The sequence below is a fragment of the Salvelinus namaycush genome, chromosome 20 (genome assembly GCF_016432855.1).
Source record: "Salvelinus namaycush isolate Seneca chromosome 20, SaNama_1.0, whole genome shotgun sequence".
NCBI lineage: Eukaryota > Metazoa > Chordata > Actinopteri > Salmoniformes > Salmonidae > Salvelinus > Salvelinus namaycush.
Window position 1 is genome coordinate 32,468,050 of NC_052326.1, and position 63,087 is coordinate 32,531,136.

Genomic DNA, 63,087 nt, shown 5'->3' on the forward strand with positions numbered 1-63,087 from the left:
CACCCTGTTGTTCTATGCAAACATCAAAGCAGTGACTCACTCCTGCAGGTTCATGCTCTACAACATCCGTAGAGTACGACCCTTCCTCACACAGGAAAATCCAGGCACTTGTCATCTCCCGTTTGGACTACTGCAACTCGTTGTTGGCTGGGCTTCCCGCTTGCGCCATCAAACCCCTGCAACTTATCTGCTCCTTCGCACACTCCAGTGGCTTCCAGACGAAGCTCGCATCCACTACAAGACCATGGTGTGTGCCTACAGAGCAGCAAGAGGAACTGCCCCTCCCCATCTTCAGGCCATGCTCAAATCCTACACCCCAACCTGAGCACTCACTCCGTTTTGCCACCTCTGACCCTCCCATCCCTACGGGAGGGAAGCTCCCGCTCAGCCCAGTCCAAGCTCTTCTCTGTCCTGGCACCCCAATGGTGGAACCAGCTTCCCTCTGAAGCATAGTCCCTGCCCATCTTCTGAAAGCACCTGAAACCCTACCTCTTCAAAGAGTATCTTAAATAATCCCCCGCCTCACCTCGACTACTTTGAGGAAAAGTGTACTTGCTATGCCTGTGTATATGTGGTTGTCCCAGCTATCTTAAGATGTATGCACTAACTGTAAGTTGCTTTGGATAAGAGCATCTGCTAAATGACGAAAATGTAAATGTAGGCGTACTATGCTCTGTCCTTACCCCTACTCTCAGTGTGTAGGCGTACTATGCTCTGTCCTTACCCCTACTCTCAGTGTGTAGGCGTACTATGCTCTGTCCTTACCCCTACTCTCAGTGTGTAGGCGTACTATGCTCTGTCCTTACCCCTACTCTCAGTGTGTAGGCGTACTATGCTCTGTCCTTACCCCTACTCTCAGTGTGTAGGCGTACTATGCTCTGTCCTTACCCCTACTCTCAGTGTGTAGGCGTACTATGCTCTGTCCTTACCCCTACTCTCAGTGTGTAGGCGTACTATGCTCTGTCCTTACCCCTACTCTCAGTGTGTAGGCGTACTATGCTCTGTCCTTACCCCTACTCTCAGTGTGTAGGCGTACTATGCTCTGTCCTTACCCCTACTCTCAGTGTGTAGGCGTACTATGCTCTGTCCTTACCCCTACTCTCAGTGTGTAGGCGTACTATGCTCTGTCCTTACCCCTACTCTCAGTGTGTAGGCGTACTATGCTCTGTCCTTACCCCTACTCTCAGTGTGTAGGCGTACTATGCTCTGTCCTTACCCCTACTCTCAGTGTGTAGGCGTACTATGCTCTGTCCTTACCCCTACTCTCAGTGTGTAGGCGTACTATGCTCTGTCCTTACCCCTACTCTCAGTGTGTAGGCGTACTATGCTCTGTCCTTACCCCTACTCTCAGTGTGTAGGCGTACTATGCTCTGTCCTTACCCCTACTCTCAGTGTGTAGGCGTACTATGCTCTGTCCTTACCCCTACTCTCAGTGTGTAGGCGTACTCGGCCAACAGAGTGGGACTGATGATCCTCCACTTGTGCTTGGTCTTCTTGAAGTGCGGGTCAGGAAACAGGAAGAACATCTTACTGAGCTGAACAGAGAAATCAACAAAACAAAATGGTCACAATGCAAATAAGACCAGACAGACAGACCAAGCATCTCAAGTTCAACTGACCTCAGTGAAGAAACACAGATAAATTAAGTCCTCCAGCTTTTACTTTCTCTGGTACTACTTTTCCAGTTTGTGAAAACGAGGACTATGGTGCTAAATATTCTGTTGTATCAAAGTGGCTATTATTCAAACCAGTCTATCAAGTCATTATAGAGTCAGCTCTCTGTAGTTCTCATAATATTTTTGTGTCAGTTGTCAGGCAGCCCGGATTGTAAAGGTGGAAATTCCCTCTAAGTGATTTTTATTAAGATAAAGTCCCCCTCCCTTTGACAAGATGTACACAACTATTAGTCTGGTTGCAATATTAAAAACTGTTCCAGTTCACTCTTTTTTATTAATTCAAATAAATAATGTAATGTAAAGACAGAAAAACGGGGGGATAATCACAGAGGACTGCCGTCGCCCCAGGGGGGTTGAGACTGGGCCCCGCTCTTCACAAAATGGAAAAAACGACACTTTAATTAGTGCTCTGGCACAGTATAAAAAAACTGAGGGGAAACAAAGAGAGAAGCCATATTGGGGAGTATAGCGCCGTTTCTACCCACACGACATCATGCATGTGGGTGTGCAAATATCGCTCAGGGGCTCCTGTTTATGTGTGTACATATGACAGAGAGAGTGTGTGTCAGTCGGTCTGTGTTTTTCCAAAGCACTTAATCCTCTACACAGAATGGGCAGGTCTCAATGATGTCATTACAGCCAAGATGGTAAAAATAGTACTGTGGGGTATTTCTTCCATAGATAAAATCGACAGTTTTCGCGTTCCTTTCAGATGTCAGCCCCCGGCATCAACACATTTACTGTCTCCTACCTGATGTACTACTGTCTGCTATGCCTCACATCATGTCAATGTGTCTATTCAAACCCAGCCTAGGAGCTATACTCCAACACAAGAAGTTGAAGGAAAATGTGACATTTTATTTCTTATTTGCTTTTACATGTAATTTCTTCACTTTAATCGGTGTTGCGATTTTTAAATGTGCTTTACAAAGTTTGATTTAGGTTACTCAGTCCTGGTACTGGAGGTTCCACTATGTAGGCTAAGCTAGTGCTTGTTTTATCAAAGTCATTCTGATTAATTGGGTTGAATTGAAAGGATAAACCCTCCACTATTAGGCTGTAAAATACTGATTAGTTTATAGTCCTATGCTCAGTTGATGTGACGCCTGGCATGTGGTCACTGGCACGGCGTCACCTTTGTTGAGAAATTCATTAGAGGCTAAAATCTCTGGGTTGTGACATAAGGTTTGGAAATCATTAGCCATTGTTACTCTCCGGTATAGACATGAGAACTAAGTTTCTGTACTTGTCATGTTGATAACTAGTGCTGCTGATCAAACACTTCCTATTGTTGCCACTAGAGGGCTGTAAACTACCTAAAACAGACATTTCTAGTTTAGAAATATTTATATTGTGGTTGATAGGAAGGACACTTTATTTAAAAATTACTACGCTGGATAGCTTCACAAACCCTCAATGCCCAATGGTCAGAAAGCTGTACAAAAGTGTAGCAAACACCATTTGAATTTGAGCATCTTTACCAGGCATCAAAACATTTTGAAAACTTCCTGAAGGGATTAAGTGCAGTACTATTTAGAGGTGAGGTGTTTGACAGACGTGTCTACAAATAAATATACACACAACAGATACAGGGGCAAGGCAGAAGTGTTATGTGGCTGACAACCCCCGATGGTCTCTGGCTACGTCATTCATCATCATCATTTATTTAAAGTGTATTTTACAAACAAATTTGTCACAGTACACTTCACATAAAAAAAGGGAAAAATATGACAGAAAAAAAGGGAAAAAGATGACAGAAAAGGGGAGGGAACGGTTAAGTACCTGTCCCTTGGAGAAGAAGTTGGGCAGGTACTTCATGGCGTTGCTCCGTAAGCAGGCGATGTTCTGGTAGCTGCCCGTCTCTGCTGCACGCAGGGAGCGGATACGGTCCTGGACATAATCAGACACTTTGACACGGATCTCCAGGCCCAGAATCAGTTGCTTTGGAAAGAGCGGGGATAACTCCACTGAGACACAGACGAGGTAGGTTATTAATCTGACCTGGGAACAGGTGGCCAAAAAAAGAGTTGCAAGAACCACTAAAACAGTCTATTATGATAATGATGGCTGTGGAAAAGGAGAGTATACTGAATGTTGAAAAGTCATACTCCAATTCGCACAGTATGCAGTATTGCCAAGTCTGAGACCAAAAGGCTCCTGAACAACTTCTACCTCCAACCCACAAGACTGCTTGACAGTTAATAAAATGGCTACCCTTACCATTTGCAATGACTCTCTTGCACCGGCTCTATGCACTCACACATACTACATTGACATTCCAACACACACATTTCCACGCTGCTGCTACTGTTTATTATCTATCCCGATTGCCTAGTTACTTTTACCCCAATTTACATGTACATATTACCTCAATTACCTAGTACCCCTTCACATTGACTCGTACCAGTACTCCTTGTATATAGTCTCGTTATTTTATTGTGCTACCGTTTCCTTTTTTGCAAATTTTTCATATTTTTTAACTCCGCATTGTTGGGGAAAGGTCTCGTAAGTAAGCATTTCACAGTAATGTCTACACCTGCTGTATTTGGCGCATGTGACAAATACGATTAGATTGCTTTCCCTGCATTAATCGCTATAGGTTATTTTCTCTGTATATTCAATTCAGAGGCATAATAATTTGAACTTTTTTATATCTGCAGCAAAGAAAGATATAAAAAAGCTCCAAATGGCTCAAAACAGGGCTGGCAGATGAGCTCTATCTGTATGAATATTATCCAAATGCATCAGAATCTCTCATGGCGTCACATTGAAAACAAATTACTATCCAGTCTTATGATTTTCTTTAGGAATGTTATATTCTTAAAATAAAAAACTATTTTTCGGGCCAGTTAGTACATACTAGCAACATGCATAACCACTAAACCAGACAGCTAAATTCAGGGCATCTAAGACAACCCAAGGACAAATCACCTTAAATCTACGGTTTTATATAGGGCCATAGCTAAATGGAACTCTTTACCAATCCATATTTCTCAGGCAAAAAGTAAATCCACCTCCAGGAAAAAATAAAAACATCTAATTCGATAGACCATATGACCGGACAGGAAATAGAAAGCATCAACTGAATGTTAAATGTGTTTCCTGTCAGGTATTTTAATTGTCTGTATTGTCTACTTGTTAAATGTTTGTAATTTTATTTTTATTTTTTTTACCTTTATTTAACCAGGTAGGCAAGTTGAGAACAAGTTCTCATTTACAACTGACCTGGCCAAGATAAAGCATAGCAGTGTGACAAAAACAGAGTTACACATGGGATAAACAAACATAGTCAATAACACAACAGAAAAATCTGTATACAGTGTGTGCAAATGAAGTAAGGAGGTAAGGCAATAAATAGGCGAAAGTTTGTAAAGTCTTAATTTGTAATTGTTCCTAATGTCTTATTAATTGGTGTTGGACCCCAGGAAGATTAGCTAATGTTACGGCGTTAGCTAATGGGGATTCTAATAAAAATTCACAGAGAAAATACCATACAATATGATATTTTCGGTTAATCCAGGAATATAGACAGAGAATATACTGTACACTCAGTGGCCAATTTATTAGGTACAACCATCTAGTACCATGTCAGACTACCCTTTTCCTCCAGAACAGACTGAATTCTTTAGGGGGAATGTTACGTTGCTCAATTGGTATCAAGGGACCTAACGTGTGCCAGGCCAAAACATTCCCCACACTATTACACCACAGTCACCAGCCTGTACCGTTGACACCAGGCAGGATGGGGCCATGGACTCATGCTGCTTACTCCAAATCCTGACTCTGCCATCAGCATGACACAACAGGAACCGGGATTCGTCAGACTGGGCAATGTTTTTTCACTCAATTCAAATCAAACGTAATTTGTCACATGCGCCGAATACAACAAGTGTAGACTTTACCGTGAAATACTTACTTACAAGCCCTTAATTGTCCAGTGTTGGTGATCGCGTGCCCACTGAAGTTGCTTCTTCTTGTTTTTAAGTGATAGGAGTGGATTCCGGTGTGGTCGTCTGCTGCAATAGCCCATCCGTGACAAAGACCAACAAGTTGTGATTTCCGAGATGCCATTCTGCACACCACTGTTGTACTGCACCGTTATTTGCCTGTTTGTGGCCCGCCTGTTAGTGTGCACGGTTCTTGCCATTCTCCTTCGACCCACAGGACTTCCACTGACTGATTTTATTTGTTTGTCACACCATTCTTGGTAAACCCTAGACACTGTCGTGTGTGAAAGGCCCATGTGGCCAGCCATTTCTGAGATACTGGAACCAGCGCGCCTGGCATCAACGATCATACCACCCTCAAAGTCGCTTAGGTCAGTCGTTTTGCCATTCTAATGTTCAAGCGAACAGTAACTGAATGTCTCAATGCCGGTCCTTGGCTTTATATAACAAGCCAAGGCAACGTGACTCACTGTCTGTAGGAGCAAGCTATTTTCGTGAACTGGTTACTGAGTGTACAATGAAAGAACCTTCCAAGCCAAATCTCTTGACCATGTTCTAAGTCAACAGCACCCTCAGATGGAACAACCAAAAACGACACATAAAAAGGACCATCTCACTCACATAAATTCAGTGTAGGGCAGACAGTCCTCCATCAACAATTGATGGTTTAGTATTTTTGTTAGTAAGCATGAGAATGATAAAGACTGGAGTTAGGGTAACAAGGGTGAGGAAATATCATGGATTAGAAGATCAACCCATACCTAGAAGTCCCCCATATCCACAGCCGATGTCTGCAAACTCCACTTGTGCAGCCTTTTGGGTCGACTGGTGATCGCTGAAGAACTCCGGGTACAGCTGGGACCAGTCCATGTCCTCTGGACAGACAGGGCTGAGGAGAGGTCATGGTGAAATAGGTAAAAATGTGTATGAAATCAACAGACCTAAGCAAATGTTTACCAGCACGAGGTGAAACTGATGTAAATGACATCAGCAACATTGACTTCTAATCCAATGCAGTATTTTCTTTACGTTTACAAAAAGTAGCCTTTAATACCAGCTTCCTGACATAAAAGCAAGCTAGCTTGTGGATTAGGAAACGCCTTTAATCCATTTACATGTTCGTAATGTGTCTTGTGCAATGATTTATGTATACCATTGGTCTTGTGTAGCCAGAATGTTGTATAAACTGTCATTTGAACTTAATCTGCTGGTTGTCCACTTGGTTGATCTTTATGCCGTTGGAAATTTTGGAAAAAATATCCACATGAAAGTTTTATTAAACAAACTTTTCGCTTAGTAGTGTGAGCTTGTGTTAAGTGATAAACAAACCGAAAGCCACGCGTTTTGGAAAGTCGTTTTAATGATACTTACTTTCCTATGGATATTTTGAAAAGGTTGAAATTAGTTTATTCAACATTCTGACTTGTAAAATGACTGTTCCGTCGTCTGGCATCTAAACAAGCGACACAAACTCCGCATGGAGGCGTAAAAGCAATCTAGTTTAGAGAACGTTTTGCGTTTGACAATTTATTGCTCAATAAAGCTGTGGTGTTAAATGAATTCAAACATACAGTAGTGCATCGACTAGAAGCTTGGCCAATTTTGCGGGCAACATGCGTTAGCTAACTAGCTAACAGTTAGCTTGCTAAACCTTTTACCAAACGGACTGACGAGTGACTCACTATTCAAACGTGTGGTCTGCCATTGGATTCGAGTGGGCTCGCTGCCTGTAATATCGCTTCTGGGGCATCGACACGCTCATTTTGTTTTAATTGAACTATTCAGTGATTAGATTGAAATGTACCAACGACGTATGTACTTCGCTCCAACGGTGTTCGTTTTCGGTCGCTTCCTTTTTACGTCACCAGATGACGATAACAAGTTCTGGATTCTAATTGGTTGTGGTGCTACAAACCATCCAACGCGTTGATACAATGTACTATAGCCTATATATAGCTAATAAATATGGATCCACTGCTGAATTGTATCAATTCAAATGTTTACATTATGTTTCTCACTTCAATGAAAGAGAAATCAAATCAAATCAAGTTTATTTTATATAGCCCTTCGTACATCAGCTAATATCTCGAAGTGCTGTACAGAAACCCAGCCTAAAACCCCAAACAGCAAGCAATGCAGGTGTAGAAGCACGGTGGCTAGGAAAAACTCCCTAGAAAGGCCAAAACCTAGGAAGAAACCTAGAGAGGAACCAGGCTATGAGGGGTGGCCAGTCCTCTTCTGGCTGTGCCGGGTGGAGATTATAACAGAACTATGCCAAGATGTTCAAAATGTTCATAAGTGACAAGCATGGTCAAATAATAATCATGAATCATTTTCAGTTGGCTTTTCATAGCCGATCATTAAGAGTTGAAAACAGCAGGTCTGGGACAGGTGGCGGTTCCATAACCGCAGGCAGAACAGTTGAAACTGGAATAGCAGCAAGGCCAGGTGGACTGGGGACAGCAAGGAGTCATCATGCCCGGTAGTCCTGACGTATGGTCCTAGGGCTCAGGTCCTCCGAGAGAGAGAAAGAAAGAGAGAAGGAGAGAATTAGAGAGAGCCAAGATTTTAAAAATGTTCATAAATGACAAGCATGGTCAAATAATAATCAGGAATAAATGTCAGTTGGCTTTTCATAGCCGATCATTAAGAGTTGAAAACAGCAGGTCTGGGACAGGTAGGGGTTCCGTAACCGCAGGCAGAACAGTTGAAACTGGAATAGCAGCAAGGCCAGGCGGACTGGGGACAGCAAGGAGTCATCATGCCCGGTAGTCCTGACGTATGGTCCTAGGGCTCAGGTCCTCCGAGAGGGAGAAAGAAAGAGAGAAGGAGAGAATTAGAGAGAGCCAAGATTTTCAAAATGTTCATAAATGACAAGCATGGTCAAATAATAATCAGGAATAAAAGTCAGTTGGCTTTTCATAGCCGATCATTAAGAGTTGAAAGCAGCAGGTCTGGGACAGGTAGGGGTTCCATAACCGCAGGCAGAGCAGTTGAAACTGGAACAGCAGCAAGGCCAGGTGGACTGGGGACAGCAAGGAGTCATCATGCCCGGTTTGCCGTGACGTATGGTCCTAGGGCTTAGGTTCTCAGAGAGAGAGAAAGAAAGAGAGAAGGAGAGAATTAGAGAGCGCATACTTAAATTCACGCAGGACACTGGATAAGACAGGAGAAGTACTCCAGGTATAACCAACTGACCCTAGCCCCCCGACACATAAACTACTGCAGCATAAATACTGGAGGCTGAGACAGGAGGGGTCAGGAGACACTGTGGCCCCATCCGATGATACCCCCGGACAGGGCCAAACAGGAAGGATATAACCCCACCCACTTTGCCAAAGCACAGCCCCCGCACCACTAGAGGGATATCTTCAACCACCAACTTACAATCCTGAGACAAGGCCGAGTATAGCCCACAAAGATCTCCACCACAGCACAAACCAAGGGGGGGCGCCAACCCAGACAGGAAGATCACGTCAGTAACTCAACCCACTCAAGTGACGCACCCCTCCTAGGGACGGCATGAAAGAGCACCAGTAAGCCAGTGACTCAGCCCCTGTAATAGGGTTAGAGGCAGAGAATCCCAGTGGAGAGAGGGGAACCGGCCAGGCAGAGACAGCAAGGGCGGTTCGTTGCTCCAGAGCCTTTCCGTTCACCTTCACACTCCTGGGCCAGACTACACTCAATCATATGACCTACTGAAGAGATAAGTCTTCAGTAAAGACTTAAAGGTTGAGACCGAGTCTGCGTCTCTCACATGGGTAGGCAGACCGTTCCATAAAAATGGAGATCTATAGGAGAAAGCCCTGCCTCCCGCTGTTTGCTTAGAAATTCTAGGGACAATTAGGAGGCCTGCGTCTTGTGACCGTAGCGTACGTATAGGTATGTACGGCAGGACCAACTCGGAAAGATAGGTAGGAGCAAGCCCATGTAACGCTTTATAGGTTAACAGTAAAACCTTGAAATCAGCCCTTGCCTTAACAGGAAGCCAGTGTAGGGAAGCTAGCACTGGAGTAATATGATCAAATTTCTTGGTTCTAGTCAGGATTCTAGCAGCCGTATTTAGCACTAACTGAAGTTTATTTAGTGCTTTATCCGGGTAGCCGGAAAGTAGAGCATTACAGTAGTCTAACCTAGAAGTAACAAATGCATGGATTAATTTTTCTGCATCATTTTTGGACAGAAAATTTCTGATTTTTGCAATGTTACGTAGATGGAAAAAAGCTGTCCTTGAAACAGTCTTGATATGTTCGTCAAAAGAGAGATCAGGGTCAAGAGTAACGCCGAGGTCCTTCACAGTTTTATTTGAGACGACTTTACAACCATCAAGATTAATTGTCAGATTTAACAGAAGATCTCTTTGTTTCTTGGGACCTAGAACAAGCATCTCTGTTTTGTCCGAGTTTAAAAGTACAACGTTTTCAGCCATCCACTTCCTTATGTCTGAAACACAGGCTTCTAGCGAGGGCAATTTTGGGGCTTCACCATGTTTCATTGAAATGTACAGCTGTGTGTCATCCGCATAGCAGTGAAAGTTAACATTATGTTTTCGAATAACATCCCCAAGAGGTAAAATATATAGTGAAAACAATAGTGGTCCTAAAACGGAACCTTGAGGAACACCGAAATGTACAGTTGATTTGTCAGAGGACAAACCATTCACAGAGACAAACTGATATCTTTCCGACAGGTAAGATCTAAACCAGGCCAGAACTTGTCCGTGTAGACCAATTTGGGTTTCCAGTCTCTCCAAAAGAATGTGGTGATCGATGGTGTCAAAGGCAGCACTAAGGTCTAGTAGCACGAGGACAGATGCAGAGCCTCGGTCTGACGCCATTAAAAGGTCATTTACCACCTTCACAAGTGCAGTCTCAGTGCTATGATGGGGTCTAAAACCAGACTGAAGCATTTCGTATACATTGTTTGTCTTCAGGAAGGCAGTGAGTTGCTGTGCAACAGCTTTTTCTAAAATTTTTGAGAGAACTGTTGCATACCAGTTTATTTGCACCGGGACACATCTATTTGGACATTATTCTATTTCACCTGTTCAATATTAAGGATTGCTTAAAACTTCTTATGGCTGAAGGGGCAGTATTGAGTAGCTTGGATGAAAGGTGCCCATATCAAATGGCCTGCTCCTCAGTCATAGTTGCTAATATTTGCATATTATTATTAGTATTGGATAGAAAACACTCTAAAGTTTCTAAAACTGTTTGAATTATGTCTGTGAGATTAACAGTACTCATATTGGCAGGCAAAATCCTGAGTTGAAATCAAAACAGGAAGTCAGAAATCTGAGCTTGTATGTATTCACCAGAGTCCCTAAAGAAATCCCCTTGAGCTATTAATGATGTTGCACTGCCTAGGGGTTACACTAGATGTCAACCATCAATAGAAATTATAATGAGACTTCTATGATGTTGTGGGAGAGAATGATAGCAGAATCAGTCAGGTGTCCATCAAGCAGCCATTTTCTGATCATGCTTTTTCCTCGTGGAAGTCACTTACGTTCCATTGCTCACGAAGACAAGAAGGAATACTCCGGTTGGAACTTTATTGAAGCTATATGTTAAAAACATCCTAATGATTGATTGTGTACTTAGTTTGAAATGTTTCTTCGACCGGTAATATCACTTTTTGAAGTTTTTGTCCGATATAACGCTGACCAGAATTAGCGTTTGGATATGTAAACAGACGCGCTAACAAAAGAAGGTATTTGGACATAAATAACTGATTTTTTTTCCGAACAAAACAAACATTTATTGTGGACCTGGGATTCCTGGTGTGCTTTCTGATGTAGATCATCAAAGGTAAGGGAATATTTATCATATATTTTCTTGTTTATGTTGACGCCATCTTTGCGGCTGTGGTGTTTTACTTTTGAGCGCCGTCTCAGATTATAACGTGGGTTTCTTCAAAGTTTTTTTGAAATCTGACACAGCGGTTGCATTAAGGAGAGGTATATCTATAATTACATGTGTATAACTTGTATTATCATCTATATTTATGATGAGTATTTCTGTTGAAACGATGTGGCTATGCTAAGTCTTGATGTTTTTGCAACTAGTGAATCTAGTCGCCTCAATGTAAACTCAGATTTTTTGATATAAATATGAATTTAATCAAACAAAACATGCATGTATTGTGTAACATGAAGTCCTATGAGTGTCATCTGATGAAAATAATAGAAGGTTAGTGATTAATTTTATCTCTATACTGGTTTTTGTGAAGCTATCTTTAGCTGGAAAAAATGGCTGTGATTATTGTGGTTTTGTGGTGACCTAACATAATCGTTTGTAGTGCTTTCGCTGAAAATCCTTTTTGAAATCGGACACTTTGGTGGGATTAACAACAAGATTACCTTTAAAATGATATAAGACACATGAATGTCTGAGGAATTTTAATTATGAGATTTCAGTTTTTTGAATTTGGCGCCCTGCACTTCGACTGGCTGTTGTCATATTGATCCCGTTAACGGGACTGCAGCCATAAGAAGTTTTAAGGATATGCTGTTTCTGTTTTCGATCTGTCTTAAAGCTACAATATCTAACTTTTTGGGTGACCCAACCAAATTCATATTTGTTTTGTGTGCTTTTTCTATGCTTTCCGTTCTTAAGTTTCGTTTTGGCATCTTTTACTTTTGTACATGTACTGACTATCTCCGGAACTCACTTAAAAAATACCTTTCATGATACAGTAGTAGCAATACATCGTTTCAACATCTTCAGAAGAGAAATGTCAAGCTGCCCACTCAATAATTAAAAAAAACTGTAACCAGTGCCTGTAACCTGGTTCAGGTTATCAGTCAATCTACTAGGGTATTTACAAACAGCACAGGAATGAAATCATCCACAAGTATTGATCACATCTTTACTAATGCTACAGATATCTACTCTAAAGCAGTATCCAAATCCACCGGATGTAGTGATAATATATCAGCCATATCTAGAAAAAACAAAGTTCCGAAGGATGGGCTTAATATAGTGTATAAGAAGTCATACAACAAGTTTTGTAGTGCTTCCTGTGTTGAAGATATAAAGCATATTTGCTGGTCTGTGGTGTGTAATGAAGACCAACCAGACGCTGCACTTGACACATTTAGGAAATTGCTTATTCCAGTTACTACACTGAACAAAAATATAAACGCAACATGTAACGTGTTGGTCCCATGTTTCATGAGGTGAAATAAAATAACACAGAAATTGTCCATACGCACAAAAAGCTAATTTCTCTCTAATTTTGTGCACAAACTTGTTTATATTGCTGTTAGTGAGCATTTCTCCTTTGCCAACATAATCCATCCACCTGACAGCTGTGGCATATCAAGAAGCTGATTAAACAGCATGCTCATTACACAGGTGCACCTTGTGCTGGGGACAATAAAAAGCCACTTTAAAATGTGCAGTTTTGTCACACAACCCAAGGCCACAGATGTCTCAAGTTTTGAGGGAGGTGCAATTGGCATGCTGAATACAGGAATGTCCACCAGAGCTGTTGCCAGATAATTCAATGTTAATTTCTGTTCAATAAGCCGCCTCCAACGTCATTTTAGAGAATTTGGCAGTATGTCCAACCGGCCTCACAACCGCAGACCACGTGTATTGCGTTGTGTGGGTGAGCGGTTTGCTGATGTCAACATTGTGAATAGAGTGCCCCATTGGGGCGGTGGGGTTATGGTATGGGAAGGTATAAGCTACAGACAATAAACAAAACGGCATTTTATCGATGGCAATTTGAATGCACAGAGATACCGTGACGAGATCCTGAGGCCCATTGTCGTGCCATTCATGCGCCGCCATCACCTTATGTTTCAGCATGATAATGCACTGCCCCATGTCTCAAGGATCTGTACACAATTCCTGGAAGCTGAATATGTCGCAGTTCTTCCATGGCCTGCATACTCACCAGACATGTTACCCATTGAGCACGTTTGGGATGCTCTGGATCAACGTGTACGACAATGTTCCAATGCCCGGCAATATCCAGCAAGTTCTCACAGCCATTGAAGAGGAGTGGGACAACATTCAAAGGCCACAATCAACAGCCTGATCAACTCTATGCAAAGGAGACGTGTCAAGCTGCATGAGGCAAATGATGGTCACACCAGATACTGACTGGTTTTCTGATTCACATCCCTACCTTTTTTAAAGATATCTGTGACCAACAAATGCATATGTGTATTCCTAGTCATGTGAAATCCATAGATTAGGGCCTAAAGAATGTATTTAAATTGACTGATTTCCTTCTATGAACTGTAACGCAGTAAAATCTTTGAAATTGTTGCAAGTTGCATTTATATTTTTGTTCAGTATAATAAGCATGCACCCATTAAGAAAATGACTGTAAAAACTGTTAAATCCCTGTGGATTGATGAAGAATTTAACAATTGCATGGTTGATAGTGATGAGGGAAAATAAATGGCAAATAAGTCTGGCTGCACAACCGATTGGGAAACGTACTGTAAATTGAGAAATCATGTGACTAAACTTAACAAAAAGAAGAAGAAACTTTACTATGAAACAAAGATAAATGATGTAAAGAACTATAGTAAACAGCAAAATGAAATTTTCGGCAGAAAGGCGAACTCAGCTCCATTCATTAAATCAGATGGCTCATTCATCACAAAACCCACTGATATTGCCAACTATTTAATGATTTTTTCTTTGGCAAGATTAGCAAATGTAGGCATGACATACCAACAACATACTGAACCTACACTTCCATGCATAACTGACCAAATAATGAAAGACAAGCATTGTAATTTTGAATTCCGTAAAGTGAGTGTGTAAGAGGTGAAAACATTGTTGTTGTCTATCAACAATGACAAGCCACCTGGGTCTGACAACTTGGATAGAAAATTACTGATGATGATAGCGGATGACATTGCCACTCCTATTTGCCATTTCTTTAATCTAAACCTACTAGAAAGTGTGTGCCCTCAGGCCCGATGGGGAGAAAAAGTCATTCCGCTACCCAAGAATAGCAAAGCACCCGCTCAAACAGCTGACCAATCAGCCTGCTACCAACCCTTAGAAAACTTTTGGGAAAAATAGTGTTTGACCAGATACAATGCTACTTCACAGTAAACAAATTAACAAATTAACAACAGACTTTCAGCAAGTGCGTTCAACATGTAGGGGGCACTTACACAAATTACAGTTACAGTTCATATAAGGAAATCAGTCAAATGAAATAAATAAATTAGGCCATAATCCACAATCTTTTTATTATCGATTTCTCTCAGCTAATCATCAGACAATCTTTGAATTTGTTGCATGTTGCGTTTATATTTTTGTTCAGTGTAAATCTTGTAATGAATAATGTGGAAATTGAGTAACCCTGGATTGTGAACTGTCATGATTAAAACATATTGATACGACAGTAGCTAAGATGGGGAGAGGTCTGTCCATAATAAAGAGCTGCTCTGCTTTCTTAACATCGCTATCAACAAGGCAGGTCCTACAGGTCATAGTTTTGTCACACCTTGTCCAGTCTTGTGGTCAGGTGCCACAAAGAGGGAAAAATTACAGTTGGACCTCAAATGCAGTGGCAACCCGCCATTCAGGGCATTTTTTTGCACAGGCTTGCCTGTTTTGCATGTTATTTTGGCATTAATACGTGTCACATATCAGTTTGCAAACAATGTAAAAATATATATATCACTGAGTTAATAAAGCCGCATACAAACATGGTCTCTTTTTTGTTTTCTTGAGTAAGGCAGCTCCAAAATGCAGGTGTTTCAGCCTAGCTCAGTGCTTTCTGTGGTGGTGGGGCAAACCAGCAGAGAATACAGAGCGTGATTGGCTCAGTGTTCTGTCACTCATGGGGACACTAGGTCACCGCCAAGTCAAAGGGGAGAGCTAGAAATATCTAGTCCCTTGGCTGCTGCCATAGAGTTACATTAGAAGTGTCCATCCAAGAAGGCTCAAGGTCATTGGCCACAGATAAAATGACATCAAATCACGTAATATGTACAGTAGCTTTGATTGAACTGATCATGTCAATATCATACTTTCAAAATCTTAGCTAGCAGTCATCATCATGAATCAAGTCGACAATCCAGTGGCAAATCCTTTTTAATCCTTGTCATATGAAGAGAAATTATGAAGAGAAATTATAGATAAAATGTTTCGGTGCTCATCGGCAATTGGACATAAACATTACACAACAATTTGGAAATCACAAATTCAACAATGAGTGGTTTGGAAGGAATCAGTGACAGTGGCTAACGTTAACTGCAAGCATTACAAAGCAATCACTAGCCTGTTTTCCAGTGAAGTGGGTGTGTGGTCCCAAATCTGGGATTAAGGGGCTCTTTTCCAACTTTAAAATGATAAACATTCAACTTTGGCCATGCTGTCAATGAAGCATGTTTTGTGCCGTGCTCAAAACAACTGTTAACTTGGAACTGCGAAAACTTGCCTTCAGTGAGTTCAAGACAACTGGGAAGTCGGGAATAAAGGAGCTCTGCCTGGGAAAATACATTTTGAACGGTCATCCAACTCGGAATTGTAAATCCGGCCTCTTTCTAGATCTACGACCTGAAGATCAATGACGTCATCATGATTCAACCTTGTTTTTTTCTGAGTTCCCAGTTGTTTTGAAAGCAGCATAAATCCAGAGAATGACAGACTTTGATGACAAAATTTGCCCACAAAGGACCGCCGCACCACCTTCCTGTTCATGTGAGCACAGCACAACAATGTGAGTCCAAAAATGTATTGTATGCTGCTGCATAAATGATGTAATATGCCAGGGAGATATGTATACTGTAGCTAAGAAAGAAATACTAAGTGTATGTTGTGTAGTAAGATGTTAGTAGCCCATGAGCCTCACCCTAATAATTTGGTCTCTTTACCCCTCTTAATTTCGCCTACTGTTCTGACTTGGTGGTGCACATGTAGCCTATAACCTATTTTATAGAAATGTAATCATCGAATATTGTAAGAGCTTTCATTGTCTGCTTATATGCTCCCTTTATTTATCCTATGGTTCTGACTTGGTGTACAAGGAAAGCACTGTAAGAACGGCCCATGTTCTGAATTCTGTCGCTGTACATGTCAAAAGTGCTAAACAAATAGTTATATTGACTACGTCCGTCCTAGCTCGCTCATTAATGTCTTAATCGAAATCGAGAGCTAACATTAATAATTAGCATGTCAATCTCTCCTGGCTCAAAGTAGAGGAGAGATTGACTTCATCACTACTTGTGTTCGTGATAAGTATGGATAACGATGGATAACGATGCTTCGTGGGCGACCGTTGTTGATGTGTGCAGAAGGTCCCTGGTTCGCGCCCGTGTCGGGGCGAGGGGACGGTTTAAAGTTATACTGTTACATTGATGCTGTTGACCCGGATCACTGGTTGCTGCGGAAAAGGAGGAGGTCGAAAGGGGGGTGAGTGTAACGGATGTGAAATGGCTAGCTAGTTAGCGGGTACGCTCTAATAGCGTTTCAATCGGTTATGTCACTTGCTCTGAGACTTGAAGTAGGGTTTCCCCTTGCTCTGCAAGGGCCGCGGCTTTTGTGGAGCGATGGGTAACGACGCTTCGTGGGTGTCAGTTGTTGATGTGTGCAAAGGGTCCCTGGTTCGCGCCCGGGTCAGGGCGAGGGGACGGTCTAAAGTTATACTGTTACACATGCATACCCCACAAGACATGCCACCAGAGGTCTCTTCACAATCCCCAAGTCCAGAACAGACTATAGGAGGCACACAGAACTACATAGAGCAATGACTACATGAAACTCTGTTCCACATCAAGTAACTCATGCAAACATTACAATCAGATAAAACAGATAAAAATATACCTTATGAAACAGCGGAGACTGTGAAGAGACACACACACACAGGCACAGACACACACATGATAACATACACACTATACACACACGTATACATGGATTTTGTTTTCTAGATGAGTAGTGGCCTGAGGGAACACACTTAATTTGTTGCAAAATGTTTTTAATTGTTTATAACTGCCTTAATGTTGCTAGACCCCAGGAATAGTATATTCTGCCTTGATATCAGCTAATGGAGATCCATAATAAATACAAATATTTACATTTTATTCATTTAGCAGACACTCGTATCCAGAGCGAAATACAGGAGCAATTAGAGTTAAGTGTCTTGCTCAAAGGCACATCGACAGATTTATCACCTAGTTGGCTCAGAGAATCGACCCAGTGACTTGTCACTTACTGGACCAACGCACTTAACAGCTAGGCTACCTGCCGCCCCAGCTTCAAACAGCTGAAAATACAATATTATTGAAAAGATAATCCACAGCGGTTTAGATGGTACAATGATTCTCTACACATTGCTTGTTTGTCACTTAAACTGAAATTAGGCGAACCATAAACATTTTAGCAACCAGGTCCGCGATTTCTGCATTTTTCACCTTTAATTATATTAACGGAATCAAAATAGGTATTGCTGCCTATAGAGAATTTATTCAGACCATCAATGTTTTATATTGGTCATTTTGTCGCCATCTGTTGGCCTACTCCACATTTACTGAATTGATTTATGGCCATCATTTGAAACCATTTCAAAATAATTGTTTTTCACAAACACAGAGGGTATAAGTGGTCCACTCTAACGCGTAGGCCTGGCATAGCATTGTCCAGCATTCTGTAAACTACAGTCAGACTCCAGACAATGTGGTAATAGAGGGTTAACAAAGCATCAACATTTCTGTTGTGAAAGGCCATAATATCATGCACACCATTCTGCACTTGAATACTTACCATACCCATTTGCAGATGGGGCTCTGATTCCATGTCAATTCCAGTTGATGGAGGTAAGCACATAGCCCCAGGAAGTAAGGGTGCTGAAGGTGCTGCAGAACCCCCTGAAAAATCGGAAATAAAAAATAAAAAGAATGATGAGTGCACTAGGCCTTTAAAAGTCCTGTATTAGTGGTCTGATATAGCCGTTTGTAGTGCTTTTCTCAGGCCTATATTTCAAACCATGAAAAAAAAAACTAATCTGTTCCAGTTGATCAACTCTAATTATTGATATTTACCTAGCTTGTATTGTTAACCTCAACAAATACTCAAATATTCCCAGGTACCAATCACACAACTTCACACAGTAAATTAAGAAAACAGAACATACAATAATTATATCAAACATTGTGTACAATAAAGCTGTGACATCACATAGGGGTTCACCATGACATGTACATGTCTCTTTATTGCAGAAGATGAATTGTAATGTTGGAATATCATTTATTTTGTTATGTCAATCATATCTCTTAACTGTTTTATTACATTTTTTTGCTCATTCTTTAGGTGGTTTCCGGTATGCTTTGCACCACAGGGACAGTTCAGGTGTTACAGGTGGACAGAGAATGTCTGTCACAGACACCTTGAAGAGAGAGAGAGGGGGTTGAGGGGGAGGAGATGTAAGTCATCATTGGTGGTATGGGTTTGGTGGGGGCAGATGTAAGAAATTGTCCCTTTCCATTTTTCCTCCTTAACCTGCTCTCGATTATAAAATCTAAATCAATAACAATACTTGCAGTTTTTCCTTAGAAAACAGACGAACAGGAATAATGACAATGCTTTATGTAATTCAGCTGGTGAAAGAAAGTCCCCCAACGTTTTTTAAAAATCGAAGCTGTGTCTTTTTTATTTCTTAATTTTTTATTAATGATTTTGTCCTACTGTCTGTGACTAACTTTAACTGTGCTGCTCTCCCTCCCCTCGTGTCCCTAGGGTGGGTTTATCAGGAGCAGGATGTCTGCATCCACGCCCTTGTGTTTGTCGTCGCCCCCCCCCCCCCGTGGGGTCCGGTCTCATACGGTGGTGACCCTCATGACCACCTCACGGTTGGATGTGGCTCTGATGCGAGGGTTGCTGGGCCTCAGCTGGCTGAGGATGTGCAGGATGGTGTAGCCACAGTGGTGGTTGAGAATAGTCCTAACACGCTGGCCTGTCCGGCCCACCCTGTCAGCCGTGGGGAGGGTTTCGTGGGGAGGGTTTCGACCCCCATACTTGCCGCTGGAGCTGACGGGGTCGCCCAGGTCCTTGGCTTTCTCATAGTTCAGTACTTTCCACTGCTGGTTCACTGCCTGCCAGCGCTTAAAGATCCGGTATACTGACGATCCCTCGTGGATTATAAGGCCTGGAGAGAGAATCCAGACAGACGTGAAAATTAGGGAGGAGTAAGAGAGAGAGTGAGAGAAAGAGGGAGAAGAAAGAGAGACGGTGAATAGAAGAGAGATGGAGGGAGGCAAGCAGACAGAGAGAGGTGAAAGATTGCAGAATGTGAATGGCCAGACAAAGAGAGAAACAGATGAAAGGACACAGAGAAAGACAGAGACGGGAGAGAAAGTAAGAAAAAAACACTTTCAAGCAGAAATTATCATAGGCTACCTTTGCACAAGTGTGCTGTAAATATTTAAACAGTCTGGATGTTCAAGGCACTTCAGAAGTGGCTGTACATTTTCAGCTGAGACATATCACACAGGCTACGACCTGAGAAACAAAGACCAAAACAAACAAATTGCTCTCACTCACTTACACTATCTAACACACACACACACACCTCAAGTCTTACTGGAACACTGGAAGTTTCAACCACCATTCCTACATTCAAACTCTGGGAGCATGGAAGTATTCTCCTTTCTTTTCATACGCAACTCTACACATCATACCTGCAATTGCAATCACAAAACCATATGTTTATCTTTTATAGTATGTCGGTGAGGTCTACGTCATAGAACCGTCTAGCTCACCTATGCAAACGATATCCATGAAGCCGTACATGCCATAGCAGATCTGGAAGAGCAGGTCCTGGCGCTGCCACTTGGCCGAGGGGCTGAAGGACGACCACACCAGCCAGGAGATGCTGGCGATGAGGAACAGAGAACCCAGTATAATGGCTGCTATCTGCACCTTCTCTATCACCGTCAGAGAGATGGCTTGCCACTGGAGAGAGTGAGGGGGAGGTTGAGGGAGAGAGAGAGGGGATGGGGTGGAGGGGGAGAGAGAGAGAGCGATAAAGGGACAAGGAGAGAGACAAAGAGAGGGGGGTTGGAGGGAGAGAGGGGAGGCGGCGGATCAATGTGTGTCTTTTTGGTGGAGATAATTATCTGTGCACTGATGTCATGCAGCAACAGGCAAGAAGACTTGTTTTGTTATATTTGTAAGTATTTTGGGAGGATTCGAGTGGCACGTTATGCTTAGCATCCACACAAAACATTAGATTTGATATGGAACTCCTGAGGTACGGGGCAGTACTTGTAGACACACAAAACATTAGATTTGATATTGTCACAAGCCGGCTCATAGCCTGTGACAAAAATGAGGGGACACGAACAGGTATATGCCAATTTAAAAGTGTTCTTTATTATAAACAAACTATTAACTTAAACTAAGAAAAAGGAATGAGGTGTGGAAGTATCATGATGTAAGGTGTATGTAAAGTGCATGGATGCGTGAATATGTGTGTGTGAACATGACTGAGTGAAAACTATGCAAAACTACAAAGGAACAAACAAAACATGATCATACCTGGAGGAGCAGAGAGAGAGATGATTAGTGAAGCAGTTTTATACCCTGAGCCCAGGTGGCTCCAATCACTAACGACCCTCCTCTGCCTGCAGGAGGAACCGCCCCTGCACTGCAGAGGAGGAGCCGTGACAGATATGGAACTCCTGAGGTACGGGGCAGTACTTGTAGACACACAAAACATTAGATTTGATATGGAACTCCTGAGGTACGGGGCAGTACTTGTAGACACACAAAACATTAGATTTGATATGGAACTCCTGAGGTACGGGGCAGTACTTGTAGACACACAAAACATTAGATTTGATATGGAACTCCTGAGGTACGGGGCAGTACTTGTAGACACACAAAAACACGCAAGCACACACGCATACACACACAGACACACACTGTACCTGCAGTGGGTTCTTGGTGCTGATGGCCAGGACCTGGTACTTGAAGTAGCAGAGCTCACAGCTCCAGGAGCCTCTCTCGCTGATCCAGCGGATGAGGCAGGGCTGGTGGGTACAGCGCACAGATCCGTCACAACGACACGGGCTCAACAACTCCCCCTGCAGGAGACAGAGAAGGAAACAGAGTCTTCTGTTAAATCTCTCTATATATCTCCTGAAGGCATGGGCAACAACTCCAATATTTTGATCCTAAACTTTTGATCCATACCAGCACTAGAATACCTGATTCAGCTAAGCATGGTGTGGATGATTACTAGATTTGTTGAATCCAGTCTGTTAGTAAAGGGTTGCTAGAAGCCTGCAAACCCTGGGACCAGGCACTACCCAGCTAACAATTCTAGCACAGGAGGCTGCTGAAGGGAGGACGCCTCATAATAATGGCTGGAATGGAGTGAATGGAATGGTATCAAACACATGGAAACCATGTGTTTTATGAGCTCGATACCATTCCATTAATTCCATTCCAGCCATTACTATGACCCCGTCCTCCGCAAGGTGCCACCAACTTCCTGTGAATTCTAGGGAGAGAGAACATTTTTGTAATGTTACCCATAATGTTCCCCTAATGTTTGAGTGTCCAGTTTAGCAATTGTTAAGGGAACATTCTATCTATGTTAGCAAAAACCTTCTGAGAACCTTTCTATATAACTTATCTAGAATGTGGTTACAATGTTCTCAGAATAAACAACATTAATGTCGTAGACATTTTATGGGATGTTGCAAGAACACTCCTGTGTCCAGTTTTCTAAGTGTTAGGAGAATATTCCATCAACGTCACAAACATACACTACTAAAGTATGTGGACACCTGCTTGTCGAACATCTCATTCCAAAATCATGGGCATTAATATGGAGTTGGTCCCCCCTTTGCTGCTATAAACAGCCTCCTCTCTTTTGGGAAGGCTTTCCACTAGATGTTGGAACATTGCTGCGGGGACTTGCTTCCATTCAGCCAAAAGAGCATTAGTGAGGTCGGACACTGATGTTGGGCGATTAGGCCTGGCTCACAGTCAGCGTTCCAATTCATCCCAAAGGTGTTTGATGGGGTTGAAGTCAGGGCTCTGTGCAGGCCAGTCAAGTTCTTCCACACCGATCTCGACAAACCATTTCTATATGGACCTCACTTTGTGCACGGGGGCATTGTAATCCTGGAACAGGAAAGGGCCTTCCCCAAACTGTTGCCACAAAGTTGGAAGCACAGAATCGTCTAGAATGTAATTGTATGCTGTAGCGTTAAGATTTTCCTTCACTGGGACTAAGGGGCCTAGCCCGAACCATGAAAAACAGCCACAAACCATTATTCCTCCTCCACCAAACTTTACAGGTGGCAAATTGGGGCAGGCAGTGTTCTCCTGGCATCCGCCAAACCCAGATTCCGCCAAACCCAGATTCACCCAACTGCCAGTTGGTGAAGCGTGATTCATCACTCCAGAGAACACATTTCCACTGCTCCAGAGTCAAATGGTGGTGAGCTTTACACCACTCCAGCCGACACTTGGCATTGCGCATGGTGATCTTAGACTTGTGGCCATGGAAACCCAATTCATGAAGCTCTCAACGAACAGTTCTTGTGCTGACGTTGCTTCCAGAGGCAGTTTGGAACTTGGTAGTGAGTGTTTCATCTGAGAGACGCACTACGCACTTCAGCACTCGCCGGTCCCGTTCTGTGAGCTTGTGTGGCCTATCACTTTGTTGCTGAGCCGTTGTTGCTCCTTGTTTTTTCCACGTCACAATAACAGCACTTACAGTTGACCGGGGCAGCTTTAGCAGGGCAGCAATTGGACGAACGGACTTGTTGGAAAGGTGGCATCCTATGAAGGTGCCACTTTGAAAGTCACGGAGCTTGGAGATTGCATAGCAGTGTGCCCAATTTTATATATCTGTCAGAAATGGGTGTGGCTGAAATAGCCGAGTCCACTAATTTGAAGGGATGTCCACATACTTTTGTATATATAGTGTACATAGAACATGGTTGCCATGTTCTCAGAATGTAAAATATTAAAGTTCTAGACACGTTTCATGGGAACTTCACAAAAACATTTGTGCATCAGTTGTCAGTTGTCAGGACGTCCCCTGATTTTCTACATTGTAGAATAATAGTGGAGACATCAAAACTATGAAATAACACATATGGAATCATGTAGTAACCAAAAAAGGGTTATATTTGAGATTCTTCAAATAGCCACCCTTTGCCTTGATGACATCTTTGCACACTCTTTGCATTCTCTCAACCAGATTCACCTGGAATGCTTTTCCAACAGTCTTGAAGGAGTTCCCACATATGCTGAGCACTTGTTGGCTGCTTTTCCTTCACTCTGCATTCCAACTCATCCCTAACCATCTCAACTGGGTTGAGGTCAGATGATTGTGGAGGCCAGGTCATCTGATGCAGCACTCCATTACTCTCTTTCTTGGTTAAATAGCCCTTACACAGCCTGGAGGTGTGTTGGGTCATTGTCCTGTTGAAAAACAAATGATAGTCCCACTAAGCACAAACCAGATGGGATGGCGTATCGCTGCAGAATGCTGTGGTAGCCATGCTGGTAAAGTGGGCCTTGAATTCTAAATAAATCACTGACAGTGTCACCAGCAAAGCACCCCCTCACCATCACACCTCCTCCTCCATGCTTCATGGTGGGAATCACACATGCGGAGATCATCCGTTCACTTACTCTGCATCTCACAAAGACACGACGGTTGGAACCAAAAATCTCAAATTTGGACTCATTAGACCAAAGGACAGATTTCCACCAATCTAATGTCCATTGCTCGTGTTTCTTTTCCCAAGCAAGTCTCTTCTTATTATAGGTGTCCTTTAGTAGTGGTTTCTTTGCAGCAATTCGACCATGAAGGCCTGATTCACATCGTCTCCTCTGAACAGTTGATATTGAGATGTGTCTGTTACTTGAACTCTGTGAAGCATTTATTTGGGCTGCAATTTCTGAGGCTGGTAACTCTACTGAACTTATCCTCTGCAGCAGAGGTAACTCTGGGTCTTCCTTTCCTGTGGCGGTGCTCATGAGAGCCAGTTTCATCATAGCGCTTGATGGTTTTTGCGACAGCACTTGAAGAAACTTTCAAAGTTCTTGAAATTTTCCAGATTGACTGACCTTCAAGTCTTAAAGTAATGATGGACTGTCACTCTATCTCTCTATTTATTTGAGCTGTTTTTGCCATAATATGGACTTGGTCTTTTACCAAATAGTGCTATCTTCAGTATACCCCCCTACCTTATCACAACACAACTGATTGGCTCAAACGCATTACGATGGAAAGAAATTCCACTATTTAACTTTTAACAAGGCACAGCTGTTAATTGAAATGCATTCCAGGTGACTACCTCATGAAGCTGGTTGAGAGAATGCCAAGCGTGTGCAAAGCTGCCATCAAGGCAAAGGGTGGGTAAAATATATTTTGATTTGTTTAACACTTTTTTGGTTACTACATGATGTGTTATTTCATAGTTTTGATTGTCTTCACTATTATTATACAATGTAGAAAATAGTAAAAAATAAAGATAAACCCTTGAATGAGTAGGTGTTGACCTGTAGTGTATTTGGCCATACCTGGCATGAACATTTATTTTCACTTTTTGCAATATAAAAATTCTAATAAAAGCGATCAAAGTGAATTTGAGTTGCCTCTTCGTTAATTCTCCTGCCCCCACAAAAAACGTAACGTGATAAAGTAGATTTTCAGCCAGGGCCTAAACAGCAGCACCCCTGATGAATTTATATACATTTCCCAAAATTATAGAAGTACTGCTTTGTTCAGAAATAAATGAAAACATTCAAAATAGCCTACTACACCATGAGAAGGCCTATAATTTAGCCACAGAGGATCAATAGCTTTTTTTATTTATTGCCTAGCTGTTGATTGTAGCCTACAGTCGGGAACGCGCTGCATATCTGTCAGTAGAAAAACAACAACAAAAAAGGTTTTTCGCAATATTTCTAATACAATCAGTGGCGACCAATCATTCATAAAAAAATTTAAAAAAGCATATTCATTTTCCATTAATACGTGTCACATACCAGTTTGCAAACAATGTAAAAAAATTAAATAAACTAAACATAATTTAGTTAATAAAGCCACATACAAACATGGTCTAATGTTTGCTTTCTTGAGTAAGGCAGCTCAAAAATGCAGGCGTTTCAGCCTAGCTCAGTGCTTTCTGTGATGGTGGGGTTGGAAGGGAAATACGGAGCGTAGGGGTTGGCTATGTTCTCTAGTTGCACCGTGATTGGCTCAGTGTTCTGTCACTCATGGGGACACTATATCACCACAAAATCAACATGGAGAGCTCAAACATTTAAGCCCCTTGGGTGCTGCCATAGAGTTACATTAGAAGTGCCCATACAAGAAGACTCAAGGTCATTGGCCACAGATAAAATGACATCAAATAACGTAATATGTACAGTAGCTTTGATTGGACTGATCATGTCATGTCATACTTTCAAAATCTTAGCTAGCAGTCATCATCATGAATCAAGTCGACAATCTACTGGCAAATCCTTTTCAACCCCGAGAAATTATGAAGATAAATTATAGATAAAACGTATCGGTGCTCATCGGCCATTGGACATAAACATTACACAACAAGTTAGAAATCGCAAATTCAACAATGAGTGGTTTGGAAGGAATCTGTGGCCAACTGCAAGCAAAGCAATCACTAGCCTGCTATTCAGTGGATTGGATGTTTGGTCCAAGTCCGGGTTTAATTATTATTAGTATTTCATTTTTATTGAACCTTTATTTAACTAGGCAAGTCAATTAAGAACAAATTATTATTTATAATGATGGCCTATCCAGGCCAAACCCGGACGATGCTGGGCCAATTGGGCGCTGCCCTATGGGACTCCCAATCACGGCCAGATGTGATACAGCCTGGATTTCAACCAGGGACTGTAGTGACGCATCTTGCACTGAGATGCCTTAGACCACTGCGTCACTCGGGAGCCCTCAAGGGTCTCTTTTCCAAGCTTAAAAGGATAAACATTCAACGTTGGCCGTGCTGTCATTCCAGCATGACTTCTGCCGCTTTCAAAACAACTGGAAACTCTGGGAAATCTGACTTCAGTTGAGTTCATGACAGCTATGAAATTGGAAAAAAAACGAGCTCCGACTGGGAAAATACATTTTGAACGGTGATCCAACTTGCAATTCCAAGTCGGGATCTGGGCCTCTTTCTAGAGCTCCGACCTCAAATCAAATTGTATTTGTCACATGCATCAAATACAACAGGTGTAGACCTTACCGTGAAATGCTTACTTACAAGTCCTTAACCAACAATGCATTTTTTCGAAAAATAAGAGTTAAGAAAAAAATTGTTACTAAATAAACTAAAGTAAAAAATAAAAGAGCAACAATGAAATAACAATTACAAGGCTATACACAGGGGGTACCGGTACCGAGTCAATGTGCGGGTGTACAGGATCACTAACATCATGATTCAATCTTGTTTTTCCAAGTTCCCAGTTGTCTTGAAAACACCAAAAAATTCAGAGAATGCCAGACTTTGATGACAAAGTTTGGACCGAAGGACCGCCGCACCACCTTCCTGTTCAAGTGAGCACAGCACAATAAGGTGAGTCCAAAAATGTATTGTATGATGCGGCATAAATGATGTAAATTATATACTGTAGCAAAGAAAGTAATACTAAGTGTATGTTGTGTAGTAAGCTGTTCGTAGCCTATGTGCCTACCCCTCATAATTTAGCCTACTGTTCTTCTGACTTGGTGGAGCACATGTAGCCTATAGCCTGTTTTAGAGAAATATCATCATCGGATTCTGTAAGAGCTTTCATTGTTTGCTTATATGCCCCTTTATTTATCCTACGGTTCTGACTTGGCGTACAGAGAACACTGTAAGAACCGCCCATGCTCTGAAGTCTGTCGCTGTACATTTCAAAAGTGCTGAACAAATAGTTATATTGACTACGTCCGTCCTAGCTCACTCATTAATGTCTTAATCAAAATTACAGATTGCCTTTTATCCGCTCGTCGTCCCCTTATGCCATAGTTTGTACATCTCAATTCTCAGTAGAAACCACATTTGTTTAAGCAAGTCAGCCATTTTTTTTAAAGGCAGTAAATAAGACTGAATTAAATGTTTCGCTGCCAGACAAGGCAGCTAAAACAGTGGTAAGGTGTTGGGACTGCTGATGGGACTCTGCTGTTGGGATAGCTTTATGTAGACCCTAACAGCTTGTGGGCACCGTTTTTCACTGTTATAGTGCAATTAATGTATTGTTTAGTGTTGTGTTGTGTTGTGCAGTGACTTTGCTGGCATGTATAAAAAGAAATTGAATGGAAGTTTGCCCCACCAAGATTTTTCCACATTTTGTTACATTACAGCCGTATTCTAAAATGTATTAAATTGTTATTTTCCTTCATTAATCTATCTACACAGAATACCCCTTAATGACTAATAAAAAAACACAAAACTGAAATATCCCATTTACACGTACAAGTATTCAGACCCTTTACTGAGTACTTTGTTGAAGCACCTTTGGCAGCGATTACAGCCTCAAGTCTTCTTGGGTATGACGCTACAAGCTTGGCACACCTGTATTTGGGGAGTTTCTCCCATGCTTCTCTGCAGATCCTCTCAAGCTCTGTCAGGTTGGATGGGGAGCGTCGCTGCACAGCCATTTTCAGGTCTCTCCAGAGATGTTCGATCGGGTTCAAGTCCAGGCTCTGGCTGGCCCACTCAAGGACATTCAGAGACTTGTCCCGAAGCCACTCCTGCATTGTCTTGGCTATGTGCTTAGGGTCATTGTCCTATTGGATGGTGAACCTTAGCCCCAGTTTGAGGTCCTGAGCTCTCTGGAACAGGTTTTCATCAAGGGTCTCTCTGTACTTTGCTCCATTCATCTTTCCCTCGATCCTGACTAGTCTCCTAGTCCCTGCCACTGAAAAACATCCCCACAGCATGATGCTGCCACCCCCATGCTTCACCATAGGGATGGTGACAGGTTTCTTCCAGACGTGACACTTGACATTCAGGCCAAAGAGTTCAATCTTGGATTCATCAGACCAGAGAATCTTGTTTCTTTAGGTGGCTTTTGGCAAACTCCAAGCGGGCTGTCATGTGCTTTTTACTGAGAAGTGGCTTCCATCTGGCCACTCTACCATAACGACCTGTTTGGTGGAGCACTGCAGAGTTGGTTGTCCATCTCGAAGATTCTCCCATCTCCACTGAGGAACTCTGGAGCTCTGTCAGAGTGACCATCGGGTTCTTGGTCACCTCCCTGACCCGGCCAAAATTGCTCAGTTTGGCCGGGTGGCCAGCTCTAGGAAGAGTCTTAGTGGTTCCAAACTTCTTCCATTTAAGAATGATGGAGGCCACTGTGTTCTTGGAGACCTTCAATGCTGCAGACATTTTTTGGTACCCTTCCCCAGATCTGTGCCTCGACACAATCCTGTCTCGGAGCTCTACGGACAATTCCTTCGACCTCATGGCTTGGTATTCGCTCTGACATGCACTGTCAACTGTGGGACCTTATATAGACAGGTGTGTCCCTTCTAAATCAAGTCCAATCAATTGAATTTACCACAGGTGAACTCCAATCAATTTGTAGAAACATCTCAAGGATGATCAATGTAACCAGGATGCACCTGAGCTCAATTTAGAGTTTCATAGCAAAGGTTCTGATGACATATTTTTTATTTTTAATACATTTGCAGAAAAAAACAGTTTTTGTTTTGTCATTATGGGTTATTGTGTGTAGATTGATGAGTCAAATGTTTTATTTAATCAATTTTAGAATAAGGCTGTAACAAAATGTGGAAAAAGTCATGGGGTCTGAATACTTTCCGAATACGCTGTACATGCTAAAATCACCATTGAATCCAATCGAGGGATAACACAGGTTAGAAAGCAAATGGCTACTGCTGAAAAGAGAAGAGTCTATGCTATGTGTCTCCACACAGCTAGGCCTAGGCCATTGATGGATTCAAGACAAGGTCGTTTTTATTGATCTCAAATTCTCAGTTTGTCAGTCAATGTAGCCTGCCATTTGGATCATTTTTGCGGTATTAAAAAATATTCTGCCATTGTCTCCAGTCATGTAAAATGACGTAGAATTGCATGAAATGCGTTTATAAAAGGCCAACATTTTCCCAGACCGTAGGCTAATAAAAATGTTCCCCATGCTTGCAACTTCTGTAAGTGCCTCTACTCTACTGCTCTATGTCACTACGCAAATGTGATGATATGCATGCAATGCTTTATTATAAAGGTGATTTTGTTTTCTCATGCGTTCCGGTACCTCAGCACTCCCGAGGTCACCGCCCTCTCACGTTCACTTTTTGTTCCGGCACCTCCCGTTTTACAAATTAAGCACTGGGGATACTCACACACACACACACACACACACACACACACACACACACACACACACACACACACACACACACAGTGTTTTTAACATACAGTGTTTTCAACTTACATACTTGACACATTTTGACATACATGATTACATTGTGCATGTACATTTTTTACAGTAATTGTTGGAATAGTATTTTTATTGGAATTTCGCAATTTTCTCCCACATTAAGAGATACAGTAACAAAGATAACATTAAAATAACAAAGAACAAAAATTAAATTAACAAACAGACAGAAATTAAACACACATTTTTAAATAAAGGAATTATGTGAAATACATGGAACGTACAGTGTAATCCTGAGACATGTAAACAACCACCATTCTAAGAAAATCCTTGCAGCATAATAGCTGATAAATCAGGTTCTAGGTAAATAAAATAATGTCCCCAAACTTTGTAGAACTTGTCTATTTTAGAATGTAATGTACAAGTCAAATATTCAAATGGAGCCCATTCAAATATTATCTTACGCCAATCTTTAATAGAAGAGACCTTGTCACTAATCAACTGTAAGAGGATGTTTTTCCTCGCTGCGAAGGTAAGGATGTTGTAAAGCCTCCTCTTACCCACAGAAGTAACATGCCTACTAGGGAGACCTAACAGCAAAGAAACTGGGTCCAATTCTAGGTCGGCCCTAGGATTTCTTGAAGAACATTAGACCAGTACCTTTGTAATTTGGAACATGACCATAAACAATGTGTTAGGGTGCCTGTATCAGTTTTGCATTTAAGACACTGATGAGAAGAGGAAGAGGGGCTAATAGCATGTCTGTGATTCTGGGATCTATGCAGTCTTTGTACTATTCTTAATTGGATTGCTCTAGTATGATTACAGATATTGTTTTTGCATATCGCCAAATGTCCTCCCACGTCACCTCGTCAATAGTAGCAGACAATTCTTTCTCCCGCACTCGCTTGACCCCCTGTGTGTCAACAGTAGAAAAGGACCTTAAAGCATCATAAAATATACTTACAGACATTTTCCTTTGTAAGAAAAAAAACATTATTTCAATGACAGACACATCAGGGTTGCCAATCAAGATGGTGCTCTTCAAAATATAATGTCCAACTTGTAGAAAGCAGAAAAAGTCCTGCTTTGGGAGGCAATATTTCTCATCTGCTCAAATTACAATAACATCTTATCAGTGAATAAATTATTTAGTCTAACATTTGGTTTAATAAGGGTTTAGGCAAAGCCAGCATCCAGTAATCCTGGTCCAACATCTGGGTTGTTAAGAATCGGGGTAAGAGCAGAGGTCAGTTTGGAACCTTCCCAAAAAACGTTGAACTGACCTCCATGCTTTGAGTGTATTAAGTGTAATGGGATTATTGCAGAAATCTTTTACAGATTTGAAGCTTCTGAAAAATAAAAGATTATGCAAGATTATTCTTTTTGAAAAAGAAGTCTCAATATCTGTTGCAACTTTGTACTGAGGTAGCTAAGGTAGTCAAGCGCAGGATAGCAGAGATGTCAAAGTAGCGTTTTCAATAGGCAAGTCCAAAATGGGTCAGGTACAATACCAATAAACGCCCAAGACATAGGAACACACAGTCACTCACGGAAGGAGAAAAAACAACGCTCCTTACTTTTCCTACAACACTGTACACACGTGAATAAACTGAGGAAAACCTCAACGAGCAACATGAAAATAATCCCGCACAAACCTAAGCGGGAAACAGGGGTAAATATACACACAGAAATTAAAGCAAATGAAAACCAGGTGTGAATGAACTAAAGACAAAACAAACGGAAAAAGAAAAATGGATCGGTGATGGCTAGTAGGCCGGCGACGCCGACCGCCGAGCACCACCCGAACAAGGAGAGGAACCACCTTCGGTGGAAGTCGTGAGAGTACCCCCCCCCCTTGACGCGCGGCTCCCACAGCGCGCCGACGCTGACCTCGAGGACGACCCGGAGGACGAGGTGCAGGGCGATCCGGATGGAGGCGGTGAAACTCCCTCAGCATCGATGGGTCTAATACGTCCTCCACCGGCACCCAGCATCTCTCCTCCGGGCCGTACCCCTCCCAATCCACGAGGTACTGAAGGCCCCTCACCCGACGCCTTGAGTCCAGTACGGACCGAACTGCATATGCCGGGGCCCCCTCGATGTCCAGAGGGGGCGGAGGAACCTCCCGCACCTCAGCTTCTTGAAGCGGACCAGCCACCACCGGCCTGAGGAGAGACACATGAAACGAGGGGTTAATACGGTAATCAGGGGGAAGCTGTAACCTGTAACACACCTCGTTTATTCTCCTCAGGAATTTAAATGGCCCCACAAACCGCGGACCCAGCTTCCGGCAGGGCAGGCGGAGGGGCAGGTTTCGGGTCGAGAGCCAGACCCGGTCCCCCGGTGTTCGCCTCACTGCGGTGACGGTCAGCGCTCACCTTCTGCCGCCCTTCGGCCCGTTTAAGGTACCCGTGGGCGGCCTCCCAGGTCTCCTTCGAGCGCCTCACCCATTCGTCCACCACAGGAGCCTCGGTCTGGCTCTGATGCCACGGTACCAGAACCGGCTGATACCTCAACACACACTGGAAGGGCGATAGGTTAGTAGAGGAGTGGCGGAGTGAGTTCTGGGCCATCTTTGCCCATGGGCCGAACGTTGCCCACTCCCCTGGCCGGTCCTGGCAATACGACCGCAGAAACCTCCCCACATCCTGGTTTACTCTCTCCACCTGCCCATTACTCTCGGGGTGAAAACCTGAGGTAAGGCTGATGGAGACCCCCGGACGCTCCATGAACGCCTTCCAAACCCTGGACGTGAACTGGGGACCCCGATCAGAAACTATGTCCCCAGGTACCCCGTAGTGCCGGAAGACGTGTGTAATCAGGGCCTCTGCAGTCTGTAGGGCCGTAGGGAGACCGGGCAAAGGGAGGAGACGACAGGACTTAGAAAACCGATCCACAATGACCAGGATCGTGGTGTTGCCCTGTGACGGAGGAAGATTGGTCAGGAAGAGCATTCTTCAACCCGTACAGCATGACGAGGTACTCATAATGGCCGGATGTGGTACTAAACGCTGTCTTCCACTCATCTCCCTCCCAGATACGCACCAAGTTATACGCGCTCCTGAGATCCAGTTTTGTGAAGAAGCGTGCCCTGTGAAATGACTCAATCGCCGTGGCGATGAGAGGTAGCGGGTAACTGTACCCCACCGTAATGGAATTTAGACCTCTATAGTCAAAGCACGTACGCAGACCTCCCTCCTTCTTCTTCACAAAAAAGAAACTCGAGGAGGCAGGTGACGTGGAGGGCCGAATGTACCCCTGCCCCAGAGATTCAGAGACATATGTCTCCATAGCCACCGTCTCCTCCTATGACAGCGGATACACGTGACTCCTGGGAAGTGCGGCGTCTACCAGGAGATTTATCGCACAATCCCCTCGTCGATGAGGTGGTAATTGAGTCGCCTTCTTTTTACAGAAGGCGATAGCCAAATCGGCATATTCTGAGGGAATGCGCACGGTGGAGACTTGGTCTGGACTCTCCACCCTCGTTGCACCAATGGAAACTCCTACACACCTGCCTGAGCACTCCTCTAACCACCCCTTTAGAGCCCTCTGCTGCCACGAAATCTTGGGGTTGTGACAGGCCAACCAGGGTATCCCAAGCACCACGGGAAACGCAGGAGAATCAATAAGGAAGAGACTAATTCTCTCCGCATGAACCTCCTGCGTAACCATGCCCAATGGAGCCGTGGCTTCCCTGATTAGCCCTGACCCTAATGGTTGACTATCTAAAGCGTGCACTGGGAAGGGCTTATCAATCTGAACTATACGCAAAACCACGGTCAATAAAATTCCCCGCTGCGCCTGAATCTACTAGCGCCTGATGCTGGGAATGTGGGGCAAACTCAGGAAAAGAAATCAACACATACATGTGAGCAACAGGGGACTCTGGGAGAGCCTGGTGCCGACTCACCTGGGGTGACCAAACAGTGCCTTGCCTGTCGTCTCGACTCCTAGAACGCCCAAGACATAGGAACACACAGTCACTCACGGAAGGAGAAAAAACAACGCCCCTTACTTTTCCTACAACACTGTACACACGTGAATAAACTGAGGAAAACCTCAACGAGCAACATGAAAATAATCCCGCACAAACCTAAGTGGGAAACAGGGGTAAATATACACACAGAAATTAAAGCAAATGAAAACCAGGTGTGAATGAACTAAAGACAAAACAAACGGAAAAAGAAAAATGGATCGGTGATGGCTAGTAGGCCGGCAATGCCGAGCGCCAAGCGCCGCCCGAACAAGGAGAGGAACCACCTTCGGTGGAAATCGTGACAATATCTAACCAAATAGAGGAGTCATCACTTGTAATCCAGTCAGAAATATAACTTAAGTGGGCACACCATTGATAAAACCTCATATTGGGCAAATCCAAGCCCCCCTAGAACTTAACCAGCCTTTTTTTAAATATTTTATTACCTTATTGGAAAGTAAGACTGGGATCATTTGGATTGGGTAAAGTAGTCTAGGTAAAATATTCATTTTCAAGAGGGATATTCTATCCAATAATGAAATTGGGAGAGAGTTCCAGCACTCCAGATCCAGTCTTATTGTGTCAAATAATGGAACAAAATTGCCTTTGTACATTTGCTAGAATTTGGGAGTTACAAAAATACCCAGATACATTAAACCTGAGGGAGACCATTTAAAAGGAAAGGGGGGAGAGGTAGTAGGTACAAAGCTAAAACTACCAAGTGGCATAGCCTCTGATTTAGTTAATCTTGTAGCCTGGGAATACACTGAATAATTCAATAATATTAACAAGAGATGTAATTGAAGTCTCAGGGCTAGAGATGAATATCAAAACATCATCAGCATACAAGCTTATGTTATGATGATTGTCACCAATGAGCAGACCCTATATAGCAGGCGTTACTCTGATGGCCTCGGCCAGCGAGTGCAAATAGGAGAGGGGACAAAAGACAGCCCTGTCTGGTACCTCTGTGTGTGGAGAAGTTATTTGACCTTAGTCCATTAGTAAGGACATCAGCCTGAGGGTCATCATATAATACCTTAACACGTTCTATAAAGTTGTCACCTAGACTAAATTTAGTCAGTGCAAAGAATAGGTAAGACCACTCCACACGGTCAAATGCTTTTTCAGCATCTAGGGAGAGCACAAGACCATCCACAGCACTTCGTTGATAGGTTTGAATAACATTATGAACTTGAATAACATTAAGAAGCCGCCTGACATTATTACATGAGTTATTTCCCTTAACGAAGCCACTTTGGTCCCCTTTCACAATTAGTGGCAATAAGTCCTCTCGTCGTGCGGCAAGGATTTTAGATAGCAATTTTCTATCCACATTCAGAAGGGCAATAGGTCTGTACGAGGAACAAGACTCTGGGCATTTCCCCTTTTTGAGAATAAGTGATATGTTAGTTTCCCTCAGAGTTGGCTCAAGGATCAGGCCATGGAACTCCTTATAGAACTCACTACAAAACCTGTCTGGTCCTGGGGCCCTGCCATTTGGGGCGGCAGGTAGCCTAGTGGTTAGAGCATTGGACTAGTAACTGAAAGGTTGCATGATCAAATCCCCAAGGTAAAAATCTGTCGTTCTGCCCTTGAACGAAGCAGTTAAACCACTGTTCCTAGGCTGTCATTGAAAATAAGAATTTGTTGTTAACTGACTTGCCTAGTTAAAGACGGATAAAATAAATTTAAAAATATATATTTTTTGCAGATTCTCAATTGCAAACATGAATTCTACCTTGGAAATAAGGGCATTAAGGAGAGAGCTCTGTTCTTCGGAAATAGTAAAGAGCTCAATCTTAGAAAATAAGTCCTCCATTAGTTTGGGTGCATCATTTGTCAGTTCTGAGGCATAAAGATTTGCAAAACATTTCTTAAATGATTAATTTATCCATTTATTTGAATATAAATGGTTGCCATCAGAATCAGTAATAGTAACAATTGAATGCCAGTCTACTTTCTTTTTAGCTAGGCATGCCAAATATTTTCCTGGTTTATCGCCATGTTCATAAAGCTTTTGCCTGACAAATCTAATTTTCTTTTCAGCATCCTGTGGTAGGAGAGAGTCCAACGTTGAGCGCTGCTCAATAGGCCCTAATTGATTTTAGCCCAGTAGGCCAGGCATATTCCCACGTTTAAGGAGCTTTCCATTTTGATTGGGTTATTTTGCCTAAAAACATTTAGGCCTACCTATAGAAAAATGTAAAAAACAACTATGCATCTCTGCCCAGCCTAGCAAGAGTGACCAAAAGGGTGATAAGCATCCCCAGTGGCTCTGCAAGTGTGGAGAGGGTATTCTCCGCTGCTGGCCTGCTCTCCAGGCACCATCGCATGAGTCTGGGGCTACAGACTTGCCAAACTCATGTTTCAAAAAAGAATTTCTTAACTTAAGGATCTGACCCTTTTCTTCAATTTTCACCTAAAATGACATACCCAAATCTAACTGCCTGTAGCTCAGGACCTTAAGCAAGGATATGCATATTATTGATACCATTACAATTGATTGATCTAATGTGTTATATTCTTCTACATTAATTTCACATTTCCACAAACTTCAAAGTGTTTCCTTCAAATAGGAAACACTTTGAAGTTTGTGGAAATGTGAAATTAATGTAGAAGAATATAACACATTAGATCTGGCAAAAGATAATACAAAGAAAAAAACATGTGTTTTTGTCTCTCTTTTTTTTGTTCCATCATATTTGAAATGCAAGAAAAAGGCCATAATGTATTATTCCAGCTCAGCCACAATTTAGATTTTGGCCACTAGATGGCAGCAGTGTATGTGCAAAGTTTTAGACTGATTCAATGAACCATTGTATTTCTGTTCAAAACGTTCTATCACAACTGCCCAAATGTGCCTAATTGGTTTATTCATACATTTTCAAGTTCATAACTGTGCACTCTCCTCAAACAATAGCATGGTATTATTTTACTGTAATAGCTACTGTAAATTGGACAGTGCAGTTATAACAATAATTTAAGCTTTCTGTCCATATCCAATATGTCTATGTCCTGGGAAATGTTCATGTTACTTACAACCTCATGCTAATCACATTAGCCGGCGTTAGCTCAACCGTCCCGCGGGGGACACCGATCCTGTAGAGGTTTTAAAATGAAGTCAAAGACACTAAGTCATGACTCAACACTATACACGTCAGCTACTACAGCGACTGATATGACTGCAACACTTAACAAACAAAGAGCTGCAGTCAGTTTCAGAATGGGTGGCAAGGAATAAGTTAGTCCTAAATGTTTCAAAAATGAAAAGCATTGTATTTGGGACAAATCATTCACTAATCCCTAAACCTCAACTAAATATTGTGTAACGTTTGTCGTCGGGAGAAGGAGAGGAGGACCAAGGTGCAGCGTGGTAAGTGTTCATTATTTTAATAAACAACTGAACACTGAACAATACAACAAAAACAACAAACGAACAGTCCTGTAAGGTGACGAAAAACACTAAACAGAAAATAATCACCCACAACTCAAAGTGGGAAAACAGGCTACCTAAATATGGTTCTCAATCAGAGACAACGATAGACAGCTGCCTCTGATTGAGAACCACACACGGCCAAACACAAAGAAATAGACAACATAGACATACAAACATAGAATGCCCACCCACATCACACCCTGACCAAACAAAACATAGAAACATACAAAGCAATCTATGGTCAGGGCGTGACATATTGTAATAAATAATGTGGAAATTGAGAAAGTTGAGGTGACTAAACTGTTTAGACTAACTCTGTATTGTAAACTGTCATGGTCAAAACATATTGATACAACAGTAGCTAAGATGGGGAGAAGTCTGTCCATAATATAGTGCTGCTCTGCCTTCTTATTTTACCTTTATGTAACTAGGCAAGTCAGTAAAGAACAAATTCTTATTTTCAATGACGGCTTAGGAACAGTGGGTTAACTGCCTTGTTCAGGGGCAGAATGATATATTTTTACCTTGTCAGCTCAGGATTTGATCTGGCAACCTTTCGGTTACTAGTCCAATGCTCTAACCACTAGGATACCTGCCGCCCCATAGAGGGGTGGCAGGTACCATCAACTTATTAACAGCACTATCAACAAGATAGGTCCTCCAGGCTCTAGTTTTGTTGCACCTGGACTACTGTGTACATCTAAGGGCCAGTCATGTGGTCAGGTGCCACAAAGAGGGACTTGGAAAATTGCATTTGGCTCAGAACAGGGCAGCACGGCTGACCCTTGGACGTACGCAGAGAAAATATGCATGTCAATCTCTCCTGGCTCAAAGTGGATGAGAGTTTGACTTCATCTCTACTTGTATTTGTGAGAGGTATTGACATGTTGAAAGCACCGAGCTGTCTGTTTAAATGACTAGCACACAGCTCAGACACCCATGCATACCCCACAAGACATGCCATCAGAGGTCTCTTCACAGTCCCCAAGTCCAGAACAGACTATGGGAGGAGCACAGTACTACATAGACCCATGACTACATTGAACTCTATTCCACATCAGGTAACTGATGCAAGCAGTAGAATCAGATTTAAAAAACAGATACAAATACACTTTATGGAACAGCTGGGACTGTGAAGCAACACAAACATAGGCACAGACACATGCATACACACAGATGATAACATGTACACAAATTGTGTTGTAGATATGTGGTAGTGGAGTAGGGTCCTGAGGTCACACACTTAGTGTGTTGTGAAATCTGTTATGAATGTTTTAAAAATGATAGAACTGCCTTAATTTTGCCAGACCCCAGCAGCTAATGGGGATCCATAATAAATACAAATTCTCAGCGAGCCTAAACAAACTATATGAACCCTGAACCCTAAGTATAATACACCTGAAAAATAAATATGTAAAGTTCCAAAAGTGGGATTTCCCCGCCAGCTAACATGCAGGGGATTTCAACTCTCCAATGTAGACTCTTAAGTCTGTATAACCATTCTATAGCCTCATCATTTATAAATATTCAAATAAAAATCAATGAAAGAAGACTGAGGCTCTTCCACCAAAGACCAAACCTGGGCACCTTCGGAAAGTATTCAGACCCCTTGACTTTTTCCACATTTTGTTACATTACAGCCTTATTCTAAAATGTATTAAATGTTATTTTTTCCTCGTCAATCTACACTCAATACCCCATAATTGTCACGATCGTTGGAAGCATACTCGGACCAACGTGCAGCGTGATCTGGGTTCCACATATTTATTTATTTAAAGTAAGTGAACCACATAACAAAACAATACAGAATAACGAAACGACAATGGAGTGCTGACATACAACTACACATAAACAATATCCCACAAAACACAGGTGGCAAAAAGCTACCTAAATATGATCCCCAATTAGAGACAACGATTACCAGCTGCCTCTAATTGGGAATCATACAAAATCACCAACATAGAAAAACAAAACTAGAACCCCACATAGAAATAATAAACTAGACTAACCCCCAGTCACGCCCTGACCTACTCTACCATAGAGAATAAGGGCTCTCTATGGTCAGGACGTGACAATAATGACAAAGAAAATTTAGCAAATTTATAAAGAATACAAAACTGAAATATCACATTTACATAAGTATTCAGAGCCTTTACTCAGTACTTTGTTGAAGCACCTTTGGCAGCAATTATAGCCTCAAATCTTCTTGGGTATGACACTACAAGCTTGGCACACCTGTATTTGGGGAGTTTCTCCCATTCTTCTCTGCAGATCCCCTCAAGCTCTGTCAGGTTGGATGGGGAGCGTTGCTGCACAGCTATTTTCAGGTCTCTTCAGAGATGTTCGATCGGGTTCAAGTCCAGGCTCTGGCTGGCCCACTCAAGGACATTCAGAGACTTATTCCCTAAGCCACTCCTGTGTTGTCTTGGCTATGTGCTTAGGGTCGTTGTCCTATTGGAAGGTGAATCTACGCCCCAGTCTGAGGTCCTTAGCACTCTGGAGCAGGTTTTCATTTACTGAGGAGTGGCTTCCGTCTGGCCACTCTACCATAAAGACCTGATTGGTTGAGTGCTACAGAGATGGTTGTCCTTCATGAAGGTTCTCCCATCTCCACAGAGGAACTCTGGAGCTCTGTCAGAGTGACGACCGGGTTCTTGGTCACCTCCCTGACCAAGGCCTTTCTCCCCCGATTGCTCAGTTTGCCTGGGCGGCCAGCTCTAGGAAGAGTCTTGGTGGTTCCAAACTTCTTTAATTTAAGAATGATGGAGGCCACTGTGTTCTTGGGGATCTTCAATGCTGCAGACAAATTTTGTTGCCCTTCCCCAGATCGGTGCCTCGACACAATCCTGTCTCTGAGCTCTACGGACAATTCCTTTGACCTCATGGCTTGGATTTTGCTCTGACATGCACTGTCAACTGTGGGACTTTATATAGACAGGTGTGTGCCTTTCCAAATCAAGTCCAATCAATTGAATTTACCACAGGTGGACTCCAATCAAGTTGTAGAAACATCTCAAGGATAATCACGGGAAACAGGATGCACCTGAGCTCAATTTCAAGTCTCATAGCAAAGGGTCTGAACACTTAGGTAAAAAAGGTATTTCCGTTTTTTATTTATAATGAATTTTTAAACATTTCTAAAAACTTGTTTTCCCTTTGTCATTATGGGGTATTCTGTGTAGATTGCTTAGGATTTATTTAATCAATTTTAGAATAAGGCTGTAACGAAACAAAATGTGGAAAAAGTCAAGGGGTCGGAATACTTTCCGAAGGCACTGTAGATTCACACAGATCTCAGTCTGAGCTATGATGGCAGTTACTGTAGCAATAAAAAATAATACAAATAATGTTACTGAAGAAGAGCACTTGAGAACTCACATTACTGCTTCATGACCAGATTTGAATGAAGCTATCCAATGCTGCAAAGGCGCAGCGTAAAGTTATTTACCCGAGAGAGTCAATAAACCTAGCAGCCTTTTCAGGTGTGAAGCTTCTTAGGCGTTCTGTTGACCATAATCTACAATGTGGCACGGTACAGAAGTGAGTAGTCTATCTTCATTTTCTCGAGTTGGTTCTTCACCTCATCAAACGCCTTCGTACAACCGCTGTGGAGTAGTCTTTGAAGAATGAGACCCTTGGTCCTGTGTGCTGAATACCATCAGATTCAGCACCAAGGAATCCATTCCTCAAAGAATTTAACTGAGCGTGTCCCTACATTAATTTCCGGGAAACCCACCACACGGATATTGCATCTCCGTCCTCAATTATCCAGCTCATCAATGTGCTCCGCCATTTCATGCACCTGTTTCTCAATTGTCTTTATCTTAGTGTCCATTGGTGTAGTTGAAGTTTCCACAGTAGCAATTCTTCCTTCCGCCTCATCAACATGCTTGACAACCTTCTGTAGTTTGGCTGAATGGCCTGTTATTGCTTCTAAGACCATTCCTATCTTGACATCAATCACTTTAGTAATGTTATCAGTCATCTTTTGGATCACTAGATCCATTGTGCCTGGATCAGCAATGGTGTTAACTTCACTAACGTTAGTTAGCTCATCCCGAACATCTACAGAAGTGGTGGTTTTGGTCTAGTTCTTAGTAGTTCTGCTGGGCATGCTGTCGGAAACTTTTGAGAAATAGCCATCAAGACTCATTGTAGGGTAAATTATTTAGCAAATTCTACCATTTTTTCAAGCTAAGAAATAAATATAAAGAGAAAAATTGACATTGAGTGTCCCTGTGTAATTTTTCCACAACAATTTGGCGTCAACGACCAGCATGATTGATACTGCCTGCGGAGCTTTCCAGTGGGCGTCTGCGAGGAAAACCGGTGGCGCATTTTATGAAGCGTGAGGGAAATTCCTGTGTGACCAAAAGAGGACGAGGACCCGCCCAGACCAGACTCTTACTGTGAGCTGCCCAGGAGGAGTCACATCATCCACGAACAATTGAGGGACGGCAACTGATTTCAGTAAATCAATTTAAATGAATCTGTGTAAAAAGAAAATCAAGGTGAGTAATGCATAAAAAGGTACCCACAGTGTTATAGAGAGAAGACTATTCACTAGTTTAATGAGAAGACTAGAGCAAGCGCGTAACAGTACCATGGAAAGCCCCGCTGACAGCTGTCTGTAGGCATTTACAAGAAATGTCTATGTGGTCTGCAGCCATAAAAAATAACAGTAGGTATTTTTGAGTACAGGGTGTTATTTATGTGCATAGCAAGTAATGACAAAGAGAATCGTTGGAGATCGTGGGTAATGAGGAAATTATCTAGTGTATTTGGGAATAGTACTCAGTGAATGTGGATGTGAAAGGTGTGTGATTGTGAGATATGACATATTAACCTGATTTAAATTTTGCTGATTGAAATTTGGATAACAAATTATTGAAATTATGACTATTGGAATTTGGATAATAAGATTGAAGTATGGATAATAAGAGCATTGAAATTGAGCTATTGTTACGGATACAAGTATTCTGTGTGTATCCTGTGTGTATTTCTTTTCTCTCCTTCTCCCCTACTCACAGGTGACAATCATCATTCCCCAATCAGTCATCAATCAGTCGCTAATCAGAAGACACCTGCTCCTTTTCTCCTACCCAATCACATTCCCTTTCCCTTGGTTTAAAAACCCTGTCAGTTGTGTTCTCTGGAGCTCGATCTCTTTGTGTAGCCATCTCTCTGTAAATGCCATATGTTTGTACATCGCTTGTGTGGTTTAGCATCTACATGTCACTTTGTCCCCACCTGTGAGTATTGTGTTTGTTATGGTGTTTGAGTGTTTGTTTGATAGTGGGAAAAGGGGGTAACCAGACTGTTCGCCCATGGGCATACACTACCCGTAGGTAAACTTTGTTAAATACACTAGTTAGAACTGGGTGGACCACCCACTGTATTTCTGGTTAGTTAGCTGTTGTTGAAATAGGCTAGTCTAGCTTAGGGGTGTTTTTGGGTACTTATTCTTTCTTTCCTTGGGTCCAGCTCAGCCCCTTTTCCTGCATATATTATACAACTAGCACACTAACATGTTGACGTACGTGAGTGGTGACAAAGTATTCTGAGGAATGTTCAGAGTGGTCCCTTTAAGGATAATTTGTATGATAAGGTTAAAGCATTGTACAGGACTTGACTTACCCCTTATCATATCACCTCCACCTTACCTGCCACCCTAGACCCACTTCAGTTTGCATACCGCCCAAACAGGTCCACAGATGATGCAATCGCTATCACACTGCACACTGCCCTATCCCATCTGGACAAGAGGAATACCTATGTAAGAATGCTGTTCATTGACTACAGCTCAGCATTCAACACCATAGTACCCTCCAAGCTCGTCATTATGCTTGAGGCCCTGGGTCTCAACCCTGCCCTGTGCAATTGGGTCGTGGACGTTCTGAAGGGCCGCCCCCCAGGTGGTGAGGGTAGGAAAAAACATCTCCACTTCGCTGATCCTCAACACTGGGGCCCCACAAGGGTGAGTGCCCAGACCCTCCTGTACTCCCTGTTCACCCATGACTGCGTGGCCATGCACGATTCAAACACAATCATCAAGTTTACAGACGACACAACAGTAGTGGGCTTGATTACCAACAACGACAAGACAGCCTACAGGGAGGAGGTGAGGGCACTCGGAGTGTGGTGTCAGGAAAACAACCTCTCACTCAACGTCAACAAAACAAAGGAGATGATCGTTAACGTCAGGAAACAGCAGAGGGAGCACGCCCCTATCCACATCGACGGACAGTACTGGAGAAGTTTTAAGTTCCTCGGTGTACACATCACGGACAAACTGAAATGGTCCACCCACACAGACAGCGCCTCTTCAACCTCAGGAGGCTGAAGAAATTTGGCTTGTCACCTAAAATCCTCACTAACTTTTACAGGTGCACAATTGAGAGCATCCTGTCAGGCTGTATCACTGCCTGGTATGGCAACTGCACCACCCTCAACCGCAGGGCTGTCCAGAAAGGGAAAGGGGGATACCTAGTCAGTTGTACAACTGAATGCATTCAACTGAAATGTGTCTTCCGCATTTAACCCAACCCCTCTGAATCAGGCAGGGGGCTGCCTTAATTAACATCCACATCTTCGGCGCCCAGGGAACAGTGGGTTAATTGCCTTGCTCAGGGGCAGAACAACAGATTTTGACCTTGTCAGCTCAGGGATTCGATCCAGCATCCTTTCAGTTACAGGCCCAACGCTCTAACCGCTAGGCTACCTGCTGCCCCAGGATGGTGCGGTCTGCACAACACATCACCGGGGGCAAACTACCTGCCCTCCAGGACACCTACACCACCCGATGTCACAGGAAGGCCAAAAAGATCATCAAGGACAACAACCACCCGAGTCACTGCCTGTTCACCCGCTACCATCCAGAAGGCGAGGTCAGTACAGGTGCATCAAAGCTGGAACCAAAGGACTGAAAAACAGCTTCTATTTCAAGGCCATCAGGCTGCTAAACAGCAATCACTAACTCAGAGAATCTGCTGCCTACAAAGAGACTCATATCACTGGCCACTTTAATAAATGGATCACTTGTTACTTTAAACAATGCCACTTTAATAATGTTAACATATATAACATTACTCATCTCATATGTATATACTGTACCTTATACCATCTATTGCACCTTGCCTATGCCACTCGGGCATCGCTCATCCATATATTTATATGTGCATATTCTTATTCCATCCCTTTAGATTTGTTGTGTATTAGGTAGTTGTTGGGGAATTGTTAGATTACTTGTTAGATATTACTGCACTGTCGGAACTAGAAGCACAAGCATTTCGCTACACTCACATTAACATCTGCTAACCATGTGTATGTGACCAATAACATTTGATTTGATTTGAAATGTTTCTAGAACATTATCTTATATTCTGATAACATGCCAACCATGTTCTGTGTATGTTTGGTGGGACGTGTATGTTTGGTTCTCCTCACCCACAGAAAACTGGACACATGAATGTTGTTACAACTTTCCTATGAAACGTGTTTATAACATTAATATCTTAAGTTCTGAGAAATGGTATCCAAGTTTTGAGTAAGTTCTATTGACATTAAGGGAATGGTCTCGTGGAAATATTCCTTGCACATCACAGGAACATTCCTCTGAAAACGTTAGTTAATGACCTAATGAAACCTAAAGGGAACGTTCTCTAACGTTGTGGGAATGTTAGTTTTTAGCTGGGTAAGCACTGAATGGTTGGTGAAGCTGACACGGATGTTCTAAAACATGTAGGATTTTTACACTTGTTTTGGAATACTAGTTGTTCCTGCGAAAACCAGCACCTGGACTTCTAGACGCTCTGCTATACACAGGGTTTTCTCTTTCTTTTTCCCACTGAATAAGGGTGTTGTTTGTACAGCCTCTGCCAATCCATCTGTCATTTGAGACACATGAGTACACCTTCAACTTGATATCTAGCAATATCCCTGGATTGCTTTCTAAAATTGTCATGTCATATAGCCACTGGCTGAGGTTAGAGGTCAGGGTCAGATAATTTATTCCATTCCATTATGTCCTGCCATCAAGTGCCGGGCATTATTCACTGTGGTAGAGAAAGGATGGAGGATGGAAGAGCACATGCATTTCCATGGTAATAAGATGGTATACATTCACCAGGATAGCCCACTAAAACACATTACAAAATTGAGTACAGGGATTGTACATAAAGCTTAAGTGACATTTTGTGTGATGGAAGCAGGTGTATACAGTAAGAGGCATATAAATGTCAGTGGATAAGTGACGGGAGCATTAAAGTTTGCATTATGGTTACTGTACACAAGCACAGAACATGAAAGGAAATTGTTAAATGCTGAGAATGATCTTAGCTCATGATTGATAATCAAGGACGTTCATGGGAGAGAATGTATAGTTTTACATGATTTGGGAGAGGATGACATTGCTAATCCAGATATAGCCCCCACATTAATTGGAAATGATTGGCACCATTCCAGAAAACCTTTTCAAAAATGTAAATAAGAATGCCAAGAATGTATTGATTTAAAGAATGTGTACTCGTGGAACATGATTTGAGAGAGAATGGCATTGCTGCTAATCCAGATTCCCGCCGAACTACCCTAACATTATATTAAATGAAAATCATTGACACCATTCCTAAAAACAGACTCACAGGATATATCTTCAAAAATGAAACCAGTATTCGTAGCAGTGAAAGTCTAGATAGGTTTGGAGCACAATTCTGATCATCATACTGTGTACAATCGTTGTTGTTGCTGTTGCCATTTGTCTGGGTTTGAGAAAGTAGACTTGGGGCAGGAGAGGGATAAAGAAAAACGGAGATTGAGTGTAATGGTAAGGGCTGGCTGTGAGGATTACAGCTAAATGTAACAGAGATAATGAATGAAAAGACAGTGGCTACCGGAGGAGTGTGTGGGAATAAGCCTGTATGTTTTTGTAAATGCTCTCATTACCACAGCGATAATGATTCCCATTCGTTGTCCTGCTCTTTTCTAAATGCCTGAAGTGCAAACAGCTTTATCTTCCCATCCCCCTTTCCTTCTCCCCCCTCACTCTCTTTCTCTCCTTTTGCTCCCCTGTTTCCCCCTCTCATTGTTTCCCTTTCTCCCGCTACCTTTCTCTCTCTCTCTCGTTCTCCACCCCTCTCTCTCCGTCTCTCACTTCTTATGTCTCCTCTCCTCTCTCTGGCAAGCCCATGTTATTGTGAGTTTAGTTAAAGCTCTGTCTTTGCAGTCTCTCTCTCTGTCTGTCTGTGTGTGTGTGTGTGTGTGTGTGTGTGTGTGCGCGCTCAGATTCCAGATAGCCACAGGGCTGCTGTAGAGAGGGAGAGGAGAAGAGAGGAAAGAGAGGCGGAGGGGAGGACGGATGAAGGAAGGGAGGGAGGGGGACGGAGGAAAGGGTGGACGGTGAGTCAGCTCACTGCCTGTTTGTCAGCGTGGCATGGCCATCCTGAAAGCCAATGGCTTGTGCCACTTAACATGAAAACCCTACCATTATGCACACTTGCAAAACACACTTGAGCTTTAATGTGGTCAATTTTTCATGGGCATACTTTATGTGGAGTAATCAGTCTGTCAGTGCTGGTCAGCGCCTTCATTCAATAGTAGTGACATCAGAGGGAGTTTTTTTCCACTGTGATCAATCCTCTAAGTAATCCAAAATAGTATGACTCATTTCTCTCACCCCTATTGCACAGATTTTGTTCTCTGCATTGAATAGTGTTATTGGTCTCCTTGTTGTTCATTCTGTGAAAATGTTATTGTATTTCAATCCTGAAAGCAAGTGTATCTCAGTCTTGGGGTTCAGTAAGAATAAAGTAAGACGTCTGGATGTAGTAATTGAGCAACAGTGAATTCATCGTCAATCAAGTAATATTCTCAGCAAGCATCTAATGCTCACAGACATGGTCAATAGAAAACATTCTCTTCATATGCTAATGACATTTTCAAAGAATGTCTCCACAGAGTTATGAAAACGTTTCTGAACTATTCATGGAATGTATCTGGCATGATCATTCCTGGAATACGCAGATACAAATCTATTATAGAAATACCTATGAACATTCTGGGAACCAACAATTGTTAGCTGGATTGTACTGTATGTATCTTTGCCTTTCTGTCCCTATGATGTATTGGCGGATAAAGAATATGGGGGTAGGGAAGGGAGTGGCAGTGTGGGGGATGGGTGGGTGTGGGGCATGGGTGGGACCAAACTTGATTCCCATCCCAAAACACGCACAGAGTGCCCATCACAACAACATTATATAAATATAATTTGTTTCGGGGCATGTAAATATCCACGCGAGTTGATGGTTCAGCTGGCAAGGACGGAAGGGACTGGGGCAAAAAAGCACCAGCAACATTAAACGGGGTAAGTCAAGGGTACGTGAATCTGCTCCTTGGGCATAATGCCTTAATGAATCAAATAAAGTGGACAGCTAGGTGAACCAATGGTATTTGTTAATGTGATGTTATGGAGAGACAGGTGGACCAATGATGACATTATGATTGAAAGATACCAGGAGATCGGTGAAACAGTGATGTCTTCATGAATTCAATGGTGTCGCCTGTTGATATTGATATAAGCCTGATGGAATGTTGTGAGCTGGAGTGATAATCTCATGACTATGAAATGCTGAGGATGTCTTTATAATTTTGAAGCTATAGATAGACAGATAAGGGGCCATGTCTATATAGTGTCTCAGAGTAGGAGTGCTCATCTAGGATCAGGTTATCGCTGTCCATGTAATCCTATTCATTGTGATAAAAAAGGAAAACATTTACCTGAATCAGCACTCCTACTCTGAGACGCTTGATACATATGGCCCTAGGTGATAATATTATCATTAATCAATGGTTATTGATAAGTGGACCAAGGGATGACATACCCTTCATGCCAACAACACATGTCACGATCGTCGTAACGTTGAAGAGAGGAGGACCAAGGAGCAGCGTGAAATGAATACATTCTTGATTTACCTAAATATGGCTACCTAAATATGGTTCCCGATCAGAGACAACGCAAAACACCTGTCTCTGATTGAGAACCATATCAGGCCAAACACAGAAATAGACAAACCAGACAAACAACATAGAATGCCCACACAGATCACACCCTGACCAACCAAAACATAAAACATACAAAGCAAACTCTGGTCAGGGCGTGACAGTCTGACCTGCTGAGGCGCACAGTAGGCCTGGTGCGTGGTGCCGGAACTGGTGGTACCGGGCTGGGGACACGCACCTCAAGGCTAGTGCGGGGAGCAGGAACAGGGCGTACAGGGCTCTGGAGACGCACAGGAAGCCTGGTGCGTGGTGTTGGCACTGTTGGTACTGGGCTGATGACACGCACCTCAAGGCGAGTGCGGGGTGCTGGAACTGGAGGCCTGGTACGTGGCGACGGCACCGGAGAGCTGGTGCGTGGAGCTGCCACAGGAGAGCTGGTGCGCTGAGCTGGCACAGGACGTGCAGGGCTAGGGAGGCGCACAGGAGGCCTGGTGCGTGGGGCTGGCACAGTCTTCACCAGACGGCTAGCACGCACCTCAGGACGAGTATGGAGAGCTGACTCAGGTGACATCAAATCCTCGACACGCTCCGTCGGGTGGATGTCGTGCCTCATGCACCAAACCAGCAAATCCCTCATTTCTCTCTCCTCCAATTTCCCCATTAAATCCTTCACAGTCTCTGCTTCACTCACCCTGCTCACTTCCAACTCCACCCCGACTGGCTCCGGTTCCATCCTCGGCTCCTCACGGTAAGGACGGGGAGCTGGCTCAAGTCTCCTACTTGACCCAGCTACACCCCCCGTGTTCCCCCCCAAAAAAATTGTTGGGGCTGCCTCTCGGGCTTCCAGCCGCGCTTTCGTGCAGCCTCCTCATAACGCCGCCTCTCGGCTTTCGCTGCCTCCAGCTCTGCCTTGGGGCGGCAATATTCACCCGGCTGTACCCCGGGTCCTTTTCCGTCTAATATCTCCTCCCAAGTCCATTGTTCCACAAAGCGCCGTTCCTCTCTTTCACGCTGCTTGGTCCTTTGATGGTGGGTTATTCTGTCACGATCGTCGTAACGTTGAAGAGAGGAGGACCAAGGCGCAGCGTGAAATGAATACATTCTTGATTTATTTTAACGAAGACAAAAATGAAGAACACTTGACAAACTAATACAAAACAATAAACGACGAACGTGAAGCTAATGAAAACTAGTGCTGACACAAACACTACACGTAGACAATAACCCACAACCCACAATACAAAACAGGCTACCTAAATATGGTTCCCAATCAGAGACAACGCAAAACACCTGTCTCTGATTGAGAACCATATCAGGCCAAACACAGAAATAGACAAACCAGACAAACAACATATAATGCCCACACAGATCACACCCTGACCAACCAAAACATAAAACATACAAAGCAAACTCTGGTCAGGGTGTGACAACATATATTTAGTAACCAAGGAAATGTACTTATAGGCCAGGTACAATAGCACACAACGGCCTTGGAAGCTTGAAGTATGGAACATGGAACAACAGAAGCAACAATTGTATAACTATGGGGAAAGATAGAAACGACATATACAAGAAAAACAATACACAGAGAAAGCAATAGGTCAAGAATGTGAGAGGCTGAGACAGACAGTTTACATGATGTGACACACATCAGGGCCTGTATTCAGAAATAGTTTCAGAGCAGGAGGGAGTTTTCCTTTATGATCATAATGAATAAGATTATGTGGACAGGGTAGACCTGATCCTAGATCAGCACTCCTACTCTGAGACACTTTGTGAATACAGGCCCAGGCCTGGTTGATGCACAGTGACACAGCATGTCCATCTCTCCGTCTCAGGTTGACAGTGTCAACAGGGAGTCACCCCCATCACTGGATGGGCATGAATATTTGATACCACCTGATGATGGCTAATTGTGTTTGTCGAAGGTAAATGGCAAACGCCAGGGAGGCTGGGCCATCATCTGTTGAGACACTTAACCTGAGAAATCGATGAGGTAACAGAGGAGAGAATAGACTACATTCTCAGAAAAAAATAGTTATATGTGGAACTTTGTCCCTATAGGGCACGGGTAGGCAATTCCAGTCCTCGAGGGCCTGATTGGTGTCACAGTTTTGCCCCAGCCCCAGCTAACACACCTGACTCCAATAATCACCTAATCACGATCTTCAGTTTAGAATGCAATTTGATTAACTTCTTCTGGCTGCAAGCCCGAGGTCGGTACACTTATGACAACAGCCAGCTCAAGTGCAGGGCGCGAAATTCAAAATATATTTTTTTGAAATATTTAACTTTCACACATTAACAAGTCCAATACAGCATTTGAAAGATAAACATCTTGTGAATCCAGCCAACATGTCCGATTTTTAAAATGTTTTACAGCGAAAACACCACGTATATTTATGTTAGCTCACCACCAAATACAAAAAAGGACAGACATTTTTCACAGCACAGGTAGCATGCACAAAGCCAACCTAACTAACCAAGAACCAACCAAACTAACCAAGAAACAACTTCATCAGATGACAGTCTTATAACATGTTATTCAATAAATCTATGTTTTGTTCGAAAAATGTGCATATTTGAGCTATAAATCAGTTTTACATTGCAGCTACCATCACAGCTACCGTCAGAAATAGCAGCCGAGCAGGCAGAGTAATTACAGACACCAACGTCAAATACCTAAATACTCATCATAAAACATTTCTGAAAAATACATGGTGTACAGCAAATGAAAGACAGGCATCTTGTGATTCCAGCCAATATTTCCGATTTCTTAAGTGTTTTACAGCGAAAACACAATATAGCATTATATTAGCTTACCACAATAGCCAGAAACACAAGCCATTCCCCAGCAGCAAAAGTTAGCGATCGTAACAAACCAGCAAAAGATATATAATTTTTGACTAGCCTTGATAAGCTTCATCAGAGACAGTCCTATAACATCAGGTTATACATACACTTATGTTTTGTTCGAAAATGTGCATATTTAGAGCTGAAATCAGTGGTTATACATTGTGCTAACGTAGCATCTTTTTCCCACAACGTCCGGATATTTTTCTGACACTCACATAATCTGACCAAATAACTATTCATAAACATAACTAAAAAATACATGTTGTATAGGAAATGATAGATACACTAGTTCTTAATGCAATCGCCGTGTTAGAATTCTAAAAATAACTTCATTACGATATGCAGTTTACGTTATGGCGAGAGCGTGCCCAAAACCTGGCCGCAAACTACTAGTACACATGTACGACAGATATATGAAATAACATCATAAAATGGGTCCTACTTTTGATGATCTTCCATCAGAATGTTGTACAAGGGGTCCTTTGTCCAGAACAATCGTTGTTTGGATTTAGAATGTCCTCTTCTCCAGTCAATTAGCACGGAAAGCTAGCAAAGTGGCGCGAAGCTCTCCTTCCTGAACATACGCAGACAAAGCAACACGCCTAACGTCCCGAAAAAATTTCAATAATCTAATAAAACTATATTGAAAAAACATACTTTACGATGATATTGTCACATGTATCAAATAAAATCAAAGCCGGAGATATTAGTCTTCTATAACGACAGCTTTACAGAAGGCAATACCAGGTCCCTTCACGCACGCTCCAGAAAACAGGAAACTGGTGACAAGTCATACAAAGAGCTTTTATTCGACCCCAGATCAAGTTATACACTCCATTTCTTCTCTCACTGCCTGTCGACATCTAGTGGAAGACGTATGAAGTGCATGTATACTGATATATATCAAGGACATTTATAGGCAGGCCCTAGAACAGAGCATCGATTTCAGATTTTCCACTTCCTGTCAGGAAGTTTGCTGCAAAATGAGTTCTGTTTTACTCACAGATATAATTCAAACGGTTTTAGAAACTAGAGAGTGTTTTCTATCCAATAGTAATAATAATATGCATATTGTACGAGCAAGAATTGAGTACGAGGTCGTTTGAAATGGGCACCTTTTATCCAGGCTACTCAATACTGCCCCTGCAGCCCAAACAGGTTAATCAGCTGTGTTTGTTAGGGATGGAGAAAAAGTGTGACACTAATCAGGCCCTCGAGGACTGGAGTTGCCCCCCATGCTATAGAGGAACCCTTTACAAAAAGATTCCCCTACAGAATCATTTAAGATCAGATAGAACTCCTTCTGGTTCCAAATAGCACCCTTTAACAGGTTCTACAGATGTCACTCTTGTGTTGCTGAGAAATACAAACTTTTAGTTTAGGTTTCTAAACTTTAGGCTTCTAAAGTTTGTAATTTCCACTTTTGAAATGTCAGACTTGATTTGCCCTAACAATTTTTTTAATCAAACCCTACAAAAATGTCCATTAATTATAATCCACATACTATTCACATTTCCTGTTGCTGCAGGGTTATTTTCCTGCTGTGGCAAACCTACTAAAATTAAGATCATACATCTGTATTTGGAACCCAGGTTCAATTTGGAACTCAAAAGGCTTCTATCTGACCTGAAAAGGGTTCTATCTGGAGCCTATTTTCACAGGGTTCTCCTGCAGGGAAAAATGGTGCTACATATCCCTCTTTGTTTCTGGGACTGTACTAGAGAAACTCTTATAGAGGAGGGACATAGTTGTTGTAGTGGTATTGTATGTGATTAATGTTGTGCGCTTCCAAATACTCTGCTTGTTCCCTCAATGGCTTTCAATGAGAAACATTTGGAAATGGAATTTGAATTCCAGTTTACTTCCTGAATTGAAAAAATAAATGTCATTCAAGTGTTTATCAAGTTGAATATAACCTAGCTATAGAATGGGCTGATGCGTGAAAATGTCATACTGTAACAATATCAAAGCCAAAGAGTAGTCTTTGTGAATAGTTTACACAGAATCATCATGACAAAAGCTCAAAAGCTGCAAAGGCAAATGTAAAAAATGTATGTTCTCAATTAACCATGTGGTTTAAAGAGATAAGAGAATGCCTAAAATATTCATTTTATTTTCATCACCTTTTTCCCCACTGTACTATTCTACCTTACTGTCCATCTCTCTCCCCCCTTTTCTCTGTAGCCCTCTCTCTCTCTCTCTTGTATCTTTCCCCTCCTCCATTCTCTTTCTCCATCTCTTATCATCTCTACTTTATGATCTTGCTCTCGCCCTGGTCCATATAATTTGGGATGTACCATATAAATGAGACGCACACACACACTCTCTCACGCATGCATTCACACACTGGCACACACTCGCACACAAACACACACATACACACGCACACACACATATTTTGACATGTGCATAATTCCAGAGTTACTACTGCTCCAGAAACACCAGACGGGGACATGATTTACAACATTCCTCTCTGACTAGACCAGTGTGAAAAAAACATAATATATTTATTCATGCGGTGATCAGATTCTTCTACCCATATGGTAATGACCACTTTCTGTATCGTTTCTATTTAGAGAACTAATACACAGGTATATAGAAGAATGCGTAGGAAGACATGTATTGGAGTGAGTACAGTCTTCATGGTGTGAGTTTCAACTAAAACCCTGGGATTGCATGTGGGACAGTTGTCCATCTTGACAATCCACTGTGGGCACTATAGGTTCCATGAGCATGTCTCTCCATTGATGTTGGATGAATGTCAGACTCTGCCTGCAGTCCAATGCCTTACACATCAGCACTCTCCGTCCAGCAGAGCCTGGGTCCATACACGTGTACCACCACCACCACTTCACTGCAAATAACATAGAGCTATAGCCAGCTGTTTCAAGGATATTCTTAGAACTATACTTGCTACACTTTCAAAACATATCCTCATCTAGGATAAGAGACTCCTCGACCTCCCATTTGAAACCCCCTTCCTAAGCTTTTCTTTATCTGGAGTCTTTCAACTAATGAGAACATTTTACCCATTTAATATACATGTACAGTTAGAGGTTTGGAAGGATTATCATTCCCCAGTGCAGAGGTGGAATAATACACTATATGTAGATTTGTGATAAGGTTAGGGCACTATACCCCTAGCTACAGGGTTTCTGCAGACTCCACAGTCCTCTCTTCATCTCTCTTATTCTCCTGTACAGTAAGTCCCCATCACGACACTCCTATAAATCAACTCCACGCAATGTTGTCATTTCCGTTCTATCAATGGATCCACGTGCCTCCTTTCAAAGGACACCACCAAGGCTAATTAAAAGTATTCAGGGGTTCTGTCTCATTTGATTCCCTCAGTGGATGCTTATATCATGGGACATGGTGCTGCAACAGAGACTGTTTCAATCTATAATATTACAGCCCAAGGCTCGCTTACAGGGAGACTGAGCTCAGGCCTTTTTGTTGTTGTTGCTTTTTAACAAACAAATAGTCAAATAATTTTAACAAAACGTATTTTAATTTAATTCACTCAAGTATACAGGAAGAGTATTTGGTAGAGAAACAGACATTTTCTACAATCACTAATAGACTTTTAAGGGTTGTTTTTTGTATGTGTTTCTTGATAATGTTTCAAATATTTTGCACAGACAAGAATCTTTGTTGATTAGTTGTGATTCGATGTCATGATAAATGGGCAAAGGTCATTAAATGCATTACCCCATGATGCACTTTACTACTGTATTTCAATGTATCTACTGTATGTCCTACTGTATTCAATCTGATGGATGTCCTATTGTCATTGTTGGTCCCTCACATGTTGTTACACTTCTTTTGATGTTATTTGTGTTTTCCTTTTTGCCTGTGATGAAATCACAGGACCTTCCCACTGGGTAAGAGAATTTCGTTTTTTTCAACTAACTTTTAACCTAAATCCAATGACATGGTAACATTTTTTGTTGATTTCATGTGAATTCATGTTCGTTGATAACTAAACCAAATGTAAAACAAAACTAGACAATGAAATGACGTCTGCGCCCAGTGGGTTAGCTGACACACAGTAGTGTCAGGTTCAGACTGACAGTGAATCAAATCATAACAATCAGATTATTATTGAAAGCACTTCTGCTCTACCCATGCAACATGACACACGAAAGGCCTCTGAGATATCCGGGTATGCACAGGAGTTAGCGAGCATTATCCATCTCTATATATCAGTGCAGGCTGCTGAGGGGAGGACCATGTGTTTGATGTATTTGATATCATTCCACTAATTCCGCTCCAGCCATTACAACGAGCACGTCCTCCCCAATTAAGGGGCCACCAACCTCTTGTGCTATATATGCAGACTATGTAAAAAATCTATGTTTGTACACTTAGGCCTACAGTTTATTGTTCCTTGTTTAAAATTCTGAGCATTAAATATTAAAGCAATTGTTTTCTTCATAGTGTCTTACACTACTTGTTATATACCTGCAGTATTAATCTTTATCTGCTTCTTGGTGGTGGAACCACTGCCTGTTTTAACCTGAAAAGATCTGCATTGGCACAATATATGAAACAACATGTATGTATTTATGTACAGTATGTATGTATTTACAGTACCAGTCAAAAGTTTGGACTCATTCAAGGGTTTTTCTTAATTTTTTTACTATTTTCTACATAGTAGAATAATAGTGAAGACATCAACATTATAAAATAACACATATGGAATCATGTAGTAACCAAAAAAGTGTTAAACAAATCAAAATATATTTTATATTTGAGATTCTTCAAAGTAGCCACCCTTTGCCTTGATGACAGCTTTGCACACTCTTGGCATTCTCTCAACCAGCTTCACCTGGAATGCTTTTCCAACAGTCTTGAAGGAGTTCCCACATATGCTGAGCACTTGTTGGCTGCTTTTCCTTCACTCTGCATTCCAACTCATCCCTAACCATCTCAACTGGGTTGAGGTCAGATGATTGTGGAGGCCAGGTCATCTGATGCAGCACTCCATCACTCTCTTTCTTGGTTAAATAGCCCTTACACAGCCTGGAGGTGTGTTGGGTCATTGTCCTGTTGAAAAACAAATGATAGTCCCACTAAGCACAAACCAGATGGGATGGCGTATCACTGCAGAATGCTGTGGTAGCCATGCTGGTAAAGTGGGCCTTGAATTCTAAATAAATCACTGACAGTGTCACCAGCAAAGCACCCCCTCACCATCACACCTCCTCCTCCATGCTTCATGGTGGGAATCACACATGCGGAGATCATCCGTTCACTTACTCTGCATCTCACAAAGACACGACGGTTGGAACCAAAAATCTCAAATTTGGACTCATTAGACCAAAGGACAGATTTCCACTGATCTAATGTCCATTGCTCATGTTTCTTGGCCCAAGCAAGTCTTTTCTTCGTATTGGTGTCCTTTAGTAGTGGTTTCTTTGCAGCAATTCAACCATGAAGGCCTGATTCACGCAGTCTCCTCTGAACAGTTGATGTTGAGATGTGTCTGTTACTTGATCACTGTGAAGCATTTATTTGGACTGCAATTTCTGAGGCTGGTAACTCTAATGAACTTTTCCTCTGCAGCAGAGGTAACTCTGGGTCTTCCTTTCCTGTGGCGGTCCTCATGAGAGACAGTTGCATCATAGCACTTGATGGTTTTTGAGACTGCACTTGAAGAAACTTTCAAAGGTCTTGACATTTTCCGGATTGAGTGAGCTTCAAATCTTAAGGTAATGATGGACTGTCATTTCTCTTTGCTTATTTGAGCTGTTCTTGCCATAATATGGACTTTGTCGTTTACCAAATAGGGCTATCTTCTGTATACCACCCTTACCTTGTCACAACACAAATGATTGTATCAAACGTATTAAGAAGGAAATAAATTCCACAAATTACCTTTTAACAAGGCACACCTGTTAATTGAAATGCATTCCAGGTGACTACCTCATTAAGCTAGTTGAGAGAATGCCAAGAGTGTGCAAAGCTGCCATCAAGGCAAAGGGTGGCTACTTTGAAGAATTGCAAATATAAAATATATTTTGATTTGTTTAACACTTTTTTGGTTACTGCATGATTTCATATGCGTTATTTCATAGTTTTGATGTCTTCAATATTATTCTACAATGTAGAAAATAATAAAAAATAAATAAAAACCCTGGAAAGAGTAGGTGTGTCCAAACTTTTGACAGGTACTTGCATGTATGTATGGAACAATATATGTATGGAACAATGTATGGAACCAAGTACGAACAACTATATTGAAAAAAATGTGCTGTCTATTGGAAAACTGTCCCTCAAACAGGATAACAATACAATAATGTTTAATATTGGCACAGCACTGATAGCCATCCATGATGTAAATTCTCTATAACACTTTGTGAAAGTTTGACCCATTGGAGACATTTCCAGATTTGATGTTTCATGAGTTGCTTCGTGAAACCAAACTTGTGGCACCCTAATGGGGTCACAATTGCAGAGCTTAAATTTAACCGGAGCTGTAAGTCACTGAAGGAAAACCCTGCTTATGCTCCTCAATGGGAGGAAGCTGTATCACTGTCTGTTTGGGCTGCAGCTGGAACATGAGGATGCAGAAACATGTCAACAAAGTTTTAGTTAAAAGCTTTGTATCCGCATGAGTTACTCTGGATTCCAGGAGAACGTAACAGTCTGCATGGAGCCAATGTGTCTCTTATGGGGTCTTTGGAGACAAAGGTTGACTTTATCTATTGTGGAAAAGTTTGGTATTTGCCCTGATAAAATACATGCTTGTTTTCCTCAGCCATACGGTGATACCTGAGCTTCCCTGCAGTGTGGGCTTATGTATAGACCTGAAATACATGTGAAGAACCAACTTTGAAGCCTTGAAGGGACTTACAGGCATAGCCCTGGAAACAATGGGGAGACAATTGGTAATCAAAAGGGGCCTAGGGAACTGTAGCCTAGACGTGGATAGATAGGTGAAGGACAGGAAAGCCTACCTGTTCGGGGCCCTGGAAGCAGATTCGGCACTGCGGCGAGCGCATGCCACTGTCCAAGCTGCTTGTGAGCGATACAGTGTCCAGGCTCGCTTGGAGCTTCGCATTCTTCTCCTCGAATGCCAGGCTCCGCGGCCGGGGATTGGTGCCATAGTACTCTTCTTCGTCGTCCCGGGTAGAGCAGTCGAAGGGTGGCCACCCGCAGCCTCCTACCCCGAGCCCTCGCATGCTGCTTGTTCGCCTGTCTGGGTTTGTGTCAGAATCGGTCCCCCGTCTTAAGCCAGACCGCATCAAAACCAGCACTTTCAGTTCATTGAAAAACATACGGATCCGGTACTTAAACATCATGAACTAGCCCACATTGGCAAAATGCGGCTGTAGGGTGAAATAGAAAGTATCAATACATTTAGTTGTATAAATCAGGCATTTCTTATGCACGATTTGAGAGCCAAAATGGGCTTTGTAAGTAGCCTATTATTATTACCAAGTGCAAACCTATTTGGTTCAAGTAGCCTTCCCTAGCTATGGGCTATACTATCAAAACAAAAATACCAGAGGTTTCTATAAAAAGCATGACTGCCGAAAAAAAATATTGTTCAACGGTAATCAAAACATTACAATGTAAATACATTGTATCTCTCATTGTTACATTTTCTCTGTTACCATGTGTAGCCGATAGACAATGCGGAAGTTTTTCATGGATGGGCAGTTCTTTTGGAATTCAACGGATGCCGATACAACAATTCCCGATAGCTTTCAGTGTGAGCGATGAGCATAACCAAACAGCAATAGGATCAAACTGAATCCCCTCATGTACATTTTCGATCCAGTCACTTATGGCACAATGGCAACGCTTGCGTTTAACGGGAGCTGTCCAAGGTTCTGAAAGGAAATTCTATCGCAAGCAGAGAGGGAGCAAGATAAAGAGGAGCGGGTAGCGTTGAAGGCCCAGGGATAATATACAATGTTATTAAAAAACAGATGTCACTATGTCATCCGTAATTCCACCGAGTCATTTTTGGGTGTTGCTTTCATCTGTTTAGTCCGTACAAAAAAGGCCAGTTGACAACCACCTCTCTTTTGTTTGTCCCTCAATGGCATGCTAGACTTCAAAACACCGTATTTTTCTCTTCCCCTGTTTCCTCACTGTTTTTTCTGGCTGATTGTTAGAGAATATGTCCCTCACGGTTCCCTCTCCACATAAGTCCGAGAGCCACTTTACTATCCAACGTGTTCGCATTTTAAACAGGATCGGACGAGACACCAAAAACCTGTAGAAGAACACACATCCCTTTGCCATTGAAATTCCATGCTGTTTTTTGTTCTTCCTGCAACGATTCCTGCAGAACACACACCAGGAAGAACAGAGATGGCAGGGAATAACCCCCCAGAGTATGGGAACGAAGCAAACCGATTACATCGCCATGCCAGATCAACTTTGCCACCAAATAACGGGTTCGTTTACTACCAACAACTAATTACGTCCATTCAACAACAATAAAACGTTATTTTACGTGGCATTGTTTAAATACTTGCTTCTGTCAGCAGACGTGCCTCCATCGAAATTGATTTGGTGGACGAACAAAAAGAGGATCCTGCCATAAAAATGCATGCTAGCCAAATTGAAACACAGATGTGTTTTTTTGTATCGTTGTTGTCACCTCGTTTTCCTATGATTATTCCTTCCTCAGTCTATCCGCGAAGGAAAAAAAGCTCTGCCGTCTTGCTGCGCATTGGCAGAAGCCGCTATTCGAGGTTCTGATTTTAATGTGACGTTGCGGCCACGTGCTAGTCAGTGTATCCCGGGAAATCTAAACGGTGTATGTAATGTCAGTGGACAGGGACTGATATTAGTAGTCTGCCACTTCCATTGGGTGAACCTTCTCTCAAATGTGTCTCTCTTGGTACATATGCCTATGCATAGTTTATTCAACCTTCTCTCAAACAAGTCTAGGCCTATCATCTTAACAGATACTAGGCTCTTGGCTTACATGAATGTTGTAATAATACACATTGCTTCACTGGCTACCCAACAACTGTTGTGTTCTTTCATGAAGTTCAGCCATGTGTTATTTAATGCCACAAAGAAAATGATGAACGAAATTTTAAAGAACTTGGCCAAGCAGCATCAAACGACTGAATAGATTAACCATGCCATAACTAGATTAGAGTTGAATCACAGCCATATGAAAACATTAGTCACAGAGATATGAAAGCAAGGATGTGAGGGGGGTAAAGCCTCTGTGTATTGTGAGCGCTGTCTGGCGGGGCCGGACCCCCGCCGAGAGGCACCCCGGATCGAACTCTCAAGGGGGCGGATGCTCTCTGTCGGCTCCACATGCAGTAGCCTATATGGAGCCGAACCAAGGTGTACACAGATTTAAACTCAATAATAAATCAAAGCAGTTTAGTGATTCCTCTGTAAGGCACAAAACCACCAAACTAGCCTACGGAAACAGGGGGGAAAAAAGTATTTAAGCACATTATTTTATTTTAAGAAAATTAAAATAATAATTCATTGAAAATATGCAAGCATTATCCATGGTCACATGACAAGAAAAACAGTTTAGCTTAGCAAAATATATGTATAGGGAATCAAACAATTATCCATCAGACATTTTTGTTAGGCCATTTTGTGTATTTCCTCTTCCATTTATACACCCAGTGCTTTTAGAAGCTCCTAGTCCACCTGGGGGCATCCGGTTAACGGACGCTGTCCTTGGTGCTGAAATGAAGACCATTAAATTCTAACATGCTACATTCGGCAGCAAGGTCCCTCCTGGGCCTGAGGGACCTAAGTTGACAAAACTGATATAAAAAAAACATTCCCCTTTACCAATAGGAAAGCACAACCACAATAAACAAAACATGTAATACTAAAACCAATTGGATAGAGGAGTAGGCTACCCCTGTGTCCTGGCCCAATGTCTTACCTGGCCTCTGATACTGGTTTTGATTGCCATCAAATCAACCTGCTGGCAGTTTTTAACTAGGTCATTTTGAATCCTCATCTTCCCACTGCAACAGTCGACAGATCGTCATTGTTGTAAAACAGAATTGGTTCTTAATCAAACTCATGATAAAGGGCAAACTGTGTGGAAGCCAACATTAAAATGGATCTCTCCAGTATATGGATGCACCCAGCTTCAAAACTTTGTGTGTCATGATCACTAATGTGCCTACTTTTTAAACTTCAATAACTCAGGTTTCTACTCAGCGTTACAATATAACACAAACTTTTCAGTGACTTCACGTATTTTCACACTGTCCCATCCACTAAATGTATTAATCAATTAAACAGATGAAACAAGAGTATTAAAAATAATTGTAACCAGTACAATTCATTATATGCTGACATATTAGTGATGAAATTAGATAATTAATGTGGAGGACAAGAGCCAAGAGAGGACAGGGAGACCCAGAAGTAGAGAGAAAAATAGATTTAGATTTAGAGTCTGCAATGGAAAATTGACAACCACTGTCTGTATGAGTGTTAAAAAAAGCAACAACCGGTAGGTAGGCCTACATCACATTTCATACTATCTATTTAAGAACATGAAGTTTAAATAAGCTCAATCAATTGACGTCAACAGGCTAACTGTTGACTACAACATGAATGCACTGACTCTGGATAAGAGCGTCTGCTAAATATAAATGTCAAATGTAATGTCCTTTGAAAAGGCCAGTGGATTGTCCAGGCAGGCTAACTCTGAGATCCTGTCAGTGGGAGAGACACCACTACAGCACACAATGTTAGCTAAGTAATTGGGAGATAACTACTGTGGGAGAAAGCAGAAGCAACAAAAGGAAGAAAGATGAGGGCAAAGATAGTGTAAAATTCAAAGGAAGAGATTAACAAAGATAGTGTCAAATTTAAAGGAGCAGATGGACAAAGAGAGAGGGTGAAAGAGAGGGTGGTTGTGTCATAGAGACATTAGTAATATTGGCTATTGGTCAAGAACAAAGCAACACCATTATGTCTCATAGGTTATCTGCAAAGGGCTGAGCAGCTTTGTGACCATCAGTCTGAATAATAACACATACCAGCACACTAGAAGACTACAGACACTCACAAAAAAACACTGACAAGACACAGGTACACAAAACAGACACTTCAAACCAACACACACAGACACACAGACACACAGACACACAGACACACAGACACACAGACAGACAGACAGACAGACAGACAGACAGACAGACAGACAGACAGACAGACAGACAGACAGACAGACAGACAGACAGACAGACAGACAGACAGACAGACAGACGCACGCACGCGCGCGCGCGCACGCACACACACACACACACACGCACACACACACACACACCGCCCTGGCTGAGTACAGTCTGTCTACACTCAGCCACGTCACCCACACCAAATGCACACAGATTGTACTGGCAAGGCAGCGTGTTCAAAGTACAAAGAAAACTCTCTCAGTTCAGCTGTCTAGCTTGTTTACCAGAAATACTACATTCACCAAGACTTATTTTCCCTGGCCCTGAACTTCTCACCCAATTATCCTCTTCCCATTATTGTGGGTCTTTACAAATCAATGATCAGCCTGACTACTCTTTGTCATTTGCTGCGGTTTTGATATATTACCATCGGAAACAGACAAATAGAGTGGAATAATACAGTTTTACCCAATTGCTAAAACACAATTTTGCAAACTAGGCTGGTTTTATCAAAATACTTAACACAATTCACAAAACCACACACCCAAACTGCAAAATACCTCATATGCTGCAAAATTCAGCACTGCAACCAAAACTACATATAGCATTATCAAAATCAAACGTTTGCACGAAATGGCACACACTTCATTGGCACACACGTCTAACCAAATACACACTGTTGGGCATAATGA

The 63,087-nt window shown here is 42.3% G+C and overlaps 2 protein-coding genes across 2 annotated transcripts in view; both read right to left on the reverse strand.

The window, feature by feature from the left end:
• mettl1 (methyltransferase like 1) overlaps positions 1 to 7,474 on the reverse strand; it is a 14,039-nt gene extending 6,565 nt beyond the window's left edge. The window contains exons 1-4 of the mRNA XM_039016100.1: positions 7,306 to 7,474; positions 6,385 to 6,512; positions 3,459 to 3,643; positions 1,422 to 1,535 (exon numbers count right to left, since the gene is read on the reverse strand). Of these exons, the coding sequence (XP_038872028.1) occupies positions 1,422 to 1,535; positions 3,459 to 3,643; positions 6,385 to 6,512; positions 7,306 to 7,385 (507 nt within the window). The 5' untranslated portion in view covers positions 7,386 to 7,474. The remainder of the gene's footprint in view (positions 1 to 1,421; positions 1,536 to 3,458; positions 3,644 to 6,384; positions 6,513 to 7,305) is intronic.
• An 11,947-nt stretch (positions 7,475 to 19,421) lies between these two features.
• Positions 19,422 to 58,558, reverse strand: LOC120064915 (E3 ubiquitin-protein ligase MARCHF9-like). The gene is made up of 4 exons (XM_039015505.1): positions 58,217 to 58,558; positions 21,534 to 21,689; positions 20,364 to 20,556; positions 19,422 to 19,750 (listed from the first exon to the last, which is right to left on the reverse strand). The coding sequence occupies exons 1-4, from the start codon at positions 58,556 to 58,558 to the stop codon at positions 19,422 to 19,424; spliced, it is 1,020 nt and encodes a 339-aa protein (XP_038871433.1).
• Positions 58,559 to 63,087: the final 4,529 nt, after the last annotated feature.

What these genes read in the sequence shown, in the direction of transcription:
- LOC120064915 (XM_039015505.1), bottom strand. Translation starts at nt 58,558, where the DNA reads ATGTTTAAGTACCGGATCCGTATGTTTTTCAATGAACTGAAAGTGCTG. An exon ending in GCTTCCAGGGCCCCGAACAG is followed by an intron (nt 21,690 to 58,216) that starts GTAGGCTTTCCT and finishes TGTCTCCTGCAG; the next exon opens with GGGGAGTTGTTGAGCCCGTG. An exon ending in CATGGATATCGTTTGCATAG is followed by an intron (nt 19,751 to 20,363) that starts GTGAGCTAGACG and finishes TTCTCTCTCCAG; the next exon opens with GCCTTATAATCCACGAGGGA.